This window comes from Nelumbo lutea, chromosome 1 (genome assembly GCF_056320005.1).
Source record: "Nelumbo lutea isolate HS-2025 chromosome 1, American lotus-T2T, whole genome shotgun sequence".
NCBI classification, from domain to species: domain Eukaryota; kingdom Viridiplantae; phylum Streptophyta; class Magnoliopsida; order Proteales; family Nelumbonaceae; genus Nelumbo; species Nelumbo lutea.
In genome coordinates, this window is record NC_142684.1 from 2,689,737 (window position 1) to 2,749,108 (window position 59,372).

At 36.9% G+C, this 59,372-nt stretch overlaps 2 protein-coding genes, 1 long non-coding RNA gene and 1 pseudogene across 5 annotated transcripts; 2 read left to right on the forward strand and 2 right to left on the reverse strand.

The window, feature by feature from the left end:
- Positions 1-7,750: 7,750 nt before the first annotated feature.
- Positions 7,751-8,280, reverse strand: LOC148873207 (ESCRT-related protein CHMP1-like; annotated as a pseudogene).
- A 6,220-nt stretch (positions 8,281-14,500) lies between these two features.
- On the forward strand, positions 14,501-25,411 carry LOC148873208 (WRKY transcription factor SUSIBA2-like). Of its 3 annotated transcripts, none has more exons than XM_088964050.1 (7): positions 14,501-15,053; positions 15,653-16,007; positions 22,030-22,206; positions 22,763-23,345; positions 23,433-23,661; positions 23,773-23,931; positions 24,126-25,059. In XM_088964050.1, exons 1-7 carry the CDS (start codon positions 14,962-14,964, stop codon positions 24,844-24,846), a joined length of 2,316 nt encoding a protein of 771 aa, XP_088820176.1. In that variant the 5' UTR covers positions 14,501-14,961; the 3' UTR covers positions 24,847-25,059. The 3 variants fall into 3 exon arrangements, 2 of the variants coding, with proteins under 2 accessions (XP_088820176.1, XP_088820175.1); XR_016104865.1 differs by lacking the exon at positions 14,501-15,053 and adding an exon at positions 25,131-25,411 and having other exon boundaries at positions 15,068-16,007; positions 24,126-25,001; XM_088964049.1 differs by lacking the exon at positions 14,501-15,053 and having other exon boundaries at positions 15,077-16,007.
- Positions 25,412-28,171: 2,760 nt separating this feature from the next.
- EMB1692 (Ubiquitin carboxyl-terminal hydrolase family protein) lies at positions 28,172-30,830 on the reverse strand. Its single transcript, XM_088949226.1, has one exon. The coding sequence runs from the start codon at positions 30,785-30,787 to the stop codon at positions 29,339-29,341; it is 1,449 nt and encodes a 482-aa protein (XP_088805352.1). The 5' UTR covers positions 30,788-30,830; the 3' UTR covers positions 28,172-29,338.
- Positions 30,831-31,800: 970 nt separating this feature from the next.
- LOC148873210 (uncharacterized) lies at positions 31,801-52,427 on the forward strand. The gene is made up of 5 exons (XR_016105383.1): positions 31,801-31,892; positions 33,607-34,178; positions 34,785-35,103; positions 51,179-51,348; positions 52,301-52,427. It is a non-coding gene; the product is annotated as an uncharacterized LOC148873210 (long non-coding RNA).
- The last annotated feature ends 6,945 nt before the right edge of the window (positions 52,428-59,372 follow it).

The window sequence follows — 59,372 nt, forward strand, 5'->3', positions numbered from 1 at the left end:
TTGGACCTAAAACAAAATTTCAATAATTCGATAATGAGGTCAAACCCTTGTCCAATTTGAAACTGATCAAAACTGAAGTCGGTATAAAATCACTTTCATGAAAGTACTTTTACGAAAACACTCTTATAAAAGTAATTTTATGAAAAGTACTTTTACAAAAGCACTTTTAAAAAAATACTTTTATGAAAGCACTTTCACTAAAATGTTTTTATGAAAGCACTTTTACAAAAGTATTTTTATATGAAAACACTTTTACAAAAGCACTTTTACAAAAGTACTTCTACGGAAGTACTCAAGTACTTTTACAAAAGCACTTATACGAAAATATTTGTATAAAAGCACTTCTATGGAAATACATTTATAAAAGTACTTTTACGAAAGCACTTTTATGAAAGTACTTTCATTAATGTACTAAAAAAGCATTTTTATCAAAATACTTTTATGAAAGTACTTTTACAAAAGTGCTTTTTCAATGCCAAAATGGTATATTTTTGGCATTTTCAAATTTCTTCATTTTAATATATTTTTGTAATTTGTATATGTTCTGTTTTTTTATATAATTTTTTATATTTCATTCGGTTTGGATTGGATCCAATCCAATTAATTTATATTTTAATGGATTGGATTGAATTTAATTTGTATTAGATTTGGACTGAATTGGCTCCAGTCCATTTGTAAATCGACTCACATCGGATTGGATCGGGTTGGACCAAATCCAGTCCAATTAACACCTCTATGTACAAGTAACAATAGAAGATGGCACAAAATTCCCAACAATGTATGAAGGCCATGACATCATTTCCATCCATTAGCTCCAGACCTAGTCTTCCACTGCATCCTCGACCCATGAAGAGGTATGACTTGCCCACCCATTAGCTCCATGACATCATTTCCATCCATTTGTTACTAGTTGTCTAGAAACAAAGTATATCTGCTTGGGCAAGACTAGTCATAGCTCATAGTCCCTGATAAGTTCACCTTCTCCACCATTTGGTGTCATCTCCCTGCATACAATATACTAAGATAAAATCCTCATAGTCCCCCCCCCCATATTTTATCAGTTTAACTCAAATTTTACTATATGCCTAATAAAACCCATATGTTTTGCAAGATTTAGGTGAAGAAAGGCCACCATCCAATGGTTCCAAGAGGGAGAATTCCAGTTCGAAACTTTTGTGATGTGTTAAATTCAAATTTAGTAAATTGGTTTAGGGTTTTCAAACTGAAATTCACCCAAGATTGTTTCATAAACCTCCAAGATTTCTAATGTAGCGCGATCTAGTGGCTCCCACGTGTCTAATGATTCAGATGCTGAATCGGATACTTGCCTTGTCAAAGGCCGAGCTAAATTGGGCCAAGCTAGGATGGTCGAGCTGTTCTATTACTACAAGAGAGAGAGAGAGAGAGAAAGAGAGAGAGTGTGTGTGCCCAACTTATTTGTACCCGGGGTGGGCACTCTGATGCTTAAGTCAGCGAGATGTTTTTAAGGGTTCTTGAAGATTTAGAAAGTGTGAGAGCTTAATCACGCGTACCTCTTTAGGTAGAAATGAGCCATTTATATAGGTGTGAGTGTTCAATGATCTCTTACAACAGGTCTCATGTTCTGGTGGAGCCGTTTCCATTAAACTAGGGAAATAATGAAGTCGGTTACGTAATATGTTCGGGGGTTGAGGTTCGTCTGATTAATTTAGGTGCGTGCGGTGCAGATAGGCCGGCCTAACGGTCGACTCCTCAATGCTCCAGAGATCTCGGATTGGCAATAGATCTATGCGACAAGTCAAGAGCATGCCTTGTAGGTCGCCTATGGTACTTCTCGTAGCTCGACCAATTCGGGAGTAGGTCGCTCCTAGTTCAAGGCCCTATTAACCCGGTCACGTCAAGGAATTCCAGGTCGGCCTATGCGAGATGCTACGGTCCAACTTGCCAAGGTGATTTGCTTACTCAGCACTAAGGTGTCTTCTTGGATGCCACATGTCATGATGTTATTTGGAGGACCAAATTTCCCCTCATCAATTTCCATCAAAGTTTCTCAAACTAAAGAAGACAAATTAAATTCTTATATGTGAAATTCTGATAGTCCACAAGTGTAGATCATCCAATTGGTAGTTCATGTTAGATCACCTTATCGTAGTCTCAATAGTATAATGTTGGTGATGAAGATGTGTCGCACCTCCAAGATTGTTCCTTGATCTTTGATGACCCGTTAGGGGTGCAACTTTTGTAGGTTAGGGTTGGGGTTTTGTCAAAATTCCGATGGGCCCAACCCGAAGCCCGGGCCCAAAATAGTGTAAACTGTTAACTTGGGCCAACCCGACTTGCACCCATAGACCCAACAACATTTTGCCGTTGAAATAACTTTGAGATATGGTCAATTGATTCCTTGATCTTCTCCAAGAACAAGTCTGAATGTTGTTCAAGATTGGGAGAGAAAACCCTAGTGGTGTTTCTAAGTTTTCTCACTCCATAGTATTGAATTATTTTCTCACAAACTCTCAAAAGAATAGTTTGTAAGAAGATGCATGATCTGGTCTACCCAAGGGTTTATATAAGCATTAGAGTCCAAAAATTATTGCCTAAACCCTCTCCTAATATGATTAGGAAAGTACCAATCTAATTGGAGTTTCTAATTTAGCTAGGACTTTGACTAGTGAAGCAAGTTAATTATGACTCTAACTACAACTCTATTTTAGATCATGACAAACATTAGGTTACTTATAAATCTTGTTGAGGATTAGGATAAATAAGAAAAGATGTCCATGTTGTGTGAGACCCACCAAGAACTCGGCCAAATTAAATATAGAAGAGTGGTTCGCACTTCACTTAAGTGTAACCTACACATGGGTCGAATCCAGCTTGTAAATTTGCCTAGGTGTGTTGAGCCAATAATTGGCCCGTTAAATTTTAAATTTAAACTTAAGTCTCAGCCACCTTATGAGTCCAAGACTATTAATTTGGGTTGAGTTAATGTACACAAATATTTAAAGCCAAAGAAGACATTTATATAAAATATTTTAGTCAGTAATATCATAATACTAGAAATAAAGAAGACCTCTTCCCTAACTACTGAAAACCCTCTACTTATATCGGATCCCTAGGTTAAAACCATTTATAGACTCTATTAAAATGAACTATTTATAAATATAAATACATTTTGCAAAATTATTTTAAAAATCAAAACATGTTGAAATCTATTGTCGACAATTTTAGGTTTCAATCACTAAAGTATATTTTCAATATATTCTAATATACCTGAGTATTTAACCCTAAAAGTGTCATTGGTTGGCATATCGAAAGCAAATCAGTCTAACACCCAATGTAGTATCATTATCAAGTCAAAGGATTAAATGCAACTTTCCAATTTTACTCATTTACCTCCAAGGTCCAAGGTTAAATTAGAAATGGATTTATTCATTATTTGTCAAGACACCCATTAATTGTACCATAGGTCCAATCCAAGCAATTAAGATAGATTGCTCCACCATTTAAGTAGTGCAAGAGTGTCAGCCTTGGCATGATATTGCTCCACCATTTCGGAAGTACAAGAGTGTTAACCTTGACATGATAAACTCCCTAAGTTTATCAATTGACTAAGAGCATTTTAAGCTAACATAAAACTTATAAATGTCTAACTTAAGGAGTATTACGTAGAAATATGTCATATATATGAAATAATAATGAAATGAATTTATTCAATCACAAATACTAGTTTACAGTACTTTTGTTGGAGTTGAGAGCATATTCTATCTAACAGTTCCCAATTGCACTTAAGTCCAATTAAGTACAAGTTATAATCCCATTTCTTAAAACACTTTTTTAGTGGCTTAGTCAATGGATCTACCACGTTATCTGCTAGTGCTACATTTTGTATTTGAATGTCTCATCTTCCAACTATTTCCCATTAGATGTGATACTTTCTTTCGATGTGCTTAAACTTTGAATATGCTCTAGGTTTCTTAACAATGGCTCTAGTGTTATCATACAATAGTGGAATGGGTGATGCACTAATAAGTACAAGTCCTAGTTCTTATTAACAGTAATTGTACTCAGAGCTACAAGGGATTTTTTTGCTTTTGTACACATTTTATTTTATTTGTTGGGGTGCCCTAATATAAATAGTAAGGCTGGCGACACTAGCTAATCCTTTTGACTCCCAAACCTCTATTTTCTCTCTATCTCTCTTCTCTTCTTCCTCTCCTCTTCGATTTCTTCTAAGAAAACATGGTATCATAGTAGGAATTTAGAGTCTAAAGGTAGTTTGATCAAAGCTTCCTTGTCTCCTTATTGTTTTCTTTTTAGATTAAATACAGGATATTCACATTAACAATGTTCTAAATATTAGAATGAACAATATGAAAAGGAAATTCAGCTTTGTTATTTTTTTGAAAGAAAATGATTTCTACAATGTTTACTCAACTAACAATTTTGACATGAACAATGACTTGAAACAAAATTTTCAATTTATGATATTTACTCAATTTTAGACCGAAGCTCAAATCTTCTAGTCTAACAATGCCAAACAATACTTCCACTCTAACCTCACTAAGTTTTCAACCTTACATGGATCCCTCACCGTAGTTCATGTTCTAGAACACCCCAACAAAATGTTATTATAGAAAGAAAAAATTGTCATCTTCTTAAGGTTGATTGTGGGTTATTATTTCATATAAATGTTTCCAAACATTTATGGATGGATGTTGTTTTATCTATTGCTTTTCTCATTAACCATATGCCATCTAGGGTGTTGGAGCACAAGGCTCCACATCAACTCTTTTTTTTCTCAAAGCTCCCTTATTCTCTGTCCATATGTGTGTATTTGGTTTACATTGTTTTGTTCATGATTTGTCTCCCACTTGTGATAAACTTGACCTTCATGTTATTTCGTGTGTCTTCTTGGGTTATTTTCCTCATAAAAGGGTTACCGGTGATCTGATCTTATCTCCTGGAAATATTATATCTATGGATGTCCTTTAAGAGTGACTCATTTTGTCTTGTTTCTCTTGAGGGGGAGAATAGGATTGAGGAGAAACATGTAAAAGTTCAACTTCCCCCTCTTCTTAATCCTCCTCTATTTCATGTGTTTCTTCATTGTCAAAAGAAATTTGAAACTATACCACCAATATCATCAAGATCTCTAAGGGCAAATCCTTCACAACCAAGTACCATTATCCCTATTGATATGCCTGAACCCATTAATATAGATACTTCTAATGTTGATGATCTTTACATCCTATTTCTAAAATAAAAGGTGTTAGGTCTTGTTCTACCAATTATCTCATTTCCCATTTTGTTTCTTATGAAAACATCTTACTTTCCGTCCATGCCTTTCTTTCTTCCATTGACAATGTTCCTATCCCTAAGAATGTAATAGAGGCTTTGTTAGTACCTAAATGAACATATGCAATGAAAGATGAAATAAGTACTTTACATAAAACATGAGAATTGGTGGACCTTATTGATGGAAAAGAATTAGTAAGATGCAAGTGAGTATTTATAGTGAAACATAGAATTGGCGACACAATGGAAAGGTATAGAACTATGTTGATGGCAAATGGGTTCATATAGGTGTATGGAGTGGATTATGCTCAGACTTTTTGAACGATGATCTAGAAGAAGAGGTATATATGGTTCAATCTCCTAATTTTTGTGCTAAAAGCAATGAGTAAAAATGTGCAAATTGAAGAAAACCTTGTATGGCCTAAAAGAATTATCGAGGGCTTAGTTTAACAAGTTCTATCTAGTTGTGTGGTAGATTGGTTTTAAGTGGTGTCAGTCTGACCATACACTATTTCAACATTAGAAGTATCTATATTAATGGGTTTAGGCATATCAATAGGGATAAAAGGTGTCATGGTGAGACATTAAATGATGTAAAATAGTTATGAAGACTTCCGGGAAGACTTTTGTATTTATATATAACTAGGCCTAACATTGCATATGTACATACTATGGGTGTCCTTAGTCAATTCATGCATGCCCCTAAGGCTACCAACATGGAGGCTATTGAAAAGATTATCATGTGTCTCAAGAAGTATCTAGGGGTTGATTTGTTATTCCAAAAGCAAAGGAATTTAAAGGTGCAAGCATATACATATGCTAATTGGGCTGGATTTATAGATGACAAAAAATCTACCAGTAGATATTGCACCTTTGTGGAATAAAATCTTGTCACATGAAGAAGTAAGAAATAAATAGTAGTGGCTATGTCTAGTGCAAAAGCAAAATACAAAACTGTCTCATGGTGTTGCTAAAATGTGTGGATAAAAAACTTATTGTATGAATTGGGATTTGTAGTTAATAGTCCTATGTCATTGTATTGTGACAACATGGCTTCTATCAATATTGTAGCCAATAAGGTTTCTTCATAATAAAACCAAACACATTTAAGTGAATAAACACTTATGTGCCAACTTGAGGGGAGAGAGTTAACAATACTTGTACTTAAAGCTACAAGGGGATTTTTTTGTCTTTGTACACATTTTATTTTATTTGTTGGGGCACCCTAATATAAATGGTAGGGTTGGCGTCGCCAGGCTACACTTTTGACTTTCAAACCTCTATTTTCTCTTTTCTCTTCTCTCATCCCTCTCCTCTTCGATTTTTTATAGGAAAATGATTCTTGAATAAACTCCTTCATCCAAATTGCTTCTTTGGCAACATCATTTGTGGCAATGTGCTCTTCATCCATATCACATCTTTAGCATCTTTCACTTTAAAACATGTAATAGGCAAGGTTTATCTTGATTGGGCTTTATTTGCTAACACCTTCTAACTACTAACCATTTTTTTTCCAATTGCTCTACATTTACATTTACAATTGCATATATTTTTTATTCATTTATTATTTAACTATATTTACCTTTTGTAATTATATCTATCCTTAAGATTCCAATAGTAACAAATAAATGCTTAAATCTCAAGTTGATTCAATTTGGATAGCTAGTCCTCATCTTAGCTATAATTTTGTAGCAGGTCCTCTTTGCTACCTTTAGTAGCTGGTCCTCTCTCTTTAATTGTTGTTTAGACACATACCACCAATGCAGACTATGTAGTTTCCATTTATTTTTATTGTTTATTTATATGTAGTTGCCCATTTACTTTGTATAGTTATTTACATTCAATGTTTATATTTATTTGTTTGACTTTAGAACCACTAACTGAATAACAAGTTGTAGTATTTAAGCTATGTTTGGTTTCACTTCTAAGAAGTACTTATTTTTATAAGTACTTAATAGAAGTGTTGGGACCACACATTAAGTGGAAAAAAAGCACTTATACCTGTTTGGTAAATAAATCAGGTGTAAGTGCTTATTTAAAAAAAAAGTACTTAACAAATAAGCATGTTGAAGGAGATTTTTTTAAGAACAAGTGCTTATTCAAAAAATCTGGGATGTTTCAGTCCCTTAAAAAATTCATAATCCCCAAACTACCCCTGCAAATGGAGAAAACCCTTGTCTTCTCCATTCGTCCAATTCAAACAAGGTAGTCGTGGCAAGATCACAGAGGGCGATCGTTGACGAGTTTGAATACAAAAATTTGATTGGTGGGTGGGTCGTTTTTCAGTTCTAGTCAATCATCTTCATTCCCAACTCGTTTTTTTTTTTTGTATTTTTGAAGTTTTTTGTGATCTAAGATGTTTCAATTGGCTCAAGATTGCCTTTCTTTGACAACACCAGTGGGTGGGTCGTTTTTGAAGTTTTTCGCAATCTAAGACAAAAAGAGACAAAGAGTCTAGCCTTTTGCTTTCAAATCTTTAATCTACTAGTCTCTTATTCAACTCATCCTTGAATACTACCACTCATATTTGCTTCATCTCCAATGTTTTATTCCTGCTTGTGGGAGCTTCAGAGACACCTCCAGCCCATATTCACCCGCCATGGATTTCTTCTTGAAGCTTGCCTCCATGTTCACAAATACTTTCTCAAACCTATCCATGGTACGAGATATCTTCTTCATGTCCCCAATGGAGAGTGCCCCTTCAAGGGACTTTCATTATTTTGCTCATCGACTTCCCAATGCTCTAGAAGTTGCTCTGGCTCCCAAGTCGAGCTATCACGACATCAAGGTGGGATGTGAAACGTAGGTAGTTGAGCTACTCAGTGCACTTGTGGATGGCGTTCTAGGCATGGATCCTCGCATTGTTATTGTTTCACTTCTTAATGGCCTCTTGACCTTAATCTTCTCAAACTTCTCCTTTTGTTAGTACTTGCTTGTTTTCCAAACCAACGACTTGGAAGTGAGTTTCAACTAGAATATCTACTCCATTAGCTTCTCCTTCCCCATTGAAGAAAACCAAATCAATTTTGAACATGTTGATAGAGGAGAATTGGGTTAGATTCTTATTAGGTTTTGGTTTGTAATATAAACATGAAGGCACAAGCAGTAACTTTAGAACTAGGGAAAATATTGAAGCAATACCTTATTTATTGGCTAAAGATTGCCTTTCTTTGACAATACCTTATTTATTTATTTATTTATTATTATTATTATTATTATTATTATTATTATTATTATTATTTTATTGTTGTTGTTGTTGTTGTTGTTGTTGTTGTTGCTTATTGGTATTAGGTCATTATCATTATTGTTATTATTTGAGTTCACGTGACACTCAACATGCGAGTCCACAAGGGCTAAAATTGTTTACATGTGTGTAAAAAGCATTGTTTATATGTGTAGGTGAAATGATGGCTAAAATTGTTATTTATGCTAAAATAAGCACTTGTGGGAATAGTAACTCGCCAAACATCCCCACCCCAATAAGTGCTTAAAAACCCAATAAGTGATTTGACAAATGGGTCACCAAACAACCTTAAGTGGTTGTTAAAATAAGCACTTACAATAATCACTTGTGCAACAAGTGCTTATTTTAACAACCACTTAATCACAAAAAATAGCCTTATTTTATTTCATTTACTTTCAACTACAATCTAGTTAGCAGTTATGTATTCATATTGTTTATATTTGTTAACTACTAACCTCTGCATATTGTTTATTTGTTTTTGTAGTTGCAGCACTTATTTAGTAATTGTGTTAATCATTGAGTAACATCTTGATTAACTGTTGAACTAAACTAATTAAGTCTTAATTTGATTGCATATTGACTCTGACTATTAAGAAGGTTAGCTTCAATTTTAGGGGAAGGGTTTTGAGCTTGATTTGTTCGTAGACAAAGAATTTTAATTTATCCAATGCTCTACTCAATCCACCCCCTATTGACTTGTTTTGACCAATTTTAGGGGGTAGTCAAGTCTAAGATTGACCCCTTAACTAATTTTTGAAAAAAAAAAAAAACTAAAAAAGCCTTGTGTATAGTCAAAACACGTGAAATGCACCGTACAACTTATTGGGGTGTATTGATATTTTGAACCTTGATTAAAAAAAAAAAAAAAGAATGTATTCTTGAATTTATAGTTAAAGAATATGTTTTCATCTAGTTATTTAATATCATGTTCCATAAATCAGATAACTTAGGGCCTGTTTGATTCATAGGAATAGGGGTTTGGAATCGGAATAAGAAGGGACTATTTTGGTTCCAATTGTTTGGTTGGGCGGAATCGGAATCTCACTCCCATTCATGATTTGAGGGAATGGCCATTCCCTCCCCATCCCTTGGGAATGAAATCTCATTCCAACTAATTCCAATTCTCATTCTGATTCCTGTCTAAACCAAACAAATTATGGGAATAAACCATTTCGATTCTGATTCTAATAGATTTGATTCCGATTCTGATTTGAATTCTAATTATGACTATAAATCAAATGTACCTTTATATCCTATGTGGCAATTTTGAAAACGAAAAACACTCATATTATTTGGTTTCTTTAAATCAGAAAAATTCAACAATGAGTTTTTCGATTTCCTTTCCTTTCTCTACCTTTTCCTTCAAACCAAACATAGGGTGAAGGAACATCCTAAGAATAGGGCTAATGAGCAAGTTGCTAATATAGAAAACTCTTTTTCTTTTCTTCATTTGTATAAGAAGCAGTGATTGGACACTCTCCCTATTATAAACCGTGTTAATATATATATATATATATAACTCTTTTTATTTTCTTCATTTGTATAAGAAGCAGTGATTGGGCACTCTCGCTATAATTAATGGTGTCCTCACCATCACCATGAGAAAATTAAATTGTCTTCATTTCATCAATCATTAAATTGAACCACACATTTATCAAAAACCAAGGGCAGTTTCAGAGATACAAAGTATCTATTACCTAATCTTATTGTATAATAGGAAGTGTCGCTTTCAGAAAATTATAGTATGATTTGGTATGCCTTGTTTTTTTTTTTTGTTAGACATCCAATCTTTAGGTCGGATGGGGATGGGGTAGAGTAGGGTACATGCGACCTTCACGGACCTTATCAAGGTGAGTTTCTAGTTATACCCATGGTTTTGAAAACTCTGGATGTTTTAACCATTGGTTCTTGGGTCAAACAGTTTTGGGCCGGGTCTAAAATCAGACCCAAATTCAAAACCGATTTATGGGTTAACGGTCCGATCTGATTTTTAAAAGTATGGTTACACCAATATCATCCCGTATTTTCAAAACTATGTTACACCAATATCATCCTGTATTTTCCTACATGGAGGGATAAGGAGTGACCATTTGAGCTACTTAGGTCATGGCTCATGGGCAACATTATTGTTCCACTTAAATACTTGATCCTTTAATTTTTATATTACAATAACATGTAGAGTTTGAAGTTCTGCCTTTCATGGAAGGGAATTTACATTAGAGCCCCACAATGCCCTGTATTGGCAATATCTTTCAATGACAGGTACGGAAGATGATGATAAATACTTATCATCTGGAGATGTTTCCAATACATAGTTGGAATATGTTATGAAGCACTGATGTAAACTCTATGAAAGGAGAGTATATATAGTGGTCCTTTCCTCATTCCATGGTGCCAAACTAAAATCATTTTGATGCAAAGCAATTTTTGAGAGTATTGGCACAAAACAATTAGTCAACAACCACTTGGATGGGTTCCCATGCCATTTTTCAAAAATAAAAATAAAAATGGTGCCACGTCGGATCTAGCTCAGTGTGGATTTTTTTGGGTTGAAAAATGTATGTTTGGTTCAGGTGTTTTCGAATAAATGTTAATAAATGGCCATGTCTTGTAAATCGTGTTTGACTCGTTACAAGAAATGCATCGGCCAACTGTTGCCCCCAATGATTCGATGACTTGGAGCCCATGTGTATCCGAGCTATCACCTGACGTGTCTTGAAGGTGATTCTATCCGGTGCTTCACGGTGCACCGGTTTTTTCCCTAGTTCGACTTTTTGGGTTTAGGGTTTTAATGTTTTTCCATTCTACTCTGCTCTAATTCCTCACAACCAAGATCCATCTTCTTCCCCTCACTTGCTATTCCCAACCGACTTCACCCAAGTATTTAATTGTATTCTCTGTCCTACATGGAACAAACTGTTCCAAAACAACAACAAAATATTTGAAAAGGGTTCAACTATGATATAGAAAAGATATGATATCCAAAAAACATCTGACCAATTAACTGGAATCATAAATTTAGTAGCGCATCAAGTATTATTTATCAAAATTCATAGGTGGATTGTCTATACACAATTTTTGGGCATGGGGCTCTTTTTCAAAAAATTGGGTTAAAAAACACCACACTACCAAACACCATGGATTCCAAAATTATACTCTACTATTTAACCATCGTAGGCAATTAAAATGCAAGGGCATTGTTTTCAACCCATGGTTGTACCAGACGGTTGGACTGGTATGTGTGTCATCCGGTCAGAATTTTGGGTCTATGGTACCATTGAACGGGGTGACTTTGGCTAGGCTGTTGACAATTACTAATCTATCCACTCATAAAAATCAGAGATATGCCCATTCTTTTATAATTTTTTACATTTTTTGTATATTTATTTATTTTTATACTTTTATTATTACCCATTTAATTTAGACGATTGAACCACTGACCCAAGGTTCAAAGTATTGATATGTATTAATTTGTATCGGTTGATACATATCATGTTGAGAGTTTCTCGATACACCCATACAGGGATTGTATAAGATCACACTATGATTTAGAGAATAATTGGGACTTAAAGCTAACTCCTCTGAACTGATTTAAAAAATAAATAAAACATAAAAAAGTACCAATACATGCTAATAAACCAACCTTAAACTGACCCTGCATATAAATAAGAAATGGTTCTATGCCAGACCGGTTTTAAAAATAGTGTGAAGGAAAAGAATAGCCTCCAAAGAATATCTTTTCTCATTATTTGATATCATAACCATCTCTCATTCTCTCTCTCTTTTGTACAAAAGAGGACACTGGTGGCTACTTGACAAAAGTGAGGAAGAGACATTATGTCAATTAGTCCAAATTTGTTCCCTTTCACCTGGGAAGGCCACATGGGAAAGACCAAGGTAGCTACAAATAATGCAAGGCACGATTTCTCTTCGAGGCATGGACCCTGCAGGAATGGTGGTGATTCTTCAATGGGTCCAAAAAAGGTTCATAATATAACAAAAGCAAGACTGTGGGACTCCCAGACCACACCAAAACCATCAAACAAGATTCTGTGCACACACCCATTTTCCTACCCATATCTTAGTGTTCCGTCCTATCAAAGGAAGGTGCAGAGTTTCTTTGACTCTCTTCAACTTTCTTATAATTTTTTCTTCCTTCTCACGGTTATGAATATTTTGCAATAGTAATCAATCATATGTGAAGGTGCCAATTGGCTGAGGGAATGTCTCTAGCAGGTAGTAGTGGAGATTGGGATTTTTATCAATGTTGTGTTTGATAGCATTGTTGTTTCTATCTGAAATGTTTGAGCCCATCAATACAAATTAATGAAAAATATGTGCTGTCTCATCATACATACAAGAATCACTTCAGCTAGAACAATGCATGTGTAACTGATCATTGCTGGCTCAAATTGAGGTTTCAAATAGAGAAATTAATTTATATTGATCCATCTAAAAAAATTCAGATAGGAAATAAATAAATAAATCTCATCGATTTGTATTGATCAAATAAAACATTTCAGGTAGAAACAACAGTGGGTATCAAAAACAATTTGGATAAAATCCTGCATTCATCGGGATTGGGGTCATGGCTCGTGGGTTTGAAGGATGGACTACTCCCATTGTGAAGCCCCAATGGCATAAAAAAAAAAAAAAAAAAGAACAAGATCAAGAATCTGTCATCTAGCCTAGAAAACAAAAGGCATCCAATCCATACCAGGACGATTAATTATTATAATTACACTGTCAAAGTGACATCTAATATAAGTCATCCAGAAAAGAAGGGGGCAAATGAATTTTAACTCAGAGTGATGTTGGTTGCATTCTACCTCTAAATTCTTGTTGTTTTTTGTCAAAATAGAAAGTGAAAGCAATATTGAAGAGTGTTGTTTCTACTTGAAATATTTTGACCAATCCAAACACCACTTGAAATGTTTTGACCAGTACAAACCCATGCCTTCCCAACCTTGATGAAGGCAGAATTCAAGTTGTCTTTGTTATCATTGTTATTTCTACCTGAAAGGCTGAAATATTTTGGGGTTAATCAATACAAATCGATAAAATGGGCCTCCCCATTGAAGAAAAAAAAAAAAGAAGAAGAATCATTTTCCATCTTAATCAGCCTAAAAAATAGAAGGCATCCAATCCATACCATGACAATTAATTAATTATTCTTGAGATGACTGATCAGTCTATAATCACACTATCACTAAGACGTCTAATAGGAGAGCTTTCACTTTAAATATGTGGCTAGCTTTTCCATTCAGAAAAAAAAGGGGGTCAAATGAATTTCAACTCAGAGTGATGTGAGTTGCATCCTACCTCTGAATTCTTGTTGTTTCAAATTGGAAAGCTAGCTCAAATTCTTCAATCACAAATCAAATCAAATTTGTTTTCCTAATATAAAACCCACTCCGAAAATTATCTTCAATTGTTATATTGGTTTGTCCAGTTTTGTTTGCACTAGTGTGGATGGGAGTGCAAATTCTGGTTTGCTCTCATTTTAGGTTTTATCTTGTTTTGTTTGATTAGAGCAAAACGGGAAGTTCTCAGTTGAGAGTAGAAGAGTGGTAAACTTAAATGGTTTGGTGTCCACCTTACATGAGAGACAATGAAGGTATTGACAATTTTTGCACCCATGCAAAAAATTGCAACAAAAGGTGCAAATTGAACCAATCTGGATCTATAACCCATTTTGAATACATCTAAGGTCATGATTTTCTGTTTTAACCTTGTAATATATGTCAGTATCGTAGCAAATGTGAACTCCAAAACGCTCGCCACAAGACCCTACAACTGCACATGGGGAACATCTGTTATGTTTTTTAGTGTCATTGATGGGATGATGACATGATGTTCACGATGTATGATTGTAATGAACTTGAACCGGATGTAAATTAGATATCTTGTTTAGATTTGCAGAAAAACAGTAGCCTTCACAAATAAAAGTACCAAATCTTAATTTAGTCTCCTAAATCAAATAAAAGACCAACTTAAATGCTTTACTCCATTTAACTAATTTGGATCAGCTAAACACAATGGCTGATGATGTTGTATGTCTGTCAGTAATAAATTCATGGGATTCATTGTAAAAGATGCGGGTATTAAGTATTTTATTGAATATTATTATTGATTTTACAGCCGGTTGAACAGCCATCACGTTCTGCTAATCCTTGCTCTTATGTAAGCAAGGATGAAGAATTTCCTATTTATGTATCTGGTATGCCAAGCCAACATCCAAATCAACAGGCTTATGATGCCATGGCAGGCCCTATCAAACCTAACAGAAAAGGTCGGAATGGAACTCAACAAACAGCAAAGCATCATCTCATATTTGGTGTAATGTAAGCCTTCACAACGCTTAGGGGGAGAGGGATGGAGAAGGACGTGTGGGATGGAGATGGAAGGTTAGTTGCTGCAATGGGTGCTGAAGCAAGCCCACTATGTATTGCCACGTGGCTATCAGATCCAAATTCCAAACCTCCCATCAAGAAATTCTCGGCGACCTAAAAGCGGGGATCCTTCAAAACCCGCGGTGAGACCCCCCACGGGAGCTTTGCTTCGTAACTAAATTCTCTTATTTTTGGATTATTATTTGTTTTCATTTTTTTTAATTTTCTTAAAAAGTTAAGAAGGGGAGAGGAATAGGTTTAGAATTAGAGAGAGAGTGCGGGAGAGAGATCATTAATTAAGTCGGTCAAATGATGCCACAAGACGTCAAACGGCTCTGAAAGAGCTTTTCATTTCGCGATCTCTCTCTTTCTTTTTTTAATCATATTCTTCCTTTTTTCCGTTTAGATTCTCGAAGGACGTAGAGGGGTGTTTCTTTTTTATTTTCTCTCTCTATCTTCAAAATCTCTGTATCTCTGAAGCCCTCTTTGAATTTTTCTGTCACAAGAGCTTGTTCTGGAGCTGGGTTTCTTGTGGTTTGGGCGGGGACTGTGAGAACCCAGTTGGCTTTTCTTTTGATTGTGAGAGGTTTAATGGGAGATTTGGGTTTGGAGGTTGAACCCATTTAGGTTTTGGAGTTGTTTCTGCAATGGCGGAGACGGATGAAAATGGTGACTGGAGAGGTCTTATGGCAAGTCCTAGAGGACTGTTCTCGGCTTTCATTTCTGATGGGTTCGCTTCCAGGTCGTCGTTGAATGGGGTTGATGCTGCTCCGGCGAGTGCCGACGGTGAGCCCGTGAGTTCAGAGAGGAAAGCTGAGGATGCTGGCGGGGCTGCAGTTAGAAGTATTGGGTCTGGCGTAAATGCTCTGACGGAGGTTTCAAGCGTTTGGAAGCCTGAAGGAGTTAGAAATGGTGCGAGTATTGCCGAGAGAAGGGCTGCTATATGTGGTTTCAGTGCTCCGAGAATTAACACGGCTCGGTTTAGGTCCGTCAGTCCTTTGTCTTCACCGGGCGTTTGTTCGCCGTATCTTACTATACCGCCAGGTCTTAGTCCGACGACGCTGCTCGACTCCCCTGTAATGCTTCCGAATTCTCAGGTAACGTACCAGGGTCTGCCAGATTTGATTAAAGAAGCCATTTTGTTAATCTGAAGTTTTTGAATTGGAAATGATAGTTTGGAGCTTTTCAGTAGGAAACTTTGACGCTATCATCATTGCTTAAATTGATAAAGTAAATGACTTTCAGTTTGATCGGTAAATAATCTTTATTCTGTCTCTGTGGAAATTCCACTTATGATATTTTGGCCCTTTTTTTGCTGTTTATGTCTGGATGACGGTGTTCATAGTAACAACTAGGAGAATTAGTCCATGACATCTGTTTGCTCAGATCAATCATTTTGTCCTTGCTCTTGATGCTGGGTTTTCCTCTAGGATATTTGTGGTCAGTGCAGAACTGTAGACTAGAAGTGTGCATTATAAGTACTTAGATTGCAGTGGATTATCCACCGAATTTGCGTCCTAATGTAATTTTTTCCTTCCCCATTTTGTTAGGGTTGCATGAGGTTGAAAGTATTGCGAGTTTGAATTCAAAGCCTGGAAATTTTGATGTATGAGTGGATCTTTTCATTCCCCTCTTTAATCTACCACTTCTATTTTTTATCATTACTTTTGTTACTTGTTTGTGATATGCTGCATGAGATGGGCATCTCTGATACGTTTCAGCCGCGATCAGGGTCTTGGAAATTGGAATACAGTTCTTGGGTCCTGGAGTAAGCATGCGGTCATAATTTAGAGCCTTAGAGGATAAGACATGATACAATTGCATGCATGCAGGTTGACAACCAAAGTTTTCTGCTGCTGTCATTAGTTGCCTAATTAACTTGGATCTTGGGGATACAAATACATATCAATCACCCGCCCAGAAAACTAAGACATTTAATGTTGCCTGCTGAACCTTATAGTTGTTTATTTCCTATTCAAACCTCTTGATGGTGCAGAACTCATCTGCTGATCATTACAATAGATAAAATGCACATTAAGTACAGGGGCTACAGGGAGTGGATCCTCAGCTAAAGATCCTTAAGTTCACTGAATAGATTCTCATGTTCTAGGAGTAGTAATTAAGCCACTTCCAGGTGAGTTGATGATTCAGTCACCTAATGAGCTTGGTGTCTTTGTTAAGATGCATAGACTTGCATATCTGTCAACCATCCAAGTATGCATGTATTCTTACGTTTGTGAAACTTTTGAATCCCATGCCAATCAGCAGTTCCATTTCAATAGCATAGAAACTTCTCTTTGTTACTAAATGTGAGATATCTTGATAGGACTACATATTATGCCAATGATATTGATAGGTTTGGGAGTACAGAGCAAGAGAAATAATGAGGATAGTAGCATGTTTATAACAAAAGGGATTTCCTAGGTTGGTATTAGGACATGAAGTGTTGGTGTTGAACACGGATGGAAGAACTTTGAAATGATGAGGAGACGTGATTATTTATTGGAACTTAGTTGGCATGTAGAGATGGCATGCTATCTTTCATGGTCAAATTCATAGTTTCCTTGGTAGAAGATGCCAAGATGGCATGTATCTCATATCATAAGATCACACATCACATGAGCAATAACAGCATAGCTGCATTACCTGTAAGGTAATAACAAGACAAGAATTTCCATAGTAATACGCATTACCTCCTGGAAGACTGTCCTCAAGAATCTGTGGTGCATGACTTACTGCATAACATTCCTAAAGAAATAAACCACCTATTTTTTGATTCCCAACCAGTTGCATCATCTACCATAAAGTCATAGAGTAATTCAGTTATGTTGCATTATCAACAACACCCATCATATCCCATTACCTGAACATGGAGCTAACAGTGGGGGTTGGCTATGGGCTAGGCTAGAGTAACCTGGTCATTAACCAATTGGGAAACACCCAAACATCCAAACCCAGTCCTAACCCATACTTTTTAGGGTCTATAAGTGATAGACTCATAATTGACCCTATTATTAATTGGTCTGATTGGGTCTAACCTGATAAGGTCCAATTATAACTGGCAGGACTTTATCATGGTAATTTGATAATAAAGCTGTTAATTCTCTGGATCTCTTTTCTCAAAATATCTTGTAGCCCCTATACTACGACAATTTTAAAACTATTTATCAAAAAATTTACAATTTTATAACCCCTTACATGAATAATAATATAGGTGAACTATGAGAAACATATAAAATGTTAAGAGGTATCTTTGCCATGTGCTAATGCACACACATACATACATGGTATATGTATGTGTATTACTATTTACATAAGCAGCTATGGTCTCAATAGGGTTGGAACTCAGAACAAGTAAAACCAATCATAACCCTATTATTATTGGGATTCAAAATTTAGACCCATAATTGGCCCTATCAATAGTTGTCGCTCAAATTACAGACCCAGAACCTATGTAAAAGGGTTGGTTCGGTTTTTCTCTGTTGAGTTGACTCAAATCATTGGTGGTCCTACCTCGATAACTGTATAAATAAGATTTGGAACATGTAGCAACAATTGGGTAGATAGAGAAGGAGATTTGTGTTGATGGATGGGAAGTATACAGATTGTTACATACATCTAAGAAGAGAAAATAGTGATTTTTTGGTACATGGATGTAAGATGAGGGTAGCCCAACCTCAAACATTAGGAAAAGGAATATTTGAAAGTTAAAAGACTTGAAGTGAATCCTCCTTGTTGATGGTTTTGGACTGTCCCAAGTTTGCTTTGTAGTCTGCCAACTGATTAGCTTCCTCTTAAATGTGAGAGTATTTGATATTCATCCTTGTTTCCTGTGGTGTCCTCGCAGTCTTTGATGGATGACCTGATGTTCTGCGGAACTTCAAAATTTTCTTGTAAGCACTCGATTATTAGATTAGTATCACCATCGACCTTGTAGCAAATTTTTTTGCCAACTAGGCAGCTTCTCTCGCTGCCCAGGCTTCCTCTGCATTGGTTGTTGTTATGCCTACCATATTTGCTGCATTGCATATGATTTGACCTCTTTTATCTTGTCCAACACAACCCACTATTGCATGGCCATTTATCTTGAACATCAAAGTTTATTTTGAGATCATGATGATTTGGATGGTGCCATTTAACCCATCATTGGTTCTTTGTTTTGTTCTTTATGGTCTTTGGCAAATCAATGACAAATTCTTTGAAAAGTTTCCATGCTTTTTCTATTATTTTTGGCAGGTTATTAGATTGGCTTTGGAAGATTGCATTGTTGTTAGCTATCCATGCAGATGTCTGGCACCATTGTTGTTTCCTAGAAAAACAGTGCCACATAGGTGACAATAGCTTTTCTGGTTAAATGGTCTAATATTCTATTTGGTAAGCTGTCTACCCAAAACAACACTAAAAAACACATCACCTTAGAACTCGAGAAAGTTGAGTTTCTTTGAAATGTCCATGATGTTTCTTGCTATGGCTCATCATTGGCTTCGACAGTTAGATGACCTGGCATTGGTGTGGCAGAAACACTATGCCGTTTTCTAAGAAAATGGTGGTAAGAAATGTCTTACCAAACAGAAATTTGTGTATAGTATTGTTGCATATGCTTAGGTGTGCATCACCACCTTGACACGGCCTACCCACAGTAAAATTCACTTCTGTTCATCTTTGGTTAGACTGTCTGCAAGGAAGTTGGCAGATCCTTCGATCTAGTTGAATGGGATTTCGCCCTGGATGGGGGCTACATCTTATAACAAGACGGCAAATAAATAAAGGGGCTTCATTGTCACCTCATACATCCAATAGACACTTGGAAATCCAAATCTACCTCCACCTGGGTCAGATCCGAGGAACTACCAGAAAAGAGGTCAGTCAGACCCAGGGAGAAAATCATTGAGTCTTCAAAAATGAAAAAGGTTGGACCCCAACTACGCATACAGCATCACAACGTCATGAGCACCAAAGTCTCCTTGCACCTGGGCATGCTTGATTTACAGTGGAGCATCCATGAAACTCAACTGGATGTTCCCTGGAAAGAAAGGAGACTAATGTTGAGTAACCTGTCTGTTACCTCAAGATGAGGCCACTTGGGACCAACCTAACATTGCATCATCTACTGTGAAGTCCTTGAACTTCTCTCCAGAATGAATCCAGTGGACTCAATCAAAACTTCAAGGGGCTGCTTAGGGATTTGAGGAGAGATTATTTTTCTCTTCTCAAGTGAACCATTAAATAGCAACTTGTGCACAGCTTTGTATGATCTTACCCCTTTTAGTCCTGAGAGGGGAGAAAATTGTTTCAAAAAGCAAGCACACTGGTTATTAGATAGAGAGTGATTTCAAGTGGCTCCTTATCTTAGGATTCTGTGAAGTATAATTTTGATTGGTTCCCCTTGAAGGCCAGACTGATGTTTTTTTTCTTTTGGCTCTGTGCCACTTAACTATTAATGTAGAAGGGGAATATGTTGGTTTGGATAGATGCAGGGTGGTTCAGATGGCTCTTGGAGTTTTAGGTATCACATCAGGGATGTGAGAATCCTTGCATTGCAGTGTTAACTTGTTCAATTGGATCCTCAAGGCCTGCCAATTTATTTATTTATTTTTTATTGGTAAAAAAGAGAAAACATATTTAATCTAATTAAAAAATTTCATGTTGCTAATCAAAAAGAGAAAACATATGGTGTCATTGTCATTACAGAAAGGAAAAAATCAAACACAATGTTCACAATACAATTTCAATGCCATACAAGTCATGATCTTGTTCCACTGTCTTTGGGATGGATCTAACTCATATCCTTGAAATTTCAATAAGAGCAAATCCAGATCCATGATGTAAGAGGCTAAGAGCAAATATCATGGCATTGTATATCATTCTTCAACACAAACATCAATAAGAGCAACATTGTCATTACAGAAAGGAAAAAATCAAACACAATGTTCACAATACAATTTCAATGCCATACAAGTCATGATCTTGTTCCACTGTCTTTGGGATGGATCTAACTCATATCCTTGAAATTTCAATAAGAGCAAACCCAGATCCATGATGTAAGAGGCTAAGAGCAAATATCATGGCATTGTATATCATTCTTCAACACAAACATCAATAAAATCTTGGTTATCACAGCTCCTAGGTCTAAGGGCCCATTTGATAACTGCAAAGTGGAAATCAGAATAAATATCAAACTTAAAAAAAAAAAAAAACTTAAATCCAGGTGTGTGGTTGGTATATGTAAAGCTTAAAGCTTTTAGCTTTTAGGAGTAAAAGTTCTTGTACTTAATCACCCAGAAATTAAGTAGGTCTTAGTTGCTGAAATGTTGAATGAGACATTTCTAAATGTGGAATCCTTTCAGCATTTTTGCTTTTAAGATCCTATTACAACTGCAAAGTGGAAATCAGAATAAATATCAAATTAAAAAAAAAAAAACTTAAATCCAGGGGTGTGGTTGGTATATGTAAAGCTTAAAGCTTTTAGCTTTTAGGAGTAAAAGTTCTTGTACTTAATCACCCAGAAATTAAGTAGGTCTTAGTTGCTGAAATGTTGAATGAGACATTTCTAAATGTGGAATCCTTTCAGCATTTTTGCTTTTAAGATCCTATTATTATCAGTTATCAAACATCATCTAAGTTGTACCTCAACGATTGTCCAGCTTATATGAGAGAAATACACAATTCAACCTTCCAAGGTGAGGAAATGGTACCAAAGCTTAGTATCCTCTTAGTTATGTTAATCATACAGGTAATGCTGATAGCAAGAAGAATGTTTTAGCACTTTCATTTCCATTTTCTGAGTTGATGCATTCTTTATGGTGATTAATTTATGTTTTATTTACTTGAGGATCTTCCATCTTGTAAACTTTGTACCTTCTCAATACTTGTGACATCATTAACAATGTTCTAATATGCATTGAAAATAGTGAATTTGACCTACTTTTCTCTGTTTTTTTCTATGGAAGACTAACTTCGAATTTTTCTCTCAAAAAGTTAATGCTAAGTTCCTCAACAATTCTACCTTGAACTTGTCATCATCAACTATAATCGTCCAAGGCTCGATGGATTGTTAATAGTGTTTATTAAGAATTGTTTCGGTTTCATTTGATAAAAGTCATTTACTTGTTGGCACAGCCATCTCCAACTACTGGGACTTTTCAATTACCTCCTCTTGGACAAGAAGGTTCCATGGAAGTTGCTGTAACTTCTAATTCAGACAAGGAAAAGGGTGATGATTCTGATGCCTCATTCATGTTTCAGCCTCATGTCAATCCAGATTCTTTGCCAGGACTTTCTGGTGTTGTAAATCATGTGCGTATTGGTAACCTTTAACTGTCCTGATGCTTTAATAATCTTTTAATCGTTCTGATCTTTTTGTATGATTTTTTATTTTTTGTTCTTTTGAATTAAGAAATTGCATTACCAAAATAAATAAATAAGTAAGTAATTGGAATTGCTACTTTTTTTTTTCAAGTTGGACTAATGCTGTGAAAGCAATCTAGTATTAAAATTGTGATTTATGTTTGTGGATTGTGCCGGTTTTCTAAAGTTGATATTCCCTTTTTGGAAGCTAGCGACATTGTATATTTGATTGCTTGTTGTTATCACTGATGTTTGTTTGTTTTTAGAGAGCACTATATTTGGATCAGTTGATAAAAATGTTATTCAATGTTTTGGAAGGCATATCCTTATCCATCTAGCATCTACCAAAATTCTGTAAATGATTTATTCCCAGCTTTCTTTTAGTAATCCTTGGGTCCTGTTAATCTGCTTAAAAGAAGTGTTTTTCCATTTTATTAAACGTCTTCACCAAGATCTCTTTAAAAGTAAAGTGAAATCTCATCTGCTTGGTAATTTTAATTATCAGGCTTGCTCTCCCAACCAGACTCAGAATCTGGAAAAGAGTGGTTCCAATCATCAAGGTCATGCTCGGGTGCAGCAGCAAGTTGATTTTGAGTGTCAGACAGGGTTTCCAAAACCAGCTATGCTAGCGGACTGCACAACTAATCTTCATTCTGATGCTGAAGTTTCAAACAACATGATTGTGGATAATAAGTTCATTGCTTTGCAAACTTGCCATTCTGGTGTTGCTAGTGATCAGGCACCTCTAATTGAGGAGCCTGTGCATGGAGAGAATAATGGATCACAACAGCAGCTTTTGGAAGGGGATCAGAAAGGGTCATATGCTTCCCTAGGATTGGGAAGGCCATCAGAAGATGGATATAACTGGAGAAAGTATGGACAGAAACAGGTAAAAGGTAGTGAGTTTCCTCGAAGCTACTACAAATGTACTCACCAGAACTGTCAAGTGAAGAAAAAGGTAGAACGATCCCTTGATGGTCAAATTACAGAAATTATATACAAGGGCGCTCATAACCACCCAAAACCCCAGCCTAATCGTCGATCAGCAATTGGATCGGCACTTCCATTCAATGACATGCCAGAGACAGGTAAAGTATCTGAAGCTTATCTTAAAGTATGAGGATCTGCTTGTTAAAGTATTTCACATGGATCTGACGATATTAAAGTTGGTTCAGATTGGCGAGCTGATGGTTTGGAGAGGACATCTTCAACATCTGTTTTAACTGAACTATCTGATCCACTATCAACTGCGCAAGGAAAGCATGTTAGTATGGTTGATTCAGCAGATACTCCAGAGCTTTCTTCCACACTTGCTAGTCATGAGGATGATGAAGATAGAGCTACTCAGGGTAGCATATCAGTTGGTGATGATGGTGATGATGATGAATCTGAGTCAAAAAGAAGGTAGTTTTCTCTTAATTCTTGTTTTTATTGTGTATAATTGATTGGTAATGTCAAATGTTCTCTCTATATTAGAGGCAAAACTCTGACCATGATATGTGACTATTTTCTTAGGAAAAAAGAGAGTTGTTTGATTGAGACAAGTTTGGCATCCCGGGCCGTCCGTGAACCAAGAGTTGTTGTACAAACAACTAGTGAAGTGGACATACTGGATGATGGGTATCGCTGGCGCAAGTATGGGCAAAAAGTAGTTAAAGGCAACCCGAACCCTAGGTAAATTTCTCTCTGGACTACATTTGTTTTCTCTGGGTCTTTCTTAATTATCATGCCATGCTTCTACCGATCATGTGAAGATATGGGGGCAAGATATGTACTTAGTACTTGGTCTTTTTCCATCGAACCACTTTTTTTCTGGTTTTATTTCATTCTATGGATGTTTTGTTTTACTAGAGTTTTCTTGGTTACAGGAGCTACTATAAATGCACAAGTGCTGGGTGTTCTGTGAGGAAGCATGTCGAAAGAGCTTCACATGATTTGAAGTCTGTGATTACAACTTATGAGGGAAAGCACAACCATGAAGTACCTGCAGCCAGAAACAGTAGTCATGTGAGCCCGGGTGCTGGAAATATACCACCTGCTGGGCCCAATGTTCAAACAGCTCTGACATTGCCGGGAAGCACCAACTTTCCGAAGCCTGAACCACAAATTCAAGATCTTGCACCTCGTTTTGAGCGGAAACCTGACTTTGGTAACGAGTTCTTGAGGACCGGTTACCTAGGGGGTTTCTCTAGTGACGTCAAATTAGGGACTTCTTGTTATGAACTGAAGCTGCCTCCCTTACAAACTGCCATGCCTTTCGGGTCTTTTGGACTGAATCCTAGCCATGGTGATGCTCATCAAATGGCTTCTATTGCTCAGCTTCCAGAATTCCCAATGTCATTACCATTGAGCAGTCTTCCCCGACCTGCAAACTTGGGACTAACAGGATATGATTTCAGTGGGAAGACCATTGGGCCGACTCAGTCTCTCCTCGGGCTGCAACCACCCAAGGAAACTGATACAAGGTTCCTCAGGCCTAAACAAGAGCAGAAAGATGATGCTGCTTATGACACCCATGCGCCCATAAACCATCTTGGGAATGCATCGTCATCCATATATCGCCAGATGATGGGAAGCTATCCATTATAAATACTTGCTGCTTGTTGAGTTGAGGGTCTTGATAGGGGTACATTCGGCACACGTCTTAAAATTCCAAAGAGATACGATTGCTTTTCCTAGTTTGTTTTTTGGTTGTTGTGATGATTAAAGAAAAGGTTTCAACTTTGATACACACAATAGATAAGGTAATGTAATTATTCCATGTTTGAGTGGTCTATAAAGGTTTCATATTTTTTAGATTCATTTCGGATTTTTCCATGTTCTATTAAAGAAAATCATGTTTACATATTTGCTTAGCAATTTCTGCACTGCAGGTATTACTTGTTGTATATACTACAAAGGCCAGTCTCAATTCTCAACGTTCGAGTAGAGGGTGGTTTTTACGTTTCTGAACTCGACTTGATCAGGATTGATATTTACAGGTTTTGGACCGGCTATTCTTCAGCATTGGTGAACTCACTTTGGGTAACGGAAAATTTATTCAAGTACCCCTACCCTTATGGTTTAGGAGATTGGCCCACTCTATCCTTACTGTTTTCTTTTCTTCAAGTACCAATAAGATTTCTGATAATTATCTGATACCTCTCTTGCTGTCAACTTTTCGTTGTATTCCGTTTCCGTTTCCGTTTCGTAGGTGATATATCACGTGATTGATATATTTTTAAAAAATTCCAAACATATCCTGGTTTAGCAACAAGGATGGATGCTTCCTTCTGCTGCAACTGCATTCTCTTAACCACTCCGTGAAACTCTTCAAAAACCTTAAGTTTCCTTCTCATCTCAACTTAGGTTTCATCCTCCAATCCAATCTTCGAAGTTAGGGATAAGTTCAAAATTTTATACCCCCTTGATCCAACATTCTTCTTGGGTTGCTTTAAGCTCTACATCTGCACCGGTGAACCACCTATTTGGACCCGAAGCGATTACGATTACTTGATAAAGCTTCTCTTGATCGACGGCAAATAACTAATGAGTCAGCTTCTCTTGATTGACGATAAACAACCACCTATTAGGGTTCTCTCTATCTCTCTCGCATGCGTCCAACAGAGTTCCAGAGTCAGCTTCATGGAAGGCATTCAAGAACAAGAGCTTGAAGACCTCGAAATCTTTTAGAAACACATCGTCGATCACTTCCTCGATCTTTCATTCGTTGCGCTAGGAAGGCCTTGAATGCTCTTGTCACATCGATGAAGATTGATGTGGCTTGGCGTAGAGAGGGTTCCTCCCATACCAGGTCGACGGAGTGGGCTTGATCCTTTAAACGGAAAGGCAATCTGGCTCGGCCTCAATCAACGACCGGAGTCATGGGATTTTTTATCGTCATCTAGTAGTATATTGAAGACGTGGTTGCTTGTTTTCCTCCCTTCCTCGACTTGAAGCAGGGCAATCTCCTTTCCACCTCCCATTCTCCCATTCTTTTTTCGGTTTCCCTCCACATTTTTTGTCCCTATTGTTCCCCTCTATCATACGTTGAGTCAAAATCGAAGAACGGAGTCAAATAACTAAGCAATGTGGTTTATCGTCTTCCCCAATGAGAACAACGAACCTAGCGACGATGTCACTCAGCTTTTCACCCTCGTTATTTGCTTCTCCACACCGCCCGGCGATTCACTCTTGGACCTCAATTATCTCCCTCGGTCGAAGGAAAAACTGCAACATCTAGCATCCGAGTTCTGACCACCAAACATAGTGAAGTTCAGGGAAGCAAATTATGGCAATGTCTGCCAATCTAATGATTTAATCAAGCATTTTTTATGCTTTGGTTTGCCAATGGTATGAATGATAGGCTTTCAAATAAACCTATTTCCACTTCAGCATTGTTTGTTCGTAAAATCAAGCTAGTTTAGTCTGTTAGATTTTTTTTTTCTTTTTTCCTCAGCATTTTCTGAATATTTTGGTTGAGGGATCGATGAGATTGCATCTTTTGGAGTCTATTTGCGATCAGGATCTTGGTTCTAGGCTAGGGCTTTCTATAGGTATTCCTTGAAGAAGATGAACGTCTCCGTTGTAAAAGTAATTAGTGAGCTCAGCTCCCTTGCTTCAGACACCAAGAATGGCGTCGGAGAGGCAAAAAACTCAGACATCCTGGTTTAGTACATAGTTCTTCGAAGAGATTTGACCGATTCCTAGCCTCTGGCCACTCGGGAGCATTCATCACACAAGGTTGCCACGCTTCTATATCGACGATCTGGACACACAAAGATGATGCTGAGACTCAATTATAGCAGGAACCTGCATTTGGCCTTCAACCATATGAAAGTTGTCTTCCGTCTGAGTTTCAGGAAGTTGCCTATAACCTTCAACCTTTACTCGGTTGGAAGTGGTGTTCTTGTCTACAATGTGGAACATTAAGTTTCATCTTGAAAAAGTGAATAATAATGGAGGATAAATTTGATATTTTGTTTTTTTCTATCAATATTTATTGACGAAAATAATCGTTAGAAAATGTGCTTTCTGAATTAGTGCTTATAAGAGAGCGTTTGCTAACTTTTGGTGGCAGTCGGCTATAAGCCATTTATTTTGGCTTTTTTGAACAGGTTTTCCTATTTGGGACCCAGTAGTTGTTTGGGCAAAAGACTTGAACCTCCCAAAATTTCACCAATGTTGGAACATCTCGAGGGTCTGTTTGGCTTACAATCAGAATCCGAATTGAAAGCAGAATGGTCTTAGAAATTTGGAATCAATTGGAATGAGATTTCATTCTCAATGATGGAATTAGAATCTGCCCTGCCCTACCCCAGTCAGGGCTTTTTTCTTTTTTTTTTTACTACTGGTCAAGTGGGCTTTAAGGAAGTTCAAAACTCTGGATCAGGGACCAAGCAAGAGTGGTATTTGTGTATCCCACCCCAACTATATTATATTATATATCATATCATATTATATATTACATAATATAATATAATATAACTGTGGGTTTAAAATAATAAGATGGGGTGGGGTACCCCCCCCCCCCCCCCAATTCCCCATGAGATGGATGGAGCAAAGCATTTGAATTCAAGGTTGGGTTCAGGTCATGCCATCCCACCCCTTTGCCATTCTTAATGGCCATATGGCCCATTCCGATTCCAGACTTTTATTCCCATGAATCAGGTCCTTAGGGGCATTCTTTTTTAGGATTTTGAGAGGGGGAAAATTGGTCAATGATAACAAGAAACCCATATTCTTTTTTCAGATTTATTTGGAGACGAGGAAAATTTTATTTTTCTGGGTATCAATTGTCTTAGGTGGGTAAATAACTTTCTTGCGTGAAGAGAAAGTTGTCAACACTTGAATGGAACAAAAAATACCCTTTTTGATATGGATTTTCATGGCTAAAATAATCATTACTTTATTTTATATGGGAAATAAAAGAACATGAGTAAATGCAATTAACTGAATAAATCTTTTATGGAAAACACTTACTCAGGTAAGTACATTTACCTGGATAAATAAGTTACTGAAAAGTGAACGGAGCCTTAATTCAAAAATTTTTAAGTGGGTATTTTCCTCTAACATTTTACTACTCCCACAATCAGCTTCGGTACTACAGGACATGTTTAGATAATCTTCCCAATGACTTGATAACCTGGCCTGGCCTATTCTCTTCTGATGCCTATACAATTATAGGTTTCCGATTCACTAATCCTAACAAGTAACCACTGGTATGCAGTTCGAAGACTTGATGTGCTGTTCAGGAATTACAAATGCCTTGATTTCATGAAGCATGAATTATCTATTTGCATTGTCAAACCCATTTCTGGGGTAAATTTGTCTGTATAGAATAAACAATCCTTCTCAAGAGATTAAAGAAGAATAAAACTGTGAATGTTGAATTAGGTACAACTCTTCATCAAACTGCATGATTTTTCTGTGCAATCTTGATTACGTGCAAAAGCCATGAATGACCAAAACTAACAGAAAGAAAGATAGTTTCCACCAAGATTTACTTACCAAGACTCCAGTAACCTTCCTCCCCATTCATCATTTACAGTAACAGGCAAAAAACCCTCAAACAGTCCAAAATTTTCCCTTCTTCAGAATCCCACAACTCGCTACATTATTATCATCATCTTCTACACCAAAATCTTCCCCATTCCCCCTCAAACAGGTTCTCAAACCCATAATTATCATCTTCATTATCAATAACGGTAGCACCATCAAGATTATCATCATCAATAACAGTTGTCAACTCGCTGCTGAAGAACCCTCAACAGTCCCAAATTTCCTTTAACATCCCACAATTCACCATTGTTATCATTATCATCTTCTACACCAAAATCGTCCCATTCTTCCTCAAACAAATTGTCAAACCCATCATCAGTGTTCATTATCTTCTCCAGCAACAATAACAGTAACATTACCTTTCCTCCTCTCCCTCCAAATCTTATTGCCTTTCCCTAACCAACTTCATCAACCTCTCCGTATTCAATAATAGCTCATCTTCATCTACTGCACGACTTTTCCGTACAATCTTGATTATGTGCATAAGCCATGAATGACCAAAACTAACAGAACATAATTAGAATTTTCAATGAAGATTAACTTACCAAGACTCCATTGATCTTGCTCCCCCTTGATCATTTACATTAACAGCTGAAGAACCCGCAACCACCCAAAATTTCCCTTCCTCAACATCCCACATCTCACCGTTGCTATCATTAACATCATCTTCTATACCAAAATCTTCCCATTCCTCCTCAAACAAATTATCAAATCCATCATCATCACCATCATCATCAGTATACTGTTCATTATCATCTTCATCATCAATAACAGTAACACCACCTTTCCTCCTCTCTCTCCTCATCCTCTTGCCTTCCCTGACCAGCTCCATCAATCTCTCCTTAGTCACTAAAAGCTCATCCTTCTCCAACAACTCTCCCTTCTCATCATACCCTTCCACCAAGAACACGGAGTCTCTCTGACCCTTCAAGCTCACATAAAACAACTCCGGGTGCCTCACCAGCATTGCCCTCAACTTGTTCGGCAGGCCAAATTCCTTGCGAAAATGAGTCAAATGATCAATTAGTGTCCGTTTCTCAACCGTCATTCCTAACACCTCTCTCACCACCGCACAAGCCCTCTTCTCCGCCTCAATCGACTCCGGCATCAACACCCCTACAGGAGTACTATATGGTGAAACTTCCGGTAACTCGTCGAACTTTATCAAAAACTCCCTGTGCTGCTTCTTCAAATTCAGCCCCTTTCTGAGTCTCAATTGCTTGAACTTCAACGGCCTGTCCACAATCAAATCACGCGGCCGGGTGTCTGGGGAGGCGATAGGAACAGCAAGATTCGAGTTCCAGGAGACAAGCTCAAGAGCTCGGCCATAAGAGGTGTCAACAGTCTTGAAACGGTCAGGGTGTTCATTACAGAGGCGGGAGCGGAAGTTGGGAGGAAAGCCGAGGTCTGGGCCCAGGTGGGCAAGCTTGGAAAGGAGGAGACGACGGTGAGAAGAGAGCATCAGGAGCTTCTGGAGCTTGTTGGCCAAGGTGGCGGAGATGGAGGACTTGAGGTGGGATTCTTGGGTAGCGAGAGCGGCCGCGGCTGGGGTGAGACGGACGCAGAGTTGGGAGTCTGAGCGGGAGAGGGAGGTGGGAGGGTTTGGGAGGGTGAAGAGCTGAAAAATGGAGGGGTAGCGGTGGATCATGGAGAGGAGGGAGCGAGGGGGTGGGAGAGAGAGGTAGGAGCGACATTTGGTGAGGATGTGGAGAGGGATGTAATGTTTGGGTTTTGAGAGGAGCAGGGTCTTGAGCTTTTGAACGAATCGAAGCTTGTTCGACTTCACTACGTGCTTGTCTAGAGATGGGTTTCGAACGATTTTTATGGATGATGAAGATAATGAGATTAAGGTTGAGAGATTGTTGTTCTTTGTTCTGGTTTTAGGGTTCCGGTGAGGCCTCAGAGATGAGGGTTTGGGAGGGAGGAAGGACGTTGGGAGGGAGGGAATGGTTTTGTGTTTGGGGCTGGAAATGAAATTAGAGAGTGCCATTTTTTGGATGTCTTAGCTCGAATCTGCTATGATATCATAGGAGATTAAGGGTCTGTTGGATCATGGATGGGTGGAAATTAAGCTTGCTTCCACTTCTCACTAGACCTGGTTTTTGGCTTGGGTGGGTCGGGTTCGGGTTGGGTTAAGATACTTTGTGATGCTTTTGGGTTGGGTTATCAAATGTTAGACCCTAACCTTAAGGTTTTGTTTGGTTTGAAGGAAAAGGTAAGGAAAGGAAGGGAAAGGAAGGGAAACTCATACCACGTTTGTAAAGGTTTTCTTACCTTTCCTTTCCTTTCCCTACTTTTTCCTTCAAACCAAACACAACCTAAACATTCAGGTTAGGGTTGGCCCCACGGGTCAATATGGGTCATCCCGAAAAATAACTAAAATTTTAAAAAATAAAGAAAAGCTACATGAAAAATGTCAAAATTAAAGTAATTAACCTTAAAATTCCAAATATAAAATAAAAAAACTTGAACTTTTAACAATTTAAAGAGTAGGTAATAAAGAGTAAAGACTAAATAGAAAAAATTAAAGAGCGGAAACTTCTAACAATGCATAAATAGTCCCAATTAGACTTGACAATTGGGTCAATTGGTTGACCCATGACCCAACCCAATTTTTTTCTGAGTTAGGTTAGGTCAGGTCATTCTCACATTCAAGTAACTAAATATGAGACCCTAACCTTGTTTTCTTGAGTTGGGTTGGGTCGGGTTTACGGGTTGGGTCAATGTTTTGCCAAGTCTACTTCTCAGCTCTCAATCAAGAAAAGATAAACAAAGTATTTGTTAAGGGTCAATTTAACCGTTGGGAAAGGGATGGGAAAAGAAGAATATTCTTAAATGATTCATCTTTCCTATGTTTTGTTTACTAGTATATAGTGTTTTGGGATGAAAAACGAGGAGGACGTGAGATCCCAAAAACAAGTGAGTGGGATTGCACCAAAATAGTGTGGCCCCAATGGGAAAAAAAAAAGTTTAAGACACATTTGAGAAAATTTATCGGGCTTTGTCAGAATAAGAGCTTGATAGTCTTATCTCCTTTGCAAGTAGCACCCCAACGATCGTATCTCCAGTGGCTTCTTTGAACATCTCTTTGGAATGTAAGACAAAATCCTTGAACAGCTTGATTTGGTGATTTTATTTTACCCAATTTCGTTTTTTTTTTCCAGTCCATTATTCCTTCTTTTCTATCCCCATGTTTTTTCCCTCATTGCTTGGAAACTCATTTGGTGTCTTCATTGTCTCCGATAGAGGTTTTGTCGGAATGAAACCGCATCCTTCATGAGCATGCATCTATTCCCTTTTTTTTTCTTCAGTTTTTCTTCTCATTTTAACCCAACGGTGAGATCTTGTCATATTGGGGTTTTTATCGTTCTTTGTCAATGCCCTATATGTGATTTCCCTTCGTAAAATGTCCAAATACACATTGGTTTTCCATATTTGATATTTTCACCTCATTTGTGCATATCTGTCCCAAATCCAAGAACGTGTTCATTCCCAAGCTTGAGGTAACACCCGTACTCACTCTCCCATTGTTTCCCATGTATCTTCATTCTATTTTGGTTGTTCTTTTCTCTATTTTTTATTCCCTCTAATCTCTGCAAAATCAGTAATAATGTTTGCAAGGTTAAATATAATCTCTGTTTTTTGCTTTTATTCCCTCTAATATCTACAAATTCAGCAATAATGCTTGCAAAGGTTAAATATAACCTTTGTTTTTTGTTTTTATTCCCTCTAATCTCTGTAAAATTAGTAATAATGCTTGCAAGGTTAAATATAACCCCTATTTTTTGTTTATATTCCCTCTAATCTTTGCAAAATCAGTAATAATGCATGTACAGGTTAAACATAACCTTTATTTTTTTTTTTATTCCTTCCAATCATTGCAAAATCAATATAATCTCTATTTTTTTTTTTTAATTTCCTCCAGTAATAATGCTTGCACATGTTAAATATAATATTTGTTTTTGTTTGTATTTCCTCCAATCTTTGCAAAATCTGTAACTTTTTTTTGTACTACCAGATAGTGGTCACCTACATTCATTTTCTTAACCTTAGGAAATTCATTTGATACCCTTCAAACAGCCTAGATCATGAGACTTGAACTGATAAATTGATTAGTTATCAGTTTTTTAGGAAACTGTATAAGAATTTCTATGTAGCTTTTACAGAATCAATTGATTAGTTATTAGTTTTTATAGTATCAAACCTTTTTGGTATCATTTCACTCTTTGGTTTGTTGAGCCTACATAGAAGTAGGTAAATTAGCTTTTACAGAATCAATTGATTTCCAATGCATGCTAAGATTATATATTATATATATAATATAATAATATATTTAATATAAATAACATTTAATATATATTAGTATATTTATTATATATATAATCAAAGTCAAGCAGAGCGAGACCTCAATCCCCATCCCTGTCCCACCCTGCAAAAACAATTCCCTTCACCAACCCCATCGACTCAGGGAAGTCGAATTTCAGCTACCAATTTTTTTTTGGTAAATTACAAAGACCCCCTATACTATGGGGTCTGTGACAAAGACCCCCTTCCATTAGCCTTTTGTTGAAATCCGTCATTGCTATAATTTTTAATCCCCATATTACCCTTATAATAAATTATTCGGAAAAAATACTGTTCATCTTCCCCAACCTCATGATACACGAATACTAGCGGCAATAACTATTGCAGCAGCAGCGGACTTCTGAAGTCCTCCCCCTCTCTCTCTCTCTCTCTCTCTTCTTCCCCTTCCCCTTTTTCTCCTCCCCTTTCTTCTTCACAATTTCCTCTGTTTTCTGTTCCTTTTAGGTGAATGATCTGAACCAGGTGGATAACGTTGTTGTGAGTGTCAACTGCGTCATCTCTCATGACGACGCTTCTTTGGTGACTACCACTTCTGAAGAGGAGCTGTATGGAACGACAACGAAGCTGCTGGTGAAAAGATGGAGTTGACCAATGGCATCTGCACCATTCCTCCAGTGTAGGTGTGCCAAAGTTGAGAATCCAGAGGAGGAGAGTAGAAGATAAAAAGTTTTTCTTCATATCTGAAGAAAGATATAAGAACGAAACTCAGTGTGGCATAGACCTCATCTTAGTTATGTTTTGTAAATTTTCATGATCAACAAGCATCGGTGAAAGATGAAATGTTGTGGAGGTTTCTTTAAATTTCTTCTATTCTCTGGTTGGCAGTGGACAACTACACTGGAAGAAGGTGGACATGGACATGGACGACTTCCCTCGACCTTCAAACGTGTGAAGTCGAAGGAGATTCAAATGAAATGATGGGTCTTGGTCGCAAGGTGGATGCTTTCAGGGAGTTCTGTAAGGACTGTGTTCTATGAAGATTTGTCGACTTCGTACTGAGATTGCTTCACTATCGGGTAAACAATTCTTGAAAAAAGGCAGTGAGTTCTCTTTTAATTTGACAGTGGTTGTTTTAGACTTTAGAGGTTGCAGTGAGATTCGATTACATCGGAAAACATTCAGTAAGGAACACCAAGTGGTGAAAAAACTACATTCAGGGCATTGGAAATTTCTTTTGTTTAAGCTGGAACTCTGCAACCTGACTTAACTTCTTTGTTGGGTCTCCCTTGAAAGATTCCATGAAGCCTTTCAAGAATGTATTTCCTTTTCTTATTTCTTTGAATAGGACCTTCCGCTTTCTTAAGGAGGTGGTGTGTTTTCTTCTACTCTTTCAGTAGAGATTTCTCACCAGCTATCATTTTACCTCTTCATCAGAGATACTTCTTTTGGGTGTTATTTTCTTGCTAGAATTGAAAGGTAAGAGAGGACCGTGGGGGAAGAGAAAAAAAGGAAAACAATAGGTTAAATAGGTCTTAAGAGAAAAAGGGCAAAGTAAGGATCTTTGTCACAAACCCTATACAGGGGGTCTTTGTAATTTACCTTTTTTTTATTTTGTCAAAATCAAACTATAATTCAATGAGCCACTCACCTCGTCGATCATCTTGCCCTTACATATTTCCTAGTTAAGCAGCGCACACGGCACACCAGACACCAAGGCGCCTTTTATCAAGAGCAGCAAGGTCTTCCGGTCTCAGAGCCAGAAGATTATAAAAGTCGGTGGAATTTCCAGAAGTTATTAGTTAAGTGAGGGAGGGCGGAGTCGGAAAATATCTGTCGATAAATTTTCACGGGAAGGAAATAGCGGGATAGACCTTGACGGACCAACAGAGGCGGTGCAGAGACGTGCAGAGTTGCTTTTTACTACAAATGCCGCTGTTATTCTGAAACAAACAGCTTCCTCTAAAATCTCTGCTTAACGCAGATATTAAATTCACAATATTGGTTAGTTTATTCTTCTTGCCGATTATGATCTTTTTATCATCTGATTATATATTATTTAACTCTTCTCGATGATTAATGCTGTTTTTTTATGGATACGATGATTAATGTCGATGATTTTGCATTTTAATGGCCATGCTTTTTTTCTTTTACACTTATTTCTTTGGATAGATATCTTTTATACTTTTCTTTTAGAATGGTTTTGTGTAATAGAATCAAGAATGAATACTTTATTGCTTATAATAAAATAATACTTTATTAGAATTCCTTTGGTATTACGGGTAGGGACAGGGATGCTTTATTTATTATTTATTTTTGATTCAACACAAGTTCAACAACCTTTATAAGTATAAGACTTATAACCAATCAACGGGTATCATAAAAGTGGTAATCAATCAAGTGGGTTTTAAAGATATATTATAGAGTAGGTCCATGAGTGCAAACCCTTAACTGTGCGACAATCCCCATACCCTTGAGCTCTGGTAAGTACATCCCTTTGAACCCCATCCCTAACTAGAGAGTTAAGCAATTTGATTGGCTGATCTTCTAACACAATGTAACAATTAGTTTGTTATTACTGCTAGTGATCTTGCTTCCCTTAAGAGATGATTGTATCTCTATGGACCTTCATCATTCTCTACCATCTATCTCAGATGCTGTGAATGTCCATTTTCAAGGCTTCCAAAAGTGTTGTCAAGGTAGACACTACGAGTGATCCATGGTGTTAAAGATGCCCCATATTCTATAAAGGAGTGTTTAGATTCAGTTTCCTGATAAAGAGGAAACTGAATTAGTTGTGGGTGAGTTTAAATAATCTCGTGTTAAATGTTTTCCTTATTTTTTTCAGAAATTAAAATACATCCACAAAATTTAGAAGAGTCAAGAAGAGGGTAGAGGAGTGTATCAAAAGTAGGGTGGTCATTTGCAGCCTGGCCTAAAAGCCCATCTTGGGTAATGCAGGAGCTGAAAAATCAAATTTGAAATTTTCTGAAATTTATGTATTTTTGTATGACTGGATAGTATGGGTATTTTTGTCATTTTCACCAGTCTCATTGTCCGCACGGGCTATAACATCTTGTTCCTCTGGTTTAATAGGGCTTATCTTTCAATTTTCAATTTATTTGCATTAGTAGGTAGAAAACTATTGTGTTTCTTGATGCACAAGAGTGGCATTTTTTGTAATTATGGTGAATAGTATTTCTAGTTCATACAAGTCATCCTATAAATAGATGCCTTTTGAAGCTAATGAATGAAAATTTCTTGAGAGCTCTTTTGCAAGCTTTTTGTATGGAGTGATTCCTTCAAACCTTGAGTGATTCTAGGACCCTTAGAGTGATTCCTTGGGATTTCTTTCTCATTCTTTGCCCATTCTCTTCTCTCTCTCTCTCTCTCTCTCTCTCTCTCTATTCCTTTCTCTTTCTGTCTTGTGATAGTTTATTCCAGCCTCTTACACTAGTTTTAGTATTAGAGTTAATGGTTAGTCATTATGTTCTCACAAAGTAACAAATTCTATAGGCCTAGGTATATTCTAAACAATCTCATAGGTCTAGAATCAATGATGATGAGTTTTTGAACCATATGAAGGGTCTATGGTTGACTTATTTGAGAAGTTGGTGGAAGAAAATAGATCCAATAATATTGTCTATAGTAGTAAGCTTTTCAAGAATGTTAAATAGAGGTGTAAATCAGGTCGTGCCGCCTATGGACTGGCCCGAATTTAGACCAGCCCAGCACAGCATGACACGATGGTTTGGGCCGTGTTGGGCCTGGGGTTCTAGGTCCATGGGCCAGCACGGCACGTGGCACAACCCGTAAGCCCATAGTGAGTTGTGCTAGGCCCACCCGATGAACTAGTCGTTGGGGATCCCCAACGGCTAATTTCAGCTTTTTTGGGGTTTGTTTTTATAGAAATACCCTCCAAAAGCTATAAACAGCCATATAGGGGGGTATTTATGTATTTTGGTTTTGGGGGGCAAAAAGAATGACACAAATGCCCCCAACAGCTATATAACAACTAGTTTGGGGGGATTTTGGGTAAAGTGATAAATAACTTTACAATGAACAAAATATTCCTCCTAACATCATTGGGATATATATACACACACCTATATATTATTGGGATTTTGGGGTTTCTTTCTCTCTCTTTCTCTACCCTTTCTCCTTTCTCTCTATTCCTATCTCTTTTTGTCTTGTGATATTATTCCAGCCTTACTACATCATTGGGTTTGGACCCTCGTTAGGCTCAAAGATATATGGGTTGAGTTTGAGCCTAATACTTTAGGCTTGGACCAACGTACTAATATTTATATATATTATATATACACACATATATATTATATATACATATATGTGTGTGTTATTTATATAAAGTATAAAATAAATTATATGCATTTATTATTTGTCATATATTATAAATTTTTAATATTTAATATTAAGATCATAGGCCCAAAACTTGTCTTAGGCATGTGTTCAAGTTATATCCCTTATCATAGGTGCTAAACCTAGGCTCTGAGCCGTGGGCTGGCCTGACCCATGATCATCCCTATTCAAGAGGCATAGTGACAAAAGAATACCCCTTGGGTGTAACCTCCAATAACATCACAATATCAATTTGCCAATCCCACGCTGTTTTTTTTTTTATCAATGAATAAGTATTTTATTAATCCAGAAAATAAGAGTTACAGACAACCCAAGGAAAGGTATGAGATGTGACCTTTCCTTTAAGATTGATTACAACATTACAAGATCATATTAACATGATTACAAGGTATGTTAGACAGTTTTGTATGCCCTTAGCTTCAATCAAAATGATGTACTTTATGAGTTTATTTTAAATGAATAAAAGTGCATATTTGATTCATGTTCCTTTGGTATGTTTTTGTGTAATACCCTTAAACTGGACACTTAATGAGACTTGTGTTAGTTTAGAATGTTCACAGCCAGTGGGTCGGTCTGGGGAGACCTATCCTGACAAAGCTGACACTGTGGTGCCACCAAGTCGGTTGGGGTGGCTTGTCTCAGCTGTCGGGGTGAGACCCTAAGCATATACAGTGTAGGATTAATTGAATTTTTGAACTGGACCAGATTTCTAGTATTACCCTAGACCTTGGAGATTGATGGAAAAAACTGGAAAGTTACACCCGACCCCTAGACTCGATTATGATACTGCACTAGGTGTCAGATTGAACTGTCTTTGATGTACCAATCAGTGAGATCCTTAGCGAGGGTCAAAACCTGGGTATGTTGAGACAGTATGAGAATTCATCTGAGTGGGTGATCATAGTGACAGGATCAACCACTTTGTCAGACAAAGGTAATGATCAGGGATGCACTCTCACTAATAGAAACCAAGACTGCCGGCAGCCGATTTCAATCATTGAGATTTGTTTTGCAAAATATATTTTATATGAGATATAAAAGTATATATATTATGGTTTCGAAATGATTTGCAAAAAGGTTTTAATTCCCGGGATTCATATAAGTTAGAGTGCAACACTGTTCCTTGCATCCGAGGGAGAGGTCATCTCTTGTGAGGCAGTGTATGATCATTATGGGTTGAGAGGTTAAGTGTAAGACAATGTGACTTGGCCCAGGGACCACTTAGGGTAAGTGTTGGGCCCATAGAGCTCATCTGATGGGTTTCAGAGGGTGCATTGTCCATAATAGTGTATTCAGCCAGACCTTGTAACAAAGGCTGGACTTAACCTATGTGGCTGATGTGTAGATCAATGTTTGGGTCCCACGTCATACAAGGAAGCCCAACTAGGCAGTAGTTTGGAAGGCTAAATGAATACATAACCTTAAATGGGCCTTAAGCCCATTTCGAACTGGGCTAATCTGATTAGTCATTTAAGGGGCGAATTCTAAGATAAGATCAACTGATAGGATTGGGCCCACACCCTATCCACTTAGAGAGTCCAAGATCTAAATGAGATTTAGATCTGGAAACTTCCTAATTAGATTAGGAGATGACTGATCTAATCTGCAGATAAGATAAGGATTATCCCTTATCTTAAAGGGACTTCTAATCCAGATATGATTTGGGCTAACAACTCCTAATGGGATTAAGAGCTTATCCCTTTAAGTCTATAAAAGGAAGAAGGGGCGGCAACATTTACACACAATAGACAACCACAAGCAATAGTCTTGTCTTCAGAGCTGAAATCACAGAAGAGGGAATTTTGCATCTTGCAAATACTCTCTTGCCGCCTACAGCAATTCGATCTCCATTCTTGGGAGAAATCAAGATTGGATCTTGATTCCAATCTTTTGGAGAAAAGATTGGTGGGAGTTGTATTCACAAGTCGTCTAGGTGATTCTTGAGAAGGATCAAGTTCTTTTGGAAGAACACTACTGATTCTGCTCCACCCTGCACTGCACCATCTTCAGTGGGAGCTGATTTTAGATCCTACCTTGGGCGTGAACACCTCCATTGAGAGATATTGTTTCTCTGTATCAGGTATTATCTCTCCCTACTCCTTTTGGTTCAGATCTGATTCAGTTTATGGTTCAAGAATGATCATTGAAATTATGATTTTCTAAATAGGGAATTCGATTCCCAGTTGAAGGGAGAGAAAAATTTTTGAAATTCGCCCCCCTTTTCCACAATCTTTGGGCGTCCATATGATGGATTTTCTATCCCTTCAGTGGTATCAGAGCCATGGTTCAAATCTTGAACCATTCTGTTTCAGATCTGAACTTGCGCAAATAGGGAGAATGTGTTCTACCCAATTTGCGTAGATATGGGTTTTGGGAAATTTGTTCCCAAAACAAATGGGCAAATAATCTGAAATTAATTTTATATAAATCTGATTATTGTTTAGAATAGTTCTATATGATTTTCTTTATTTATGGGCTGTTCATACAAGAGGAGATCGAATTCTTGATTTGCGCAGGGAGAACTACAAGATTTGCAGTTTATTGAATTTACTACATTTGGTCTATAAATATATTTTTTTTTTAATTTTAGACTCAATGTATAGGCATTCGATCTGATGTAATAACTAATAAAAATAGGATTTCTATTTAATTTTATTTTTGGATCGAAGATGGCGGCGCAGAGAAGGAGATTTCACAGATGGGACATTTGCTATCTGCGATTTGCAGTTTGTGAAACTGCAATATGTGATCTAACCTCTATTTTGCAGGATGGAGTGTGCGAACAACCCTGATTAACTAATTCTTGTTTTTCTTTTATCAATTATTTAATTTTAGATTATTTTCTTGAATTAAGGATTTAATTAAAAATCAAACCCTAGACCCATTCGAACCAAGATTGGTTCAAACTGTTTGGACCAAATCTAGGGTTTAATCAAGGTTGAAAGTCAGCCCTAATTTTCCCACTAATGGGCCTGAGGATTGATATTTAATTAACTGGTTAATTCGGCCCAACCTGTAAAGGCACAGTTTTAAATAGTTAAAACTGCTAAAAGCCCACTTCAAAGGATAAAGCTATATGGGCCGAACTGGGTAACCCTAATTCAGCTCATATACCTAGATAATATTAATGGTTAATATTATGGAATTTTAACGGGCTTTTAATGGGCCTTACAGATAATTAATTGATTGGATCAATTTATCCCTGCATGAGATGTTTGGATATGTGATGTACTCCGTACATGGGCCATAAGTGCTTGGCCCATACTCATTCGACAGTGGCTCTTGCGCACACCATGGCTGAATGCACATCATTGCCATGGTGTCCCTTCTGATCATTGGATGACCTCCCTCAGTGGTGGGCTCCACACCTCATTGAGAGGTTACATGCGGAACCCTAGCCGATTTAAGGCCCACAAAAATCTGGCTTTATGAAAATCAGTGGGAGCCACTTTGGTTTGACCTAAATCAAACTAGGGCGTAATTAATTGTTCCCTCAAGCTAATATGAGTGCAAGTGATAGGGAGATTCATATGATGAACTCTCTAAAGGTCTTCCATCATTAGCATGAAGATGGGTCCTTCAGTAATGAGGAAATGCACCAGAAAATGGGTTATCCACTTGCTGTTGGGCTTGTCTGAGTGTTTCATAAGATGATAGGGGCGTCATAGACCGATGTGGGAGGGACTTCACCAGAAAATGGGAACTCTCTCATGGTACCTTGGCGTTCACGAATATGATGGGTAAGCACTCACTGGACAAAAAATGTTTACTTGAAAATGACTCTAAACCTTGTCTGACAGAGGCCAAAGGGAAAACTCATATGATGAGTGGATATGATCCTTCACAAAAAGGTGGTGGGGTTATGCAGCTGAAACAGTTGGCTCTATGCACCCTATGTGATTTCCCACATTTCTAGAGACAACCTATAGTCTTCGTCACTGAGAAAAGAGGGAAATCTCAGAGATGATAATGGATTGTAGATTAAAATCCATATCTATGAAATGAACATGAATCAAATTAGGTTGTGGACTGATGTTTGCTCTTTTATCAGAAAATGGCAAACGGATCTTTTGCAAAGCTTCTTGATGACAACAAGCTTAAGAGCCTAAACTATGCCGACTGGTACAAGAACCTTATGTTGGTCCTAGCTTCTGAAAAGTTGGACAAAGTGGCAAAGAATCCTGCCTCGGAGCATCCAGGTGACAGAGCTTCTGAGGCCCGAAGGAGAGACTATCCGGAATGGGAGGAGAAAAACTCCCTAGCCTGATGTTACATCATTGCCTCCTTGGACAACCCAATACAGAGGCAGTTCAATCAGATCGAACTTGCCAAAGACATATTGGACAGCCTGAGGACGATGTATGAAGAGCAGAATCGTTCTACTTGACAAAAGGTCTTGAAACAGTTCATGACCACTCAAATGTCCAAGAGCCAACAAATTCACGACCATTGTCTTCGGATGATGGGCTACATCAACGAACTAGAGGCTCTTGGGTCCGGGCTGGACCTTTCAACCCAGATAGATTTTATCCTTAATTCTTTGCCTCATTCCTTTAATCCGTTCATCATGAACTATAACATGAACAAACTGAATGTCAGCTTGTAAAAGCTCAGCAATATATTGCAAAGAGCTGAAAAACTGATTAGAAAGGATGAGCCTGTAGCTATGCTTGTTGAAGCTAGCAAGACAGGCAAGAGAAAGAGGAAGGCAAAGAAGCCTCAGAAGAAAGCCACTAAGGGTAAGAATCTGAAGAAAGACAAAGCATCGGATGCCTGTCACTTCTGCAAGAAGACCAGCCACTGGAAAAGGAATTGTCCTGCCTACCTGGAATCCAAGAAAGGTAATTTCGAAACTTGTGTTATAGAAATCAATTTATTGGTAGTTTCTGCATCATTGTGTATTAACTCTAGGGCTTCAACTCATGCATGTAACTCACTGCAGGGGTTCAAGGTAAGCAAAAGGCTGAGTGAAGGAGAAGTCACACTCTTCTTGGGGACTACTGCAACTGTTGCAGCCGCGGCAATAGGAACCGTGGAGTTAATTTTTAGAGAATGAAAATTTGTACTGAAAGATTGTCTTTATGTACAAAACTTAAGAAGAAATTTGATTTCTGTTTCAAAACTGTGTGCAGATGGATATTCTGTCTTCTTTAGTAATACGATTACTATTAAAAGAAATAACAGATTCATCGCACACGGGGAACTAGAGAACGACCTCTATGTTCTACATCCTTCTCTAGAAACTAACATAACCGAAACTACGTTGGCTGAAATCCCCAAGAAGAGATCCTGTGATACAGTTAATCCCACGTGTCTGTGGCATTACCGACTTGGCCACATCGGTGTTGAACGAATCACAAGGTTGGTAAAGGATGGTCCTTTAGATTTTCTAACTGTAGAAGATCTTCCCACCTGTGAGCCTTGCCTACAAGGCAAGATGACGAAACGACCATTTGATGGTAAGCCTGAAAGATGTACAGGCACACATGACCTAATACATACTGATGTATGTGGTCCCCTGAGTGTTAGGACACGAAATCAACACGTGTATTTCATCACCTTCACAGATGATTTCTCACGATATGGTTACATGTACCTAATGAGACACAAGTCTGAATCCTCTGAAAAGTTCAAAGAGTTTAGACAAGAGGTCAAGAAACAGTTGGAGAGAGAAATTAAAGCCCTACGATCTGATCGAGGTGGCGAGTATCTCTTTGACGAATTCAGGGACTACTTAAAGGACAATGGGATAATATCACAGTTAGCTCCTCCTGCTACACCACAACTTAACGGTGTTTCAGAGAGGAGGAATAGGACCTTATTAGATATGGTCTGGTCACTTCTCATATACTCAGAGTTACCCACATCCTTTTGGGGTTACACATTAGAGACTACGATTTACGTGCTAAATTGGGTTCCAACCAAATCGGTTTCGAATACTCCATATGAACTTTGGACCGGAAAGAAACCAAGTGTTAGACACTTGAAGATTTGGGGTTGTCTAGCACACGTCAAAAGAACGAGTGCAGACAAGTTGGAATCCAAGACCAACAGTTGCCTATTTGTAGGCTACCCAAAAGGCTCTGTAGGTTACCTTTTCTATGACCCAAGTGAGCAAAAAGTGTTCTACAGTCAAAATGCCCAGTTCTTGGAGACCGATTACATCCTGGACACCCATCGTCAGGAAATTGTTTTTGATGAGGAGAGCTCAGGAGCAGTGGAGATGTCCCACAAGTTCCAGGTAGTGACCAACCTAGAAGATCCACCCGAGTATCCAGGCCACCAGTCCGTTATGGTTATGACCAGGATGGTTACCTGGTGGAAACCTTGACTAGTGAGGAGGATCCCGTGACTTACGCGGAGGCTATGTTGGACATAGATTCCCAGAAGTGGGTGGAGGCCATGAGAGCAGAGATGGACTCAATGGAGACCAATGGAGTCTGGACTCTAGTAGATCCACCCTCCGAGGTAAAAGCAATCGGTTGCAAATGGATTTACAAGAGGAAGAAGGGCCCCGATGGTAGGGTTGAGACCTTCAAAGCTCATCTGGTGGCAAAAGGGTACACTCAGAAAGAGGGCATCGATTATGAGGAAACCTTTTTGCCTGTGGCCATGCTTAAATCCATTAGGATCCTGCTAGCTGTAGCAGCATACCATGATTATGAGATTTGGCAGATGGATGTCAAAACTGCATTCCTGAATGGAGATCTTATTGAAGATATCTATATGCAGCAGCCGTAAGGCTTCATAGCTGCGGGTCAGGAAAACATGGTATGTAAACTTAATAGATCCATTTATGGACTTAAGCAAGCTTCTAGAAGTTGGAACATCCGTTTTGACTCTGCTGTCAAATCGTTTGACCTCGAGCAGAATCCGGATGAACCATGTGTTCACAGGAAGTACAGTGGAGATAATGTTACCTTCTTGGTTCTGTATGTAGATGACATTCTACTCATTGGGAATGATGTAGGAATGTTGGCTACGGTGAATGTATGGCTTTCACAGCAATTCTCCATGAAAGATCTTGGAGAAGCCTCCTATATACAGGGTCTTCAACTCTATAGAGATAGATCGAAGCGGATAATAGGATTATCCCAATCTGCCTACATTGACAAAATAGTCAAAAGATACAACATGGAAAACTCCAAGAAAGGAAATGTTCCTTTCAGGCACGGAGTCACTCTCTCCAAGAAGATGTCTCCCAAGACTTCTGAGGAGATTGATGGCATGAAAGATGTTCCCTATGCCTCTGTCGTAGGGAGCATCATGTATGTCATGCTGTGCACTCGCCTTGACATTGCTCAGGCAGTGAGTGTAGTAAGCAGATTTCAGGCCAACCCAGGGCAGGAGCACTGGACTGCTGTGAAAAACATACTTAAGTACCTTCGAATGACAAAAGAGTTTTGTCTAGTATTCGATGGTAACTCACTACAGATCCAAGGGTATATAGATGCCAATTTCCAATCGGATCCAAATGATAGAAAGTCTACATCTAGATATGTTTTCACGATAGGATCGTGTGTTGTTTGCTGAAAAAGCAACAAATAGGGGTCCACTACAGACTCCATGACCGAGGCTGAGTACATTGCCGCAAATGAGGCTGCCAAAGAAGCCGTGTGGATGAAGAAGTTCGTTCACGAGTTAGGAGTAGTTCCGTCCAGCACATCACCCATCCCATTGTTGTGTGACAACAATGGAGCTATTGCTTAGGCTAAGGAGCCACGGGCTCAGTCGAAGTCGAAGCACATCGAGAGGAAGTACCATGTGCTGAGGAAGTAGAAGGGACGTCCTGATTTAGAAGGTAGCATCAACGAAAAATGTAGCAGACCCATTGACAAAGCCACTATCACAGAAAGTGTTTGAGAAACACGTGAAAAGCATGGGACTCAGGTACCATGGGACTCCGGCTAGTACCTGATTGGACCTAAGTGCAAGTGGGAGCTGTTAGACAGTTTTGTTTGCCCTTAGCTTCAATCAAAATGATGTACTTTATGAGTTTATTGTAAATGAATGAAAGTGCATATTTGATTCATATTCCCTTGGTATGTTTCTGTTTAATACCCTTAAATTGGACACTTAATGAGACTCGTGTTAGTTTAGAATGTTCACAGCTAGTGGGTTGGTCTGGGAAAACCTATCCTGACAAGGCTGACACTGTGGTGCCACCAAGTCGGTTGGGGTGGCTTGTCTCAGTTGCCGGGGTGAGACCCTAGGCACATACAGTGTAGGATTAATTGAATCTTTGAACTGGACCAGATTTTCAGTATTGCCCTGGACCTTGGAGATTGATGGGCAAAACTGGAAAGTTACACCCAACCCCTAGACTCGATTATGATACTGCACTAGGTGTCGGATTGGGCTGTCTTTGATGTACCAATCAGTGAGATCCTTAGCGGGGGTCAAAACCTGGGTATGTTGGGACAGTCTGAGAATTCATCTAAGTCGGTGATCATAGTGACATGATCAACCCCTTTGTCGGACAAAGGTAATGATCGGGGATGCACTATCACTGATGGAAACCAAGACTGTCGGCAGCCGATTTCAATCGTTGAGATTTGTTTTGCAAAATATATTTTATATGAGATATAAAAGTATATATATTATGGTTTCGAAATGATTTGCAAAAATGTTTTAATTCTCGGGATCCATATAAGAGAGAGTGCAACACTGTTCCTTGTAGCCGAGGGAGAGGTCCTCTCTTGTGAGGCAGTGTATGATCATTATGGGATGAGAGGTTAAGTGTAAAACCATTGAGGATAATATCTGATGGGCTAATCTTGCATCTGCCCACAGTCCTTGGGTGTTACAAGGTGACTTGGCCCAGGGACCACTTAGGGTAAGTGTTGGGCCCATAAGCCCATCTGATGGGTTTCAGGGGGTGCACTGTCCATAACAGTGTATTCAGCCAGGCCTTGTAACAAAGGCTGGGCTGAACCCATGTGGCTGATGTGTAGATCAATGTTTGGGTCCCACGCCATACAAGGAAGCCCAACTGGGCAGCAGTTTGGAAGGCTAAATGAATACATAACCTTAAATGGGCCTTAATCTCATTTCGAACTGGGCTAATCTGATTAGTCATTTAAGGGGTGAATTCTGAGATAAGATCAGCTGATAGAATTGGGCCCACACCCTATCCACTTAGAGAGTCCAAGATCTAAATGAGATTTAGATCTGGAAACTTCCTAATTAGATTAGGAGATGGTTGATCTAATCTACAGATAAGATAAGGATTATCCCTTATCTTAAAGGGACCTATGGCCCCAAATCACAGAGTCCGGATTCAGCAGCCATCCCACTAGGGATGTCAATGGATCAGGTTAAATGGTAAACTTGGCTTAATCCAACCCTATGGGGTTGGGTTAGGGTCGAGTTATTAGGGTTTTGATTATTTAACCTGAGTCAGGTTCGGGTTTTGGCTGACCCACCCCGCCAAGTCATGATACCCTGTATTCTTGTAACTTTTTGACTTCTAGATCTATAGCTTTAAAGTTTAAGCTTTTAAGGTTTTGATTTTTTTTTTTTTTAAATGGGAAAAGTGGCATCTTAGATTTTATAAAACAATTTCCAAACTTAAATTAATGGATTTTAGGTCTTCAAAATGTGTCAAAAAATATAACTGAAATGCTACGGGTTGGGTCGGGTCGTTATCGGGTTAGACCCTATAGGGTCAGGTTGGGTTCAGAAATTATGTATTTTAAGGTGGGTCAGGTTCCAGTTTAGGTTGAGGCACTATAGGTTTGGGTTAGGTTTAGACAAACCCATGCCAAACCGACCCGTTGACATCCCTACATCCCACCACCACCTGAGAGTCCCTTTCAATAAGCAAGTGCTCTATCCCTAACTGGTTTGCAAGCTGGATACCTTGTACCACAGCAAGCAATTCAGCCCTTATAGTGTCTCCCAGCCCAACAGGCCCTGAATACAAGGATATGATCATACTGTCAATCCCACACTGTTATATGCGCTATTTCCTGAATGCAAAGTGCTTTGTGATATGTTGAATGTTTATCATCAGCGTGGTGCAAACTTTAAATATGTGAAGCACCACCAACTTCTTTGAATTGGCATCTGGGTTTAAAGTCAACCATGCCCATAGTAGGGAAAACCTTTTCTGGGCGTGTTTGTCATTTATTTTCATGTTGAGGGGTCACCTTGCTTATGAAGATAACAGTTGTACTGGTTTTCCTTAAAGATAAATGAGAGTTACCGTTCCCATAAAAAAAAGTCAACCTTGCCATAGTTTCAAAGCATCAATTAGGTGTCAAAGCTTGCTTGGTAGGGGCATGCAGCCTCAATGCAACAAGTTATTTCATCTTGGTGACTAGTCAACCGTCTAGGCGACAAAAATTATAAGGTTGATGCCTTATTATGATATTATTACTATGGGTAGATCTTATTAATGTGTTTTGAAACATTATACTATATATATTTTATTTTAGAATTTTTCTATTGAAACATAAATAAGATAAAAAGGTTTTGATAAGAGAGAAGAAAAATAGAAAGATAAAAAGAGGATATTCCCTTTTCTTCTATTTTTTTAATTACTCTCTATCAGACACTCACTAAATAAAACAAGGGCTTAGCCCCTTATGTTTTTTCCTTTTCATTATTTTTTCTCTCTCTTTTTCTTAATTCATTTATAATATAATAGCCTTCTTAATTATTTCTAATGTCTTATTCGAAATATTGAAATTAACACATCTGAAATGCTATTGTTTTTTAGACATGATGATTGCCATATATTGATATAAAATCCATTGTTATTTAGTTAATAATGTTGTTACTTTTCAATTTATATCATCTTAATTGACATATAAAACTATTGAATTAACTAAAATTTAGTGTTTTTATTTGTCAAATTCTATTACCAAGGCAACGCCTGAGTGCCTGGGTGATTAGGTGCTCCACTATTTCCTATAATCTTTATGTTGTTTGAGTTGAGGTGGGCGAGCAGCAGATAAATTTGCTGCTGAGCTGGACTGGTCCAACTTTTGCACACACACAAGTCAGAAACCCCGAGGTGGTTCCTCGGGGAGGAGCACTTTGATGCTCAAGTTACTAACATAATGGAGAGATTGGCTAGGTGAGCTAGTTGGGCCAAGCTAGTCGTAGTCATATGAGCTGAAGCGCTTTAGTGAGCATAGAGCAAAAAGAGTTCAAGAGAAAAGTTGTGTGAAGAATAGTCTCACCTTGGGCAACATGACATTATATTACATACTAGGGAGTGTCACGCTCTTCACGAGTGGGAAACGTGTCAACTTTTGATGCGGTAGGCAACCAAGGTTTGAGGGGTGGTCGCTGAATGTTTCACGTGAGAAATTTGGGGATATTGGTGCTGACCTTGGTGGTATGGCGGGCCTTGTCTAGTGTTTTCCAATGTCCCAACTTAGTCTGAGGGTTGTGGCATGCACCAATGTTAGCCCTTAGAGCATATGAGGGCGTGCCACATCACCATTCCCCAGCCTGTCTAAGCTCTGAACACCTATTGATCTTCAGCTCGGCCAATGCCATTTCATTAGGATTTCATGTGGTTGTTCAACCCAGGGCTGATCTTTGACCCCATCAAATCCCCTTTATGCCTTGACAACTAGGAACTTCAGAAAGGCAACCTATCCAAAATAGACCTCAAAGTAAATGAATTAGGGAAGTGTGCTAGTATGATGCGATCCCTCCCTTCTACTCAATGGATCTCTTTGTTTTTCACCTAGGGAATCCGGACATTGTGGTTGAGGGACTTTCAAAGATGTTAGGAGTAGCTCCAATTAGGAAGGACAATGGGACGGGTTCGGGGCTGGGATCATATTCCCCATCCCTGACCCCTGATCCTTGCTGGGGATGAAAGTTATACATATATATATATATATATTGGGGTGGGACGGGGGCTTCACTCTCCATCCCCGACCCCATCAGGTCAGGGAGGCCAGGTACCCGGTGGGGATGGAGTGATCTGTTTTGGGTTTTTCTTTTCTTTTCTTTTCTTCACTCTCCATCCCTGGTGACAATGAGGTTTGATTCTAAGTCTGGTACAACCAGCCAGAGACCTTACCAACTGAGTCAGTTGACACCATCTGTGCTGTGAGTTGAAGGGTCTAGAAGAAATAAAGCAGGCCAAAAAGGATGTGGAATGAAGTAGTGAGAAATGATTTGAGGGTCCATTATTTAACAAGGGATATGATGCTGAACAGAGTGGAGTGGTGGGACAGGATTTATGTAGCCAATATAGTTTATAGTTGGGATAATTCTTAGTTGAGTTGAGTTTGACATAAATCATGGCTCTTGATACAGCTCAATGGTGGGTTAAGATCCAGATAGCTGACCCCAAATGGTTGTCTACCAAAAAAATGAAGATTCCAAGTAGTTGGGATTAAGGCTGGGTTTGAGTTGATACTTTGGAAGAGGTTATTCACCAGAGACGGAATTTCATTCATGTATGGGAGAATTACTTTTTATTATATCTGTCTTTAGACTTGCCAGTCTATTTCTTTCCATGTTGAGAACCTCTTTGAAAGTAATTAAAAGAGTTGATAATATCAGTAGTGACATTTTGTAGAAACTGGAGGGCTTCGAAAAATGATTTTCTCATTAATTGGGATATTGTTTGAAACAGAAAGGAGGGGAGTTATTAAAGGATTGGAGCAGATGATAAAAATGCATTTCTCCTTGCAAAATGGTGATGGTGATTTGAACTCTATGGCATTACATTTGACTGCAGATATTATATGCATATGGATGAGATGTAGGATAACAAACTTAATGCATTTGTTGCCTGTTTGTTTTCAGATGATGCTAGTCATTATCTTATTATCTATTATATTAAAAAGGTAGGACACCTAGCCAGATTTGAAGAATGAAAGATGATAAGATCTATCCACTTTTCTTTTGTTCTAATATTTTATTTATCTAACGATAATCTCATTCTTTCTATAAGGGAGAGGGGATTTCCTTAAAGCAAAAATTGTGCAAACACCCTGAGTGCATGGCATCCAGCCACACATTGGAAACACCTCCCCATTTAACATACAAGTAGGGGAGATATTTGGCTGGATGACATGCTCTCAGGGTGTTCGCACGATTTTTGCTTTTAGGAGATCTGGGCTCTCTAAAAGGATATCAAATCATTCTTGCTCTTGCTGCTTTCTTGTTTAGTCTAGGTGACAGTGTGACACTAAGATGTGGCTAAATTAGTGGATTCAAGAACTTAATAGAAAACTGTGGAGAGATGCTAGATTCATGCTATTTTGCTACAGGAGTTCAGATATTGCTCATCTGTATCCTTCCCCCCGCCTATACGTACCCATCTGTTATGAAGATATAATTAATTGAAAGAAAATAATTTTGTCAATATTTTACCGTTCATAGATAGTTTTCATTAGTTGCACATTTTTAGTGCCAAGGTTGATTTTGTTGTTCAAGAACTTCTATAGAGAAATTTGTAAGCATGCAGTTCTTTCAACTTAGATCTTGATGTTCATTCAATCAATACTAACTTTATTATGCAGGCAGATACTCTGGCAAATTCTGCTGATGGTTTCATTGTTAATCTTTCCTCAGGACAGGAAAATGATAAACATTGCATAAATTAATATTTACTATGTATATCATTTAGATTTTTAAAATAGATGTGTTAAATGTTACATAATAACTTTAATTTTGTAGCTTGTATGCTGATCCTTATTGGAGACCTTTCATTTTTTTGTAGGTAAGGTAATGAAGAACCTGCGATCTCAAGAGCACCATCAGGCTGAGTTACAGAAGCAACCTGAATTGATGTCTGGCATGATGAAAGAAGGCAAATTTTGGTATCTCTCAGACAAGCCTTACTGTCATTGCATTCTCTCAGCATGCCAGCTCAAACCAAGATTTCAAATGGTAATCAGTTCTCTCAACTTCCATAAATGGACAATGAGAATAGTCACTAGTCACATAGTGTTTAGTTAGCCTGTGCATGTGAAATGTGATAGAGAGGAGTTAGAATCTACCATCAACTGAATAACTTGATAAAAGATCATTGATCAAAAAAATTTGATAAAAGATCTACATAAAAAATCAATTTATCCAGATTGTCTAAAGATCTGAGCTAATGGAGTTCTGTTCTTTTTTTTTTGTTATTAGTTCAGAAAATGTGTATTGTTGCTAGGCAAGGAAAAGATTGATAGACTGGATAGTTAGGTTGATATAACCAGATAAAAATTCTTAAGATACTGTCTTCAGCATGATTCCTTCATGCTCTTCTAGGTCAATAGTAGATTATGTACTAAAGGTACCTTGGATTATTTTTTATACTTCAACCAGAATTCATGAAACATCCATGCAACTAAAGATGAAGATCTTATTTAAAGGATAGTAGCAAAAATAACGAAGCAAGTAGAGATTCCCAGTAAAAGAAAAAAAAGGCAGCACATGTTATGAGATTCAAATTTCAAAAGATCTTTCGAAGAGAAGCCCAAAGGGAATGTGTCAGCACATGCACCCATGCCTTTGACTTGTAGTGTTTAAATACTTTTTTTGTCCATAAGATGAAGTTGCAACTTAGAATATTATAATTCAACAAGACACAAGCATGTAAGTTGTATGGAACAAAGATGAAATCCCTTGCTGTAACATCTATTATTAAACTTTTCCTTTCCAAATGAAGTCATTTGGTGTTGGATGATAAGCATTGAAGTTCCTTAAGGTCATAGTATTCATAATGAAGGGTCTCCCATCTTGTTACTGGTGTCAAGAACCCTTTGTAATATTTCTATTATAAACTTCACAACTAATTTTGATTTAAACTTAGGATAAAATTATCTAATTTATTTTTTTTCTGTTTCTCATATAGCCAATTCCCAACAAATTCCGCTCGATGCTTCCATCAACTTTGGTTCCTGTTATTCTCATCTACCAGAATAAGAACTGGAATATGCTCTATTATGGAGAACGGGCCCTTAAACGGTTTGATTCCACCACACGTAACTAGGCTACTATTGACAAGATCAGTAATGTCCAAAAGATAATAATAGCGAACTCGGCAAATTCTTTAATCAAGCCTTTCCTTTGATCTTGTAATAATTATATTAAGAGGTTATTGGTGAATTTTTCTTTTCTTTGAATTCTGAATGTAAAGAATGTTGTTTTGAATTCTAAAAATTATCAAATATCTATTTTGGTTTTATATATGAGAGTTTTTGTTTGTCTTTTTTGAATTATCATTGGAAAATAAAAGGTTGTATGATTGTACTTTAAGAGATAAGAAAAAATGAATAACCATTTTTCTCTTAAAATTAAAAGATTCTTCTTAAGAGATAAGAGTTAAGAGAAAATGAACATGCCCTAAATATCAATATAATCAATACAAAATCAATAATGTTCAAAAATAATTTTCAATCAAGGGCTATTTTTTCCATCACTTCTCTACAATTAGCATCATGTGATCAAATCAAGGATTCGATCAAAGAAATAAATTAAAAAGGGTAAAGTATAAGAACGTCTCCTAGGTTTGTTTTTTTTTTTTTTTACAATCATATAAACCTCCTTTATGTTTTAACTAGGACAAAAACTTGTCCTATAGAAAAAGGCCATGGGATACTTTACAGAGGATCTTACGTTTGGTATATTTCATTTTACTTGCAACTGAGAAGTTAAAAAAGCATGGAAGATGAAAAACTATCAACGATAGTGAAATTAGGGTTTTAAGGGTTTCAATAGAGATAAAATGGGAAGATTTGCTATTTTGTCTTTGAACTTTTAGAAATGTTTTGATGAAAGTGGCCATTTTAGAAGTTGAATTGAAAAGCTCCACTTGGTCAAACCAAATCCAATAGTTCTAATAGAGTTGTCGTAGCTGAAATGTTGAATGCATATTTTGCTTCCCCAATGTTACTTTGGATCGACCGATTGAAACTAGAGTAATGCAACACAAAGGATTCGTCATAAAAAAAAAAATCAAATTAATTCATCAAACAACTCAAACATCAAAAGAAATGGAATCAAGAAAGGAAATTTTTTTGTCAAATAGAATGGAAACCATGATCAATCCTATCTCATGTCATTGGAATGACTGAGAATTTGATTAAACATGGTCGAACCAGTTATGATTGCTAGCCAAAATTTAAAAAGAAATTTCAGCCCAATCCAAGAATAAGTTTTTTCATATTTTGAAATATGAATTTCTATGTTGATCTTGCACCGAATTTGAACTAAATTTGAAACTTGAATTTAGAACTAATCATACCTGATATGGAGCCTATAATATATAATTCTCAAAATGGTAGTTCATGCTCAATATCAAACCCAAATTAGCCTCCAATTAAAGATGACACATTTGTACGTGTGAAGATGCTTCAACAACACTAATTTTACAAAATTGAGCACCAATTCTCTTGGAATTGATGCAGCTATGCGAACTTGAAGATGTCTAATGTTTTTCTCTAAAAACACAATGCATGACTAATGAGAATCAGCCTTCACTACGGTTGATTCAAACTAGGGTTTTGGGGTGCAAAGGAAGAAGAGAAAGAGAGCAAGATAGTGAAGTAGGGATGGCAATTTCCCCATTTCCTTGATCCCCGTAGGGATCTGCCCCAAATGGAGCAGGGATGGGGATGATTTTCCCCCCATAGGGACAAGGATGGGGAAATTTTCATCCCCATTAGCGGGGATGGGAAAGTAATCCCCGCCCTGCAGGGACCCGATCCCCACTCTGTGGGATTCCCGCTAATATATATGCATATATGTATGCATATGTTTATATATGTATATATGTACACATACATCTATATATTAATATTTTTAAAAATATAGTTGAATATGTTTGAATCTTTTTTTAATAGGATTGTAAATTTTAATTATTTTATTTTTTTAAATAAAATAAAAAACAAAAAACGAAATGGTTGATATTATAAAAATCACGAGTGGGGATCCCCGTGGGGATGGGGATGGGATAATCTTTACCCCGTTAGCAAGGACGGGGATGAGGATGGGAATTTTCATGGGGACGGGGATTGGGAGAGGCTCCTCGTTCCCGCCTCGCCCCATTGCCATTCTTAGAATGGAGAGAATGGATTATTCACTTCCTCCCTCTAGTCCCCTTATATATAACATTCTTCTAATTCTATTGGAAGTTAATCCAAATCATATTTGGATTATTACATTATCTTATTAAGAGAATGAGTTCTCCATACCAATTTCTAAACCCAAATTCAATTCATGTTACATGACAATATAAGTTGTCATATGACCTCTTAACTAGGCTTTGCATGGCCACTTAGGCCTAATTATTGTGTGGTATGTGACTCACAAAGGTCTCACACAACTCCATATGGCTTCAACCCATGTCTGGAAAAGATAGACCAAATTCATCGCATAAGGGTAGTGAACCCCTAAACCAAACAAGTTGGGCCCAACACTCAAGTATAAGTGATCTTTGTGTTCAACCACTTTGTAAAGCCCATGGATAATGGACTAATGCAAAATAAAGCCCATTAAATTATTAGCCCTCTAATGGTCTCTTACCCTTAATCTCTCAGTCCTTAATAATCAAAACAATGCTCATAGGGAAGAACATCTTTCCTAATTGTAAAATATAGTGCCACACCCTCTACACAAATAGATCATAAGATTAAAATCTTTTGCAAATATTTTTCAGAAAAATAACATTCTAATTTTTAAATACTATTGAAATCCATTATTGACAATTTCAAGCTTCCATAAGAGAGTGTAAACTCTAATATTTGCTTTGTTTGACAATGGGAATGATCTTATCACTATGATCACCCACTCAATTAATTTCTTAAATTGTTCCAACATGTCAAAGTATTTGACTCTTGATGGATCTCACTAGTTGGCATATCAAAAGCAACTTAGCTCAAGACCTAGTGCAATATTATAATTAAGTCTACTATTAAGTATAACTTTTCAATTTTACCTATTTGTCTCCAAGGTCTAGGGTATAATTAAAAATTGATCCAGGTTCAACACTTCTTCCAAACACTCATTGACTATAGTTGGGGTTTAGCCCTAGTAGCCGAGACAAGCTTCTCTACCAATTTGACAGCTTATCAATGTCATTCTTGTCAGGATTAACTCCTCAAGTCTATCTAATTGTTGAAAACATTCTAAACTAACAAACATCGCATAAGTGTTCAATTTAAGGAGTAACTCACAAAAATACACCAATCTGAACATAAAACAATAATGTACTTATTTTATTCATATATAAAAGTTTGTATACATCAATCTGACTGGTGCTAAGGGCATAAACTGTTTAATAGTTATCCCATGCTAATGCACCATAGGCTTGTTTTGAGCATTCTAATTTCTTCAACATAGGAGGCATGACCCAACCAATTAAGGCCAAGAGCGCATCACCAATAGAAGGGATGAGATGATTGGTGCCCACTATAACTCAATTAGTCAATCAACTTTTAAGTCTTTAAGACTTCCATTTTTCCTCATTAACTCTCTCTCTCTCTCTCTCTCTCTCTTAATAGCTCACTCCACTAATTCTCTTTCCTCTCAATTACTTCATTAAATTGCTTAAAATTCATTTACTCTTTTTTCCTTTTTTATTTTATTCTCTTTCCTATCCTAAATAATCTAATAAACCAAAAGCAATTTTCTTAGGGGTGATCATTTCTATCCAACTCAAGCCCGAGTTTGCATCATGTTTACAAAATTCAAGGTTGATATGGGCCTAGCCTAGCCCATAAACAAATAATAGTTTAAAAATTAGTTAATAAAAATATCATAAATAGTCAAATCACCTATAAATAATGTGTGTTTATGTGTATGTGTGTGTGTGTGTGTGAGAGAGAGAGAGAGAGAGAGAGAGAGAGAGAGAGAGTTCTAAGACATTGGTCCCACCCCTTTCATCATTAACCTATTTTAGCATATTATTTCTATATGCCTCTTCCATTATTAGCCTATTGTATTCCAAAAATTATTCTCATCCAAACTCTACCTATTTGTTTCATATTCCAATTCTATTGAATTGGTTAATGTTAGAAAATTATAATTTGAAACTTACTAATTAAAATTAATAAAAAAATCACTAAAGTTATTAAAAATATTAAAATTTACCAAGTTTTTATTTAGTAACTATTAAAATTTAAGAAATTAAGAAAAAATAGTAGTTCCTAAATTAAAAATTAAAATACATTTGTATTCTATTTAATAATAATTATTATTATTAATAGGATAATAAAAATTTATTAAAATTATACAATTTGCATTCAAGATAAAAATTAATTAAAATGATAATATTAATAACGATCCAATTAAAAATGTCATAAGACTCCTTCCGCTTAGGGATGATCATTTATAACTTATTCCAATTGCACTAGACCTACAAATTTCTAGGCTCAAGCAATTATTATTATTATTTTTTTGAGCTAGGTTTAGCTCGTGCACTAAGCCCACACATAATGAAAACAACAAGGCAATAAACGAATCGAATTCAAATTGGTCCAAGTTGCATCCACATTCACATTTGCATATGAAATCTCTAGATCCACATCTATATCTGATTATTATGTTGGATTTGGATCGGATTTAGATTTAATCCACAACCATCTTATTGTGTTTAAAATGACCAAAACATTTAAAAATAAAAAAAAAAAACTAATTATTTTTAAAGTATATATGTAATATATATAAATATAAATATTAAATTTATCAATTGTAAACTTTATATAATTATACTATATATATAACTATACATAGAATTATAATTTTTTATGGACTTGGATTTGATGGAGTTAAATCCACATTTGTTCTAGTTATTAGTTAGATGGAAGCTCTAGCATCCAAACCTAGGATAATAGGATTCAAAGTTGAATTAGGTATTAGACTTTCAGAGTCCATTGACAATCCTAGTGGGTAGGGCCCAAGCTAAGCAACCCCTAAGCTTGACATGGGATTTTATATAACAAATTTTATACTAATATATAGATAGAATTATATATAATAGAATAAATTAAATAAAAATCATAGTTTTATAATTAACACGAGCAAGTTTGTCCTTGTCTTAGGCCTATACAAATATTATTACACATGGGGTGTCGCTTAGGCTATGCCAGACAACCTTAAGAACTATTAATTATCAAAATTTGGCTTGAGATATATATTTTTTTGTTCATTATGCTACATAATGGGGGTTGCTCATCTCTCATAGCTCCTTCATCTTCAATATTAATAATTTTTATCTAAAAATAGTTAAAAACCCAAAAATAATGCATGCATGAATTATACTTGACTTGTTCTTAAGAGTGCAACTTGGGGGATTGGGTCAAGTTGAGGATCAATCAAAGCCCAATCCAAAGTCTTAAACCTAGAGCTTGGGCTTAGATTAATTTGATTATTATTACAACCTTTTATATGTTTACTAATATTTAAGTATTTTAAATATTTAAAAAATTTGTAACATCTAATTATCAATAAAGTAAAATAAATAAAATAGAACATAATAAATAATATGAAAAATAATTATTTTATCAATTAATTAATAGTAATTTACTATTTTTATTAAAAATAATTAATATAATTAATACAAATTAATAAAAATTTAAAATATTTATATATAATAAATTAATAAAATAAAAAATCAATTATTTTAAGCAATATTGCATTTCTCGTAGTAGTTATATAGGCTTATAGTTATTGGTTTCTGTTTCACTTTCCTAACAAATCCCCTAAATTGCATGAGTCTCGGTTGGTTCATACTTCATACTAGCGGGGTCCTGTGCGGTCCACGGGATTTCTTAAGCGAAAGTTAAATAATAGAAAGGGTCATTTACTAAAACACCCCTTATAGTTACATGGATTTACAAAAATCTACCTTATAGTTTGTATTTTACTAAAACACCACTTATAATTTGCAATGGATTTAATCAATCTTCCATTAGATGACAATGGAAAATGACAATGTCGACCCTAATGTTCATTTAAATAAGTTCAATTAAAAGAAAATAAAATTACTATTTTACCCCTAATAAGACACGAAAACCACTCTATTGGCTATATTTGGTCAATTTTGTTTTCTGTACAAAAAAAGTGTTAAGGGTATTTTTGAAATAGAAATTCATGGGCCTAATGGAAAAACAAACACTCCTTAATAAAATGTTGATTAAGTAAATAAGTTGTAAAATATATGGGATATTTTAGTAAAATGAAAGCTATAAGGTAGGTTTAAGTAAATATGTAAAACTATAAGGTGTGTTCTAGTAAATGACCCTAATAGAAACACATAAGAGTATACAATTATTTTATATTTTCAACTTTTTAAATAATTAATAATTATTCATATTTTATATACTACTTTTAATAAATGTTTTATAATAAAAAATAACAATAATTAATTTTAGTTAGGTTTATTCATTAAATAGATGAAACCGACCAACCCGATCAACTCGATCCGAGTTGGTCAGTTTTCTATTATTTTAGGTCAGCTTTGGTTAAAAAATTTCCCAATTCGACTAAGTTGGATCAATTTTGCTTTGGCTATTTGTAAATCGACCAAAATTGTATGACTTGACCATTGATATATATATATTAATATTTTATATTTTAAGTATAATTTTTAATATGGAAAAGTGGGAAATTTTCCATGTTTCTTAGTCTAAAACGTTTTATATCATAAATTTAATTTTTAACAATTGCACCGTAAATTTTAAAATTTAAATTTAATTTTTAAGTTTAAATATTTTGAACCGATTGACCAAACCAAAAAATCGATCCAAACCGATACGACTTGAGTGGGTCAGTTTTCACAAATGGTCAGTCGGTTTCAGCTGACCAACTCCCCAACCTGACGAGGTCAATTTGGATGACCAAACAGCTTACAACCGAATCGAACCAACTCATGAACACTCGGAATTTTAGCTAAATTAATAGTCTCGTCTTTGATAAATAACAAT

What these genes read in the sequence shown, in the direction of transcription:
- LOC148873208 (XM_088964049.1), top strand. Translation starts at nt 15,558, where the DNA reads ATGGCGGAGACGGATGAAAATGGTGACTGGAGAGGTCTTATGGCAAGT. An exon ending in TTTCTGGTGTTGTAAATCAT is followed by an intron (nt 22,207 to 22,762) that starts GTGCGTATTGGT and finishes TTTAATTATCAG; the next exon opens with GCTTGCTCTCCCAACCAGAC. An exon ending in AAAGGCAACCCGAACCCTAG is followed by an intron (nt 23,932 to 24,125) that starts GTAAATTTCTCT and finishes TCTTGGTTACAG; the next exon opens with GAGCTACTATAAATGCACAA.
- EMB1692 (XM_088949226.1), bottom strand. Translation starts at nt 30,787, where the DNA reads ATGGCACTCTCTAATTTCATTTCCAGCCCCAAACACAAAACCATTCCC.